The sequence below is a fragment of the Sceloporus undulatus genome, chromosome 5, assembly GCF_019175285.1.
Source record: "Sceloporus undulatus isolate JIND9_A2432 ecotype Alabama chromosome 5, SceUnd_v1.1, whole genome shotgun sequence".
Lineage (NCBI taxonomy): Eukaryota > Metazoa > Chordata > Lepidosauria > Squamata > Phrynosomatidae > Sceloporus > Sceloporus undulatus.
In genome coordinates, this window is record NC_056526.1 from 190,834,502 (window position 1) to 190,905,899 (window position 71,398).

At 43.8% G+C, this 71,398-nt stretch overlaps 3 protein-coding genes and 1 long non-coding RNA gene across 13 annotated transcripts in view; all 4 read right to left on the bottom strand.

The window, feature by feature from the left end:
- The window catches only part of LOC121931744 (rheacalcin-2-like), a 7,079-nt gene extending 2,845 nt beyond the window's left edge, over positions 1-4,234 (bottom strand). The window contains exons 1-2 of the mRNA XM_042469726.1: positions 3,992-4,234; positions 2,161-2,264 (exon numbers count right to left, since the gene is read on the bottom strand). Of these exons, the coding sequence (XP_042325660.1) occupies positions 2,161-2,264; positions 3,992-4,234 (347 nt within the window). The remainder of the gene's footprint in view (positions 1-2,160; positions 2,265-3,991) is intronic.
- A 24,055-nt stretch (positions 4,235-28,289) lies between these two features.
- On the bottom strand, positions 28,290-37,258 carry LOC121930452. The gene is made up of 4 exons (XR_006103948.1): positions 37,134-37,258; positions 33,531-33,638; positions 31,214-31,312; positions 28,290-28,371 (listed from the first exon to the last, which is right to left on the bottom strand). It is a non-coding gene; the product is annotated as an uncharacterized LOC121930452 (long non-coding RNA).
- A 4,759-nt stretch (positions 37,259-42,017) lies between these two features.
- LOC121931390 (CD209 antigen-like protein E) lies at positions 42,018-60,674 on the bottom strand. 4 transcript variants are annotated; one of them, XM_042469106.1, is made up of 9 exons: positions 60,608-60,674; positions 57,724-57,795; positions 55,838-55,882; positions 53,962-54,066; positions 51,919-52,017; positions 48,924-49,010; positions 46,805-46,953; positions 45,247-45,362; positions 42,018-43,296 (listed from the first exon to the last, which is right to left on the bottom strand). In XM_042469106.1, the coding sequence occupies exons 2-9, from the start codon at positions 57,740-57,742 to the stop codon at positions 43,137-43,139; spliced, it is 780 nt and encodes a 259-aa protein (XP_042325040.1). In that variant the 5' UTR covers positions 57,743-57,795; positions 60,608-60,674; the 3' UTR covers positions 42,018-43,136. The 4 variants fall into 4 exon arrangements, with proteins under 4 accessions (XP_042325040.1, XP_042325039.1, XP_042325041.1 ...); XM_042469105.1 differs by lacking the exon at positions 60,608-60,674 and adding an exon at positions 59,166-59,223; XM_042469107.1 differs by lacking the exon at positions 60,608-60,674 and adding an exon at positions 58,945-58,997.
- Positions 60,675-63,201: 2,527 nt separating this feature from the next.
- LOC121931389 (CD209 antigen-like protein C) overlaps positions 63,202-71,398 on the bottom strand; it is a 15,699-nt gene continuing 7,502 nt past the window's right edge. For 2 of the 7 annotated variants that reach the window (XM_042469096.1, XM_042469101.1), the window contains exons 2-6: positions 71,203-71,310; positions 70,620-70,706; positions 68,869-69,029; positions 66,644-66,747; positions 63,204-63,484 (exon numbers count right to left, since the gene is read on the bottom strand). In XM_042469096.1, coding sequence (XP_042325030.1) covers positions 63,286-63,484; positions 66,644-66,747; positions 68,869-69,029; positions 70,620-70,706; positions 71,203-71,310 — 659 coding nt within the window. In that variant the 3' untranslated portion in view covers positions 63,204-63,285. Of the gene's footprint in view, positions 63,485-66,629; positions 66,748-68,868; positions 69,030-70,619; positions 70,707-71,202; positions 71,311-71,398 lie in introns of all 7 variants that reach the window. The other 5 variants (XM_042469099.1, XM_042469098.1, XM_042469103.1 and 2 more) reach the window with 4 other exon arrangements.

Genomic DNA, 71,398 nt, shown 5'->3' on the forward strand with positions numbered 1-71,398 from the left:
GCAAAGCGTATTCAGAGAGTGCGGGTATGAATGAACGATGCGATATAATGTGAATACGCATCGATCAATGCGAACTGACCCTACTTCTGTGCTCAAAAAAATCCCTGTGTGGTAAGGTCCTATGACTGCCAAATAACAATTAGGACAATGGCATCTACACTGTAGAAATAATGCAGTCTGATGCCATTTTAACTGCCATGGCTCCATCTTACAAGAGTCCTGGAATATGTAGTTTGACAAGGCACCAGCATGCTTTGGCAGCGAAGGATACAGACCTTGCAAAACTACAAATCCATGGATCCCATAGGATGGCGCTACAGCACTTAAATAGTGTCGATCCTGGATCATTTCTACAGTGTAGATGCACTCTACGTTCATTTTAGGACATCCTGACTAACAGAATGCCAGTCACCTTGCTACCAACAGTTCAGATCAGACCTTAGACTGCTGCCACGCTGCTAAATTAATGCACTTTGACACCACTTTCACTGTCACGAATCCATCCTATTGAATCTTGGGATTTGTAATTTATTGTGGCACCAGAGTTCTCTGACAGAGACACTAAATTGCTCACAAAACTACAAAACCCAGAATTCTGTAACACTGAGCCATGGCATTAAAGTCATGTCAAACCAGGATATATCAATCAAGGTCGGAATCTGCATAATCCCTTCATTGATAAGAGTGATGGCGGTTGAGAGACCTTGTGTTTACATATGAACACAAGTCCAAGAGTACTTCCCTGCTGGAAGTGCACACTTTGGGCACTAGAAGCGATATTCCATTGTCTAGAGACTTTTGCACTGATTATCCAGCCATTCACAAGTTCCCTTATCATTCATTTTAATACTGAATTCTGCCCCAGGACAAATTTTGCCCTATAAATATGCCTGCTCAGGCTCCACCAGTTTGGTCTTGCTCTGTCCATATTTCACCTGATTCCTCAGCTTGCTGGGAGTCATTGGTCCCCAGGCAGCTTGCTGAGCCATTTCACCTCTCAGTGTCCCACCAAATGGAGCTCTCACCTCTGGAATTGTATAGTATTACTCTCTGCCCTCTCCCTCACACTCGCTATTTACTACCACTTTTCATTTTGTTAATTCTTGACTGTGTGCAAGCGCAAGTGTCTTTGTACAAAGGGTGATTCCCTGGATTCATCAATAAAGCTATATATTTGGAACTTGCACTCTGGAATTTGGTTTCTCAGAACTGGCATGCACAGGCTTGATCCCTGCTTTGAGTTACCCGAGCCCTCTTGGCTGCTTTCATTTGAGCTCCTTAAATTCCTCTATTTGAATATCAATTGTGGGTCCCCTTCCAGGACCCTTTCAATTTGGGTAACAAGGCACTACAACAAGTGACCTCCTGCGAGGACAACCTATGCTGCAAGAAGACCCTGTATCCCCAAGGAATCCCTATGGACAAGCAGTAGAGTCACTGAGGGGGTGCAGGGGAGTGTGGACCACACTGACATCCCAGAAGTGGGTGATATCCAGTTGTCCCCCCACAGGCACTCTTTGGGCCCACTCGGGCACTCCTTGAGCCACGCAGGCACTGCTCCAGCCTGCACAGGTGTTCTTTCAACCTGTGCAGGTCCTGTTTTGGCCACATGGGCCCTCATCTGACTCATGTGGGTGCTACTGTGTCACTATGGCCTGTGCGGGTGCCGCTCTGGCCCATGCAGATGCCATGGGTGCTGTTTTGGGCTGCACGAACACCCCCCACCCCAGAATCTGGCAGTCACAGCAACAGAAGTCCCATCCCCCAGAAGTCCCGCTCCCCATACTAGGTGTCACTCGGTGCAGGGACGCTACTGCTGACAAAGAGTCCTCCACTTGTAGCCAAGCACATTGCTTGGTGGCTCAGAGCCAGGGCTATGCTTTGCTTTGTTGTTTTTCTTAATGACTGGGACAGAATAAGGGGTGAAGTTGTTTCTAGAAGGGAAGACACCTTTCAATGTGGCTGGGGAGAGAAAATGTTGCTCTGTGAACATTCTGTCCAAATAAGCTCTGATGAACATCAAAGCAGTTTCAACGTCCCGCTGAAGGAAGGTTCTAATGGGGGGCAGAGGAAGGGTTGAATCCATGCCAGTAATGAAGGCATACAAAGGACCTCTGGGATACAATATACAGAGATTTTAAAAAGGCAGACTCAACTCACTTTATTTCATACTCACGGCTATCAGCCCATTTCCAGCCATTCCTCCAGTAGAGTCCTATCCAGAAGTCTTGTTTTGCAGCTTTGACTTCGCTTTCTAAGAATATCTGCGAAAACCACAGAAAGGCTTTTTTCTTGTGAAAGCTAAGTTCTCTTCTCAAAGCACTTTCAGACAATGCAAACCACCCAAGGATGAGGCAACACCTTCTAGATGCTCAAGAGCACTAAAAAGAAAATGGGCAGAAAACCCATTTCTACTGTGAGCCATTGCTCTCAATGCATATGCATTACCCTCAGTGTCAGAGATACCAGCTATTTCAGAGCACCAATGGAAGAGTACTACTCATGTCCCTAGGGCCTTGTTTGCATGGGCCAAAAGGCCTGTTTATGCCCTGTTTTAGCATCGTCCCATTCAGACGATGCATGTCCCAAACACTAATTCTGATGCAAGCAATCTAGACATCATCCAGCACGATCCATAGCAGAACCAGGGCAAAACTTTAAAACACATTTTAAAAAACTCACTTACTTGCTTCTCTAGATCATCCATTTCTGAAACATGGAGGCTGCTTGCATAGGTATCCCGCTGAGACGTCCAGCATGTCCACCATTATGGTTCACTCATCCGGAGGTCAAAAGTGAGTGACCCATGGTAACAGATGTGCCAGGCAACTCAGTGGGATGCCCATGTCGACAGCTGCTGTGGTGCGGGCATGGAAGGCCAGGGAATGGGGGCAGGTTGAGGCCAATGCAAGGCTAGGCTGCCTCCAGAGCATCCTGGCCAGTGCAGACAAGGCCTAGGTCACATTCAGGACCAGAGTATCAGTGGTTCATTTGGTGCAATTGCTCCAAGTCTCTCACTGACTAGAGACTTTTCATCAGTCCTGGAAAACCAAGAGTGGTGGTGGAGAGATGTCAGAAGAGACTGCTTTTCTGTTGTCTTTGACTTCGGTATTTTTATCCTTTTGGGTTGCAACTTCTATGATGCTAAAAACTGCAGAATGCTATTATCATGCAGTTTTTAAGGGCAGACATTACATAATGTATGGGACATACCATTCCACTGAATTCTTACAGCTTCGGAATGAGGTGTGAAGTTCTCCCCTATTTGGATATTAATTGTGTTAACTGTCTCGAGCACTATTTAAAAAGCCCACAACAGAATCACAGTTGGCTCAAAAAGCTGATAAATAAATGTCTACATCATTGAGAAGAGTCGTGCAGAATAAGACAAAAGGTCCATCTACTCCAGCATAGAGTTGGAAGAGACCCCAAGAGCCATCCAGTCCAACCCCATTCTGCCATGCAGGAACTCTCAGTCAAAGCATTCCCAACAGATGGCCATCCAGCCTCTGTTTAAAGACCTCCAAGGAAGGAAACTCCACCGTTCTCCCAAGGAGTATATTCCACTGTCAAACAGCCCTTACTGTCAGGAGGTTCCTCCTAATGTTGAGCTGGAATCTTTTTTCCTGGAGCTTGCATCCATTGCTCCATTGTGTCCTATTCTCTGGAGCATTAGAAAACAAACTTGTTCCTTCCTCAGTATGATATCCCTTCAAATACTGAAACAGGGCTATCATATCACCTCTTAACCTTCTCTTCTCCAGGCTAAATGTACCCAGCTTCCTAAGTCGTTCCTCATAGGGCTTCATGGTTTCCAGATCCTTCACCATTTGGGTCGGCCACCTCTGGACATGCTCCAGCTTCCCAACATCCTTTCTGAATTGTGGTGCCCAGAACTGGACACTGTATTACATGTGAGGCCTGACCAAAGCAGAACAGAGTGGCACTATTACTTCCTTCAGTCTAATGGGGATTCCCATATTCTGCTCACCTGTTCAGCTTCATTTTCAACAGAAGTTAATACGGATTGTAGATCCTCACAAAACTCTCTGGCCGCTGACCACCACAATTTCCGCTCATTGAATAAGTAGATGGCCTCATTGAAAAGCACCCAGCCTTGCTGAGTCCTTGTAGTAATGTCAGCTATGAGCCAGGCCAGGATCGTAAGAGAGAAAGAGAGAGAGAATAAGGGGCCAGTTTCAACAGAAGCCAAACTGAAGGACTGTGAAGCCATTAAAAAAAAAGGGGGGGGGATTAAAGTCGGTTATACTATATACTGCTATTTCACCTTGCACCACAATTTACTGGAAAACGGCTACATCTCTAAAATGTTTATCTGTTGTTGCTTTTGTTTTTGTTTTTATTGTTGTTGTTGTTAATTATCATAGAATCATAGAAGCATAGAGTCGTAGAGTGGGAAGAGACCACAAGGGCCATCCAGTCCATCCAGTCCATCCAGTAAGATTTAGGTGGAATCTCTTTTCCTGCAGCTTCCATCCATTGTTCCAGGTCCTAGTCTCTGGAGCAGCAGAAAACAAACTTGCTTCATCCTCAATATGACCTCCCTTCAAATATATAAACAGGGCTACCATGCTCCCTGTAGGGCTTAAGCACCCTAAAGGCACCAGAGTCCCTCTGGTCCTGGAAACTAAGCAGGATCAGTCCTGCTTAGTACTTGGATGGGAGATCACCAATGAATGACAGGTGCTGTAGGCTATGTATCAGAGGAAAAAACTGGCAAAGCCACCTCTGCATATTTCTTGCCTAAGAAAACCTTATGAAATTCATGGGGTCACATTAATTCAACAGGGGACCTGAAGGCACGTATGCACATACATCATGTCCCTCCTTAACCTTCTTTTCTCCGGGCTAAACATGCCCAGCTCCCTAAATCTCTCCTCAGAGGGCTTGGTGGCTTCCAGACCTTTCACCATTTTGGTTGCCCTCTTCTGGATATGCTCCAGCTTCTAACTATTTCAGGTGAGGCCTGGCCAAAACAGAATAGAGTGGCACTATGACTTCCCTGGGTGTGAACACTATAGTTCTATCAATGAAGTGTAGATTTGCATTGGCCTTTTTCGCTACCGCATCACACTGTTGCCTCATATTCAACTTGTGGTCTACTAGGACTCCTAGGTCCCTTTCACATGTCATTTTGTTAAGCCAGGTGTTCCCCATCCTATATCTATGCATTTCATTTTTCCCTTACATTTCTCCCTGTTTAAAATCATGTTGTTAGTGTTGCCCCAGCTTTCTAATCTATTAAGGTCATTTTGAATTCTGATCCTATATACATGGTTCCATTTCTCTCTACACAGATCAAGCCAGGCTTGTGGCTAATTGGGTCTATTAGGGATGCCCAAGGTCAGAGAATTTTCTTTAGTTTTAAAAGAAGACCTTTCAACCCATGTTTTAAAGCTACCTGAATCTCTTTCTGTGTATCTCTCTTGGCTCTTGGACTAGCTTTGAAGTGTAGAATTTTGCACTCTGTATATGGTTTTGTGTGGGGTTTTGGGGCTATGTGGCCATGTTCTAGAAGAGTTTCTTCCTGATATTTTGCCACCATCTGTGGCTGGAATCTTCAGAGAATGCTAACCTGGAAGAGAGTGGGTGCATGCATATATATATATATACACACACACACACACACACACACACACACACTGTGTGACTCTGGGTGAGGAGGAGTGATTCCCATATTAATCTGTGTGTTCTTCTGTTGTTGGTGGCCTCCTCAGGGTGGGAGGGTATGCAAAAGAGGATTAGTGTCTGCTAATTGGAGATCATTGTTTGCTGGGAAAGCCTCTGAGTGGTTTCTCATTTGCATTTGCTGAGTCCTGCTTTTGGTGTTCTTTAGGACTGGTTGCCAAACTTTATTTACTTTGAGGGTTTCTTCTTTCCTGTTGAAGTTGTCCAAGTGTTTGTGGATTTCAAGGGCTTCCTTGTGCATTCTGACCTGATAGTTGTTGGCATGACCCAGAATTTCAGTGTTTTCAAAGAGCATTTTGTGCCCAGGGTGGTTTATAATGTGTTCTGCTATGGCTGATTTTTCTGGCTGACCCAGTCTGCAGTGTCTCTCGTGTTCCTTGATTCGTGTTTGGACACTGCATTTGGTGGTCCCTATGGAGACTCTAGGGAAGACATTTCTACCATACATCAAAGGAGTCACAGACAGAATAGGCAAAGTGGTGAAGAAGCACAGCCTCCAAATGGTTTATAAACCAACCAAGAAAATCCAGCAAATGCTTCACTCAGCCAAGGACCAGAGAGACCCTCTCACAGCCACAGGAGGTTACTGCATACCATGCTTCTGCGGACAAGTCTACATAGGGACCACCAAACACAGAGTAGGACTGGATTCCCTGGTGGAAGTTCTCCCCTGTTTTGGAGGCATTTTGGACTCCAGCTAGACTTCTCACCAAGCCTGGGTGGAATCTGTGATCCCTAAGCCTAGAACCCCTCTTGTACACATGAAGAGCTTGGAAAGCCACGTTTAAAAATATTAATTACAGTAATACATCCAAGGCCCCCGACAGGGTTGTGTTTATTTGCTGTAGAGGCAGTTTTGACTGATAGCCACCCTATGAATGAGGGGCCTCCAAGAAATCATCAGAACTGCTCAGGCCTTGCAAACTCAGGCTTCCGTGGCTTCCTTTATTGAACCAATCCTTCTGCATTGTGTCTCCCTCTTTTCCTACTGCCTTCCACTTTATCAGGCTTTTCCAATGAGTCATGTTGTCACATCCCATTTTTCAAGTGTGATAACCTCAAAATGGTGTAGTCACTTTGGGTGCTGGGAAACCAAGGTTCAAATCCCCACTGGGCCTGGTCTCAGCCCCTTGAGCAAGTCACACACTCTCAGCCCCAGAAGAAGACAATGACAAACTCCTTCTGAACAAATCTTGCCAAGAAAACCCTGTGGAAGGCTTGCCTTAGGGTCAGCATAAATTCAAAATTACTTGAAGGCACAGAATGATAACAACAGCCTCAGTTTAATCATGAACTAAAAACTTAATAGCAAGGAAGAAATATATTTGTAGTTCATATTCATTTATTCACAAACAGTGAGTTTCAGCTGGATTCTTTTTTACATAGGAATGTGGACGTGAGGTTTATTTGGGGGGGGGGTCGCTAAATAAAGTCTCTTTTGCAGCCTCAAAGATGCATGGTTAATGTCCTCTTGAATCCTGATGTCAGAAAGTTGATCTCTCTCATGCTTCAGGTCCAATGCATGATTGGCTGACTGTGGCGTCAACATTAATGGTACTGTTGAGCTTTTATCTTTGCTTTTGTGTAAAGACCATGAAATTCAGCTTTATTTCATCTTCTCACTGAACCATTTTCTATTAGGCTTCATCTTACAAATGGCCCGTTTTTTTAAGTCGCAAGAAACATTGCGCCAACATAGTCTTGGCCCACAGTGTGTGAGTAATATGACACAATATTCAGGAGTTCCGCTGGGAACAATTGACCTCCAGTATCTGAAAAGGAAAGGCAGCAGCTGATCAATGAACACTAACATGCACCAGTGATGTATTCAGATCTTTTAATCCAAGTCTTGAGTTAAGTTTCGAGTCCTCGCAAGACACTTTCAAGTCTCAAGTCCAGGAGCCAACTTTAACAGAAAAAAAGAGAGTTGGGGTGCATTTCTCAGAGGCGAACATCAAATGTATTAAGCAATGGGTATGAAGTGGGGTTGATATCTGCTTGCCAGCCTGCCCCTACTGCACAACAGAGGAGGCTTCGGAAGGGTCTTTCTGTCTCAAGCCTGTTGCCTTCTGAGAAACACACCTCAAGCTCAGGACGCTGGTCTTGCCTGCTGCTTGAAATGGATGATGCCAGCAAGGTCGTTGCTAAAAAATACACAAGCCACAAGTCAAGTCACTGCATCATTTATTGCCAAGCCAAGTCCAAATCAAGCAATTCCAGTGAACTGAATTTGAGTTGATTTGACTCAAGTCTACCTCACTGCTGTACAGCCATGGATTCTGAACTAGCAATGGCTGACCATGAAAGAGATCTTAGGCCCATTAAGACCAGTGAAATACCCAATGAAACAGAGGAGCTTATCGCACGGGGCTGATTGAACAGTTCCTGAAAATTGGCCTCCCTGGCATGGATTTGGAACAGAATGGGGACTTTCAGTGGTGTCGGCGGTGTTCCAGCATGCAGTAAAATGTGTCCTTTCCCTGTCCTGTTCCAATCACACCCCCTTTCGTTCCGTGCTATTCCTGGAGCCTCATGCGATAAGCTCCTTAGTGTGTAGCTGTTGTCTGAAAGGCAATGTGCAGAAAAGAAATTATTAGGAAAGCAGCTGAAAAATAAAACCTTTGCAGAAATCTTTAGAGGAGATGGACAAAAGGAAGTGCTTCTTTGCACAGGGCATTGTTTACTCACTAGCTTGGACAGCTTTTGAAAGAATTACACAATGTCATGGAGGCCAGGTCTATCATTGACCACAGGCCATGATGACTGTGGATAATATGCTCCTGAATCCCAGTTGTTGGGTATGAAGAGCAAGGAAGGATTGATGTCCTCAAGTCCCACATGGCACACAATGGTGTCAGCCCCACCGGATTTTGGATGCTGCCATGTCCCTCTTGAGCAGGGGTAGGCAACCTTTTTGAGCTGGGGGCCAGGTTGCTGTCCTTCAGACAACTGGGGGGGCCGAAGCTGGGGGGTGGAGCTTCCATCCTCCAGGGGTGGAGCCACATGCCAGGGGTGGAGCTTCCACCCTCCAGGGGCCAGGCCTCCTCCTCTTTGCCGGCCCCTGACGGGGCCCCAGGCCCTGTCAAAGGCCGGGAAAGAGCTGGTGGGGGGCGCCAGTGCTGGAGGCCTCTCCCTCTTTGCTGGCCCCTTTGCCGTTGCTGGGGCCCCTCTTGGAGGGCCCCGGCCACCGCAATGGGCCTCCTAGAGGCCGCCGCCAATGGTGGTGAAGTCTCACGCGACCTTTCCTGTGGTCGCGCGAGACTTTGCCTCTAGGCCGCTGCCATTTTGTTTCGCAAAATGGCGGCGAAGTCTCGCGCGACCACGTGAAAGGTTGCGTGAGACTTCGCCGCCCTTTTGAGAAATAAAATGGCGGCACCCGGAGCGGCAAAATGCTGCAATTGGTGGCGGCGGCGGCAGCAGGAGTGAGCAGGGGCCGGCCGAAAGGCTTCCGCGGGCCGCATCCGGCCTGCGGGCCGGAGGTTGCCGACCCCTGCTCTTGAGAGTTTGGTTTCAGAAGATGAAACAGGCCTATCACAGCTTTCTCCTCATCCAGCTCAGTCTGACTGACATCTGAGTTCTTCAGAGAAAGAAGGTGTAAGAGAGAAAGCACCAAGTCCTTAGGAAAGGCAAAGGCTTTCAGCATTTAGGACAGACACAGACCATCCCCTGGAAGCAAAGTGAGAGGTTGCACACATGGAGTTGGGAAATGGCTTAAGTATGGTCTGCAAGTTAGGTAGGACTGAGTCAGCTGACTTTATAAGGGCCCTCCATTTTGGTTTGTTAGAAGCAAACTTGGTTTTTCCCTCTCTCTCATCCTACGTTTGCTGTGAGATACAATCCTGTGATTTATGACCCTGGACTGTTTGTTGACTTTGCTCTCTTGCTACTCCTACTTGCACTTAGCTTTGATTTACAGCTCCATACCCCAGACTGTTTGTTATCAGACACAATTTGTTCCTTCACCTACTGAACTTTTGGCACTCTGTATTCTGTTGCGGTGTGAGAGGGCAGCTACTGAAGAAGCCTTTGGTCTGATCCAGTATCAAGAGTCTTCTGACCATTTAAGAAGCCATTCCTAGGTTTACCACTTTGGAATGGACAATGTATGTGTGCCCTGATTTGTTTTCTTTCAGTAACGGCTTCCAGGGGGAGTGCAAGTGAGAGGCAACATTCAGAATATTCTTGCTGACCATAACAACACAAGTATTTATTTTATTGTTTGGCTTCGAAAGCACTATTTGCTGCTAAACCAAACACAGAAATAAGTACTTTGTGTATTGTGTGTCAGGAGCCAGTGTAGCATAGTGGTTTGAGTGTTGGACTGTGCTGGACTTTGGAGACTAGGGTTGTACAGTGGTACCCCGGGTTACGAAATTAATTCGTTCCGCGGTTAATTTCGTAACCCGAAATACCTTCGTAAGCCGAATTCCCATAGGCGCTAATGGAAAAATAGCTCTCTGCTGCCCTCCGGTGGCGGAAAATAGCGCCGCGGTTTTTTCGTAACCCGAAGAAACCTTCGTAAGCCGAAGCAATAAATCCCTATGGGATTTTTTCGTATCCCGAAAAATTCGTAACCCGGCGCATTCGTATCCCGGGGTACCACTGTATTCCCAGCCTGGCCATGAAACCCACTGGGTGGCCTTGGGCAAGTCACACTCTCTCAGCCTCAGGGGAAGGCAATGGACAGCCTCCTCTGAAAATCCTGCCAAGTAAACCTCTGATAGGGTCACTTTAGGGTCACCATAAGTCAGAAATGACTTGAAGGCACACAACAAACAAAACAATTATTGTGTGTCAGCTAGCCTGGGTCCCACACTGGAAGGAACGCAGCTTAGAAAAGCAATAAATAAATACATGCTTTTATTTATGGTAGTTTTACTTCTAGAATAGAATAAATGGCAATTTGTGGAAGGGGAGGCAAATAAGAAAACAGTCCCAGGAAAAGGGTGGCTGGCCTGCAAGACATGGCCCCTTCCCTTTTGCATTCTGCTTCCCTCCAGTGACTGCCATTTTCAAAAACAAGTCTAGGGTAGATAACACCTGGTTCTAGTGAACACTTTTTATTAGTTGTTCCTATCAAATGACAGTATTACAGTTGGATCAGGACTATTCCAGGCCCTGAAATGTCAAGACCAGGAGCAGAAGGCACTCAGTGATATCACAAGGAGAACTGGAAATGAAGATGTTATCAAGGGTCCAAAACACATTGAAGAAATAATCCAGTTTGACACCACTTTCATTGCCCTGGCTCAGTGTCCTGGGAATTGTAGTTTATTGTGGCACCAGAGCTCTCTAACAGAGAAGGGAAATGTGTCACAAAGCATTGAGCCAGGGCAGGTGAAGCAGTGTCAAACTGGGCTATTTCTACACTGTGTTTTGGACCAAGGATGGTGTCACCAGGGACAGTCCCTGTTGAAGCCATTAAGCACCAAACCATAACCAGCACCCACAAGGGCACACAGTACACCATCCACAAAAACACCAGATCTTAGGGTCTTGTGATGTCACAAGGGGAAGGCCCTGGTAAGTTTACAAGGAACGGTCCCTAGTGCTATCTTTAAATGTGGATAAGCACCAGTCACAATGGCAGAGCATGCCATTCATACCAAAACACTATACATTAAAGAGAGAGAGAGATGTACAAGAGACTTCCAAGATTTCTCTCACCCTCATTGCAGGCCAACTGGCCTTAATGAACCTGAACAACACAATATTGCTACCCTTTTACTTACTTCAGAGTTCAAAATGAATGTTACAACAGCATGTGAATCAAATATTGTGGTGATTCTGCACAACCTATGTAAGCTTGTGTTTAAAAAAAGGAGGTTCCATCAAAGGACAAGAATTAATTGGTTTCTACAATGCAAAACACAGACTGTTTGCTTCGCATACTCAACTCACATTTGAGGATATTTTCCTCCATCAATCCAGACCCAGGCCTTGGCATAATGGAGTCCAATCCAAGATTCCTGATGTGCAGCATAGGTTTGGTTTTCTAGGTAGTCCTGCAAAAAGCACAATCAGAAAGTCTTTTCTGGTAGTTAGGGGCTATGTTCTCTTCTCAAAGTACTTCCAGGCAATGAACTTCAGCCAGGAACATGGTCATGTCCAATGGCAGTAAGCATGCAAGGGTGCTAAAATACAAATGAGCATTGGGAGTCGCTATTCATAATGGCTGTAAGTCACCTCCAATTTCAGCAACAGTGGGTTATGGATCTCAGTTGCTGTGGAACAAGGGAGGGATTTGGCTCCTGGGCTCCTGTCCCCCTTGTAGGACTTGTAGGGCTCCTGGAAGCATCTGATGGACCAACATGGGGAAAGGTTTGCAGGACTTGGCAGGCCTTTAGCCAAACTTAGCAAAGTTTTTGTTCTAGATCACTGTGGCAGCTCTTATCGCAAACTATGTGTGTTCGTATAAATTTTTGAGACGTATGTACTTTTGTGAATGAATGAATGAATGAATGAATGAATACAAAAGAAGCAAGGCTTAATTTGCTTAGTTTGTTACTTGGAATGAATTCAGAATGGTACTCTTGGGTTCATTTCCATTGATATTCCCTTTACTTTTGTCATTGTTTGGCTGCATTTCTTCTAGCAGCAGCATCCAGTCCAACTTGACATTGCAGGGAGCTGATGGCAGAGATTGTGTAAAGGAAACTGAGGACTAAATGCAATTGTTTATGCCAACTAGAGAACACCGATTGAATCAATGGGATTCAAGTAAGTGTTTTACCAATTTCCTATTGATTCGGTGGTTCTACTCAGTTCTAGAGCAAGAACTGTCCTGATATTATAGACAGTCCAGTCAATCAACATAAATCACATTGTACAAAACGTCTGAATTTCAATGATATAGGAAAAGTAAGTGAATGTTTTCTCTGAAGATATGGCGGTTTATTTGAAGGGATGTCATACTGAGAAAAAGGGGCACGGTGGCTTAGCAGTTAAGATGCTGATTCTGATGAACGCAAGATCAACAGGTCAGCAGTTTGAGACCCAAGCATTGTGTGACGGAGTAATCTCCCATCACTTGTCCCAGCTTCTGCCAAGCTAGCAGTTTGAAAACACGTAAAAATACAAGTAGATAAATAGGTACCACTTCAGTGGAAAAGTAACAGTGTTCCGTGCGCTTTGGCGTTTAGTCATGCTGGCCACAAGACCATGCAGTCATCTCTGACGATGCTGGCTCCCTTGGCTTGGTAACGGAAATGATCACCGCCTCCCACAGTTGGACACGACTAGACAATCATGTCAAAGGGAAACCTTTACTTTTTTACATATTGAGGATGGAGCAAGCCTGTCTTATGCTGCTCCAGAGACTAGAATATGGAGATATGGATTCATCCTGCAGGAAAGCAGATCCCACCTAAACATTAGCAAGTGGTTCTTGACAGTAAGAGCTGTTTGACAGTGGAAGATGCTGCCTCAAAGGATGATGGAGTCTTCTTCTTCAGAAGTTTTTAAGCAGAGGCTGGATGGCCATCTCTCACAGGGAGTGCTTTGATTGTGTCTTCCTGCATGGTAGAATATGGTTGGACTGGATGGCTCTTGGAGTCTCCTTGAATTCTGTTATTCTATGATTATAGGAGATCACATCCGCTCTTTCTCATGCTCTTTCTGGAAGAGGAGGCTAGGTCCTCCTTTTTTGGTCTTAGTTTGCATGTGACCTGTGTTGGACACAAAAGATGACACAACCATGCTTGCTCAGTGACTACTAGGAAGCAACTGAGGTAGAGACCATTAGTATTACCTTGCCCTGCTCACATCCATACATAAACCAGGATGGTTTATAACATGATCTGCTTCTGCTGATTTTTCCATCTGACCCAGTCTGCAGTGTCTCACATTTTCTTTGATTCATGTTTGAACACTGCGTTTGGTGGTCTCTATGTAGACTTGTCCACAGCTGCACTGTATGTGGTAAACTCATGCGGCCAAAATTCTGAACTATGCCAACAGCTATCAGAATGCACAGGGAAGCCACTGAAATCCACAAACACCTGGACAACTTCAACAGGAAAGAAGAAAGCCTTAAAGTTAGCAAAGTTTGGCTACCAGTCCTGAAAAACACTAAAATTAAGAGCCAGAAAAATGAAAATGAAAAAACCACCCAGAATCGGGGGTTTTCCCTGCAGACAATGATCACTTATTTAACAGACTCTAATCCTCTTTGTATATCCTCCCACCCTGAGGCCTTGCCATCAACAACAGAACAACACACAGATTAACATGGAAATCACTCCTCCCAACCCAGGGTCACACAACACAACACACACACACATATACATACCCCACTCTCTTCCATGCCAGCATTCTCTGAAGATGCTGCCACAGCTGCTGGTGAAAAGTCAGGAATAAACACTTCTAGAACATGGCCACACAACTGAAAAACCCACAAAAATCTGTGGATGCCACCCATGAAAGCGTTCAACTTCACACTAGAAAGAACGAGTCAAAAGTTGCATGCTCTGCATATCTGAAAATGCTCATTGCTTCAGCATAGAAAGTTTGATGGTGGAATGCCAACTTCACTCCCAACAATGGTTGTAAAGAGTAGCTAAAAGGTCAAAAGGTGGAGCACAGGTTTTACACACAGGCCAACATGAGCAAACAAAGATATGGATACTGGAGCTACACAGTGGACATCTAGATGTCACACTGTAAACCCAATGACCACTACGTGTCTCCAGCTTCCACCCTAAACATACTGTCAAATGTGTAATTTATAGTCCAGCGCAGGGATTACAGTTGCATTGGCTCAGACCCACATCAGAGATATCAAACTCATGGAATTCCAACAAACATTTCACAAATAATGTAGGAGGAAAAAACCAACAAGGCAGGACCGTACCCAGAATCCTTAGAATCATAGAAGCACTAAGTTGGAAGGGCTATCCAGTCTGTCCCCATTCTGCCATGCAGGAAGACACAATCAAAGTACTCCCAAAAGATTGCCATCCAGTCTCTCCTTAATAACCTCCAAAGAAGGAAACTCCAAGGCAATGTATTCCACAACCCTCTCCTCCCTGAGTCCTGTTCCAATGTTGTTATTATTGTGTGCCTTCAAGTCATTTTCAATTTATGATACCCTAAGGTGAATATATTATTGGGGTTTGGGGGCTGACAGTGTGCGACTCACCCAAGATCACCCAATGGGTTTCCATGGCTGAGCAGGGAATCGAACCCTGGTCTCCATAGTCATAGTCCAGCACTCAAATCCCTACACCATGCTGGCTCTAATGGAGACCATTATGGCTTACACAAAAGGCCCATGAAAACGAAAGGTGTCTCCTGCCAATCACCAAAGCTCCATCTTGTTTCCCAGTCCTATATGCTGGACACAGTTCTTAAAAAGACCTTTCTCAATCATGATCCTCAATAATAGAGAGAGGTGTACTGCTTCTGAACATACTGCTGCTGTCTGCCTTCAAGTCATTTCCAGCTTATGGTGACCCTAAGGCAAATCTATCATAGGGTTCCTTTGGCAAGATTTATTCAGAAGAGGTTTGCCATGGCCTTCCCCTGAGGCTGAGAGAGCGGGACTTGGCCAAGATCAGCTAGTGGGTTCCATGGCCTAGCTAAGAACCAAACCCTGGTCTCCAGAGTCATAATCCAACACTCAAACCGCAACACCACATCGAGTCTCTGAATATATTGCCTGATTACATATGCTAGTCATAAGAAGAAGCCACTGATAAACGTCCCTTTCCTGCATTGGCTTTATCCCTTTAAAAGTAATCAAACTGGTTCTTATCACCACATCTTGGAGGGAATTCTTCACTTTTAGCACATGCTGTGTACAGAACCGCTTTTTCCCCTCTCTGTCCTCACTCCCCTTCAGTTTTATTGGTCAACCTATGGTTGCCGTTTTATGAAAACAGGAGATCTGTATCTCCCTATCCATTTTCTTGAATATTGTGGTCAAAATCCTACACTGAGGAGATGGAGCATAACTTCTCTCCCAGAGAGTTACCTGACAATTGTGCTTCTTCTTGTTTTCGTTAACGGCCCTCGAATTGACTTCAACTCATGGCAACCCTGTGGGTGAAATATCTCCAAGACCCCTTATCCTCGACTGCTGTGCTAAGGTCCTGCAAATTCATTCCCATGACCGGCCTGATTGAGTCTATCCATCTGGCATGGGGTCTTCCCCTCTTCCTACATCCCTCCACCTTTCCTAGCATCGTTGTATTGTCTAATGACTCATATCTTCTCATGAGGTGGCCAAAGTACAACAGCCTCAGTTTAGTCATCTTGACCTCTGAAGAACGTTTAGGCTTGATCGCTTCAAGGATTGTCTTCTTAGCCCTCCACAGTGTCTTTGGCACTCTTCTCCAGCTCCACATCTCAAATGAGTTGGTTTTCTATCAGCTTTCTTCACTGTCCAGTTCTCACATCCATACACAATGACAGGGAATACGATGGCTTGGATGATCCTCACTTTAGTGTTCAGAGTTACAGCTTTGCACTTTATGACCTTGTCCAGTTCCTTCATTGTGTTATACTCAAAAGTGAATGGCAATGCAGTGCACACAAATGTGGAACCAAATCCACATGCACATCCATGCACAAATGCAGAGCATAACTTTACACTCTCTGCAAGGCAGTGCTTTGCAAGGCAGTGCTTCCCTGCACAACCCCCTTTCCATCAGCCAGTAAACAGATACTGTATGTTGCGGTGATATGCAAGAGCTAAAATGTAGGTTTCAGCAAAGGAGAGGGGACAGGTATCATAGTTCTGGCGGAAGGAAATTTCTGGTGTGTTTTCATGATCCAGACTCTGTTGACATTTAAAGCCACATGAGCGCCATCCCACAGTCAACCTGGCATCACGGGTTTAAGATGGGAATTAGAGCTAAGATTTCTGCACCTCCAAATGAGACATTCCTTCAGTTCACAGTTTCTAGCACTGCAGAGAGTGAGACACTGACAATGATTCACACCTTGAACTCTTCGGTTTTCTTTCTTCAGATTCCCTTGGGCATTTTGCCTCTTCTTTGGGTGACTAAACTCTATTTCTAAGGGTTCAACTGAACTGTCAGGTTACAGTAATGCTAGAAATGTGAAGACGAAAAGGAATTTCATTTAGGGGGCATAATTCTTATTTGCCCTCATTTTGCCATCCCTCCATAGCTATCTCCTGCACTGCAGAAGGGTTGCAATTGCCATCATTTCCATTTCTTTTTTCCAGGATGCAAAGAAATGCTTCCTTCCTCCAAATCATGAAAAGAATATTGTAGGGATGGGAAAGGGAGCAGAAAAGGGTGCACTGAGCAAGGGGCATAAGCTAGATGATAAGGTTTATAGCAAAGTAGCTTTTTTTTAAAAAAGCAACAAAGACTGGGCATGATAAAAGTATATAAAATTATGGATGGTGTAGAAAAAGTAATAGCTGTGAAATTAGAATACTCCAATAAAGCAGGATGCAGAAAGGGTGGGCTAGAAAAATCTGACCTTATTTTTAAGGGCAGCAGTTCAGTTTTAATGGCTGCTCCATCCCCATAGCTTTGTAGGAGCTAGCTGCTAAGACTATGTTGGGAATTACACTCATCCCTCCATATTTGTGGCTGTGATATTTGTGGATTTGATTATGCACGGATTTGATTAAGATGTTCTCTCTAGGAATATCTAGGTCCTCCAGTGCAACTCTATAGTCAACGTTAACTAAAAGTTGCACTGAAAGACCTAAAGATTCCTAGAGAGAACACTCCACAAGGCCTTTGTAGCTCCTCCAGCGCAGTTCTATGTTCAGTGTCTGTCAGACGTTGACCACAGAGTTGCACTGGAGGACCTAGAGATTCCTAGAGAGGTGTCCTCTCAGTTAAAAGCATGGCATTTTTGTTATTTGCAGTTTCCCCATATTCACAGGGGTCTTGTGCCCCTAACCCTAGCAAATGTGGAGGGACAAGTGCAGTTAGTTTCAGCATCTGGATAGCTCCCATGCAATGCATTGCACATGTGGTGAAACTGCAGGTAAACCCAAGTGGATTTTCTACATCTTTTTATTCAGGTAGGCCTGTGAAATTTAAATGATGTGGGAGTAGTGTGTGTGTGTGGAGTGGCGTGCTGTACTTTTTGTGTTTTTAACTGTTTATAATCATTTTTCTTAGGGGGGAAAAATGGCAGGAATCCTCTATCAGGAGCTCTGGTGGCGCAGTGGTTAAATGCCTGTCCTGCAGTCACTCATTCACAAACCACAAGGTTGTGAGTTCACTTCCAGAGAAAGGGCTCAAGCTCGACTCAGGCTTGCATCCTTCCGTGGAAGTCGCTAAAATGAGTCCCCAGATTGTTGGGGGCAATTAGCTTACACTTTGTAAACCGCTTAAGGAGTGCTTAAATGCATTGGTAAGCAATATAGAAATGTACTTGCTATTGTTATCATGGCATACTTTACATGACTTGACATATAGTTATATATTAGAGATGCTAAGAAACCCTGAAGGTGAGCTGTGATGATGTGTAACAGGACTCCAGCAAGAGCACTGGGCTCTACCAGTGATTTGCCTTGATTCCCTTGGGAAAGGCAGAATATCATTATTATTATTATTATTATTATTATTATTATTATTATTACCAATACTCATTGGCACTCCCTAGCCCATCAGTCCCATTATGTATTGGTTGCATCAGTCACTTTGCTGGCTCTCCTACATAGTAACATAACATTACAGAACGGTCCAGTTTTAATTCCCGCAGACGTAACTCCATTTACATAGGCCTACATTGTGATTCAAGTATTTTAAAACTTACGTAAAATAAGTCATTGTTGGGTGGATTTTTTATGTTACTGTACTTACTTAGTTGAATTTTTATACAGTGGTACCCCGGGATACGAATGCGCCGCCTTACGAAATTTCCGGGTTACGAAAAAAATCCATTGAAAAAAACTGTTCCGGGTTACGAAGGTTATTTCGGGTTACGAAAAAATTTTTGGTGCTTTTCGGCGCTTTTTCGCACGAAATCGCAGCTTTCGCTATTAGTGCCTATGGCTTTTTCGGCTTACGAAGATTTTCGGGTTACGAACGCGGCGGCGGAACGAATTAAATTCGTAACCCGGGGTACCACTGTATTGGCCTTTCCCCCGCTCCAAGGTGGCCTACATAAATTTAACACAAGATTCACAAGGCTATGAATTCAACTGCAAAAATACAGTAACATGAAAAAATCTACCCAAAAGTGATCTCTTTCTTGGGCCAACCAAAATGCACAAAATCCATGCTGCAAGCTTTCAAAGCACCACCGGCTTCTTCATCAGGGAAGGTGTTAAAAAAACATACAGGAGAAAAAACTGAAGATGTTAGCCATAGGCCTCCAGTTTGCTGTTGATGTAAAATATAAATATTTTAATCATATTAAAATGAAAATGAAATAAAATCAGGGTAATATTCATCCCTCATGTACTTCTGTATTCTGCTCACCTCCTCTGCATCACTTTCAACAGTAACCAGCATGGACTGTTCGCTTTCGCAAAGGTTTTTCGCCGCTTCCCATGTATATGTGATTTCAGAAAAAAAATACAAGGTACTGTTATGTGGCACCCAATTTAGACGGATTTTTCTATCAATGTCATCTTTGGCCCAAGCCAGGATTGCGCAAGAAAGAGAAAAGAGAGAGAGAGAATAAAAGGGGGAATTTAGCAGAAGTCAGCTTGAAGGACTGTGTAGATATATATGTATGTAGCCAAAATCAAAATGGCATATTATATACCAGCAAAGGGAAAGGATGGCACCTGAATTTCAAATCTCTGCCTCAGCACTGATCTGGAGATCCACATAGCACTTGAACTCCCCCCCCCCATTTTAGTTTTGGGGTGATTTTCAATTAATTTTGCACCCCAAAATGAGACATAGAATCATATGGAACAAGGGCCATCCAGTCGAAACCCCTGCCATGTAGGAAGGCACAGCCAAAGCCCATCCGATCCCTGTTTGAATACCTCCAAAGGAGGAGACTCCACCACCCTCCAAGGCCATGCATTCCACTATCAAACCGTTTTTATAGTAAAAACAAGTTTTTCCTAATGTTGAGGTGGAATCTCTTTTCTTGACATTTGAATCCAAAGGTCAGGAAACCATCCTGCCCCATGAGGAGTGGCTTAGGGAGCTGGGTGTATTTGGCCTGGAGAAGAGAAGGCTAAGAGGTGATATGATAGCCCTGTTTAAGTATTTGAAAGGGTGTCACACTGAGGAGGGAGCAAGCTTGTTTTCTGCTGCTCCAGAGAATAGGACACAGAGCAATGGATGCAAGCTCTAGGAAAAGAGATTCCAGCTCAACATTAGGAAGAACTTCCTGATGGTATGAGCTATTCAACACTGCAAGACTCTGTCACAGAGAGTGGTAGGGTCTCCTTCTTTGGAGGTTTTTTTTAAACAGAGGCTGGATGGCCATCTGTCAGGAGTCCATGGCAGAATGGGTTTGGACGGCCCTTTTGGGGTCTCTTCCAACTGTGTGATTCTCTGGTTCATATTCTAGTTTCTGGAGCAGCAGAAAACAAGCTGGCTCTGCTTTCAAGATGACGTCCCTTCAGATGAACCACAGTCATGAGCGAATGTAGTTCTTAGGCAAGGAAATACCCAGACATGGTGGTGTCCATCCCTATTGTTTGGTACAAAACAAGGATTGTAGAATCATAGAGACCCCAAGGGCCATCCAGTCCAACCCCATTCTGCCATGCATGAACTCTCAGTCAAAGCATTTCCAACAGATGGCCATCCAGTCTCTGTTTAAAGACCTCCAAGGAAGGAAACTTCACCATTCTCCCAAGGAGTATATTACACTGTCAAACAGCCCTTACTGTCAGGACATTCCTCCTAATGTTGAGCTGGAACCTCTTTTCCTGCAGTTTGCATCCATTGCTCCGGTTCCTGTTCTCTGGAGCAATTTATAGCATTGGGTGACCTTGGGCAAGTCACATTCTCTCAATCTCAGAAGAAGGCAAGGGCAAACCTCCTCTGAGGAAAGCTTGCCAAGAAAACACCATGATAGGTCCGCCTTGTTGTGGTGGTGCTGAGCCTTCAAGTCATTCCCAACTTATGGAGACCCTACGGACAGCCTATCACGAGATTTTCTGGGGCTTAGAGTTGCCATAAATTGGAAATGGCTTCGAGGCACACCATCGTCACAACAAAGTAACTTAAAATTGAAGCTGGACATTTAGGAGTCACATTTAGGCATCCAAAGAAAAGGAGCAAAGTTACCTGGGGAGGAGAACAAAGCAAATAGAGGGGGGTCTGGGCATGATGATTTTCACTATCTCACTGTCCTAGATATTGGAAGTGTGGGAAAATTTCATTGGAGGGGTCAGAATTCTTCTTGGAGGACCATTGCCTCCCCCAACCCATATTTACAGCCCTTCATCCTCAGTTGGGAAGGGTCTGAGCCCACCACATGTAGAGATGAATCATTTCACAGCTGTGTATCCCAGACTCCCAAAATCCAACTTCTACGACCCTCATCCTCATCACGATTGCTATTATCACCAACATCAATAGTCTGTTTTGGGGGCAAAGCGTAAGAACATCTGATGACCCCCCCAGCTGCAGGTGCTCCTGGATAACTCAGATTGTCTTAATCCATTTCAGTCTTAGTTTTTTGTGGGTTTTCCAGGCTATGTGGCCTTGTTCTAGTATAATTTATTCCTGATGTTTCGCCTGCATCTGTGGCTGGCATCTTCAGAGAATTGAGGCAAGGAGATGTGTGGGGTACATATACTATGTAACCCTTGGTTGAAAGGAAGCGAATTACATGTTAATCTGTGTATTGTTCTGTTGTTGAATGGCAAGGCCTCAGGGTGTCTATTTAATCAATGATCCATTATCTGCTGGGAAACACCCTGCATTTGCCAAGTCTTCATTTTGGTGTTTTCAGGACTGGGAGCCAAACTTTGTTCACTTTCAGGGTTTCTTCTTTCCTGTTGAAGTTGTCCAAGTGTTTGTGGATTTCAGTGGCTTCCCTGTGCATTCTGACATGATAGCTGTTGGCATGACCCAGAATTTCAGTGTTTTCAAAGAGCATTTTGTGCCCAGGATGGTTTATAATTTGTTCTGCTATTGCTGGTTTTTCTGGCTGACTCAGTCTGCAGTATCTCTCGTGTTCCTTGATTCGTGTTTGGACGCTGCGTTTGATGGTCCCTATGCAGCCTTGTCCACAGCTGCATGGTGTGCAGTCAACTGCTGCGACTGTGAGAGGGTCCTTCCTGTCTGCTGAGCGCAGCATCTGCTGGATTTTCTTGGTCAGTTTGTAGATTGTTTGGAGGTTGTGTTTCCTCAACAATTTTCTTATTCAGTATGTGACTCCTTTGATGTATGGTGAAAATACCTTCCCTTTCGGTGGCTGCTTGTCTTCCTTCCTCTGGGCTTTTCTGGCAGCCCTTTTGATGTCTGAGCTGGAATAACCATTCGCCTTTAGAGCCCGGTCTAGGAGCTTCAATTCATCTTCCAAGAAGTGGGGTTCACAGATCCATTTTGCCCAGTATACCAATGTTTTGATTGTGCTTCTTTTTTTGTCCTGGGTGATGGTTGGAGTTCTTGTGTAGGTATCTGTCCATATGTGAAGGGTTTCTATATACAGTGTTTCCCAAACATTGGTTGGGTTTGCAGATTGCCAGGACATCCAAGAATGGCAATGTTCCTTTTCTTTCACCTCCTAAGTAGCTCCCCCTAAGTCCTCCCTTCAAGCAGCTGATCTAGGATTCCAGAAACCAATTGTTTTTATACCTCACTCCAAGATGAGGACTCCTGGCATCTTACAAATTCAAATGATGACAACATTGCTAAAGGCGTCCAAATCGATATTAAACATTAAAACAGAATTAAACTATAACTATTAAAACAATCTGAAACATGTTCTTAAGGAGGATAAAAATCACTTATAAAAGAACTCAAATGCATTAAATAAATACAAACTAAAACCAAAAAGAAATCTTCACAGATCCACTCAGATGTAAGACAGATCCAGTCCATCCCCATTCTGACATGCAGGAACTCACAATCAAAGCACCCCTGTGACAGATGGCCATCCAGCCTCTGGTTAAAGCCCTCCAAGGAAGGAAATTCCATCAAGCTCTCCAAGGGAGTGTCTTTCACCATCTTAACAGTTCTGCTAGGAAGTTCCTCCTAATGTTGAGGAGGAATCTCTTTTCCTGGAGCTTGCATCCATTGTTCCGGGTCCTGTTTTCTGGAGCAGCAGAAAACAAGCTTGCTCCCTCTTCAACATGACATCCTTTCAAATATTTAAACAGGGCGATCATATCACCTCTTAACCTTCTTTTCTCCAGGCTAAACATCCCCAGCTCCCTAAGTCGTTCCTCATAGGGCATGGTTTCCAGACCTTTCACCATTTTTGTCGCCCTCCTTTGGACACACTCCAGTTTCTCAATGTCCTTTCTGAATTGTGGCGCCCAGAAATGGACACAATATTCCAGGTGGGGCCTGACCAGAGCAGAATAGAGTGGAACTATTACTTCCCTGGATCTAGACACTATACTTCTATTGATGCAGCCTAAAATCACATTGGCCTTGTTAGCTGCCACATCACACTGTTGACTCATGTTCAATCTGTGGTCTACTTGGACTCCCAGATCCCTTTCACACGTACAAGTCTCTCATTCAGCCAGGTGTCACCCATCTTATATCTGTGCATTTTATTTTTTCCTCCCTAAGTGCAGTACCTTACATTTCTCCCTGTTGAATTTCATTTTGTTAGCTTTGGCCCAGCTTTCTAGTCTATTCAGGTTGTTTTGAATTTTGATCCTGTCCTCTGGAATATTAGCTACTCCTCCTAATTTGGTGTCATCTGCAAATTTGATAAGTATACCCCCAATTCTGTCATCCAGGTCATTGATAAAGATGTTGAATAGCCCTGGGCCCAGGACAGAGCCCTGTGGGACCCCACTGGTCACTTCTCTCCAGGATGAAAAGGTGCCATTGCTAAGCACCCTTTGGGTTCGGCCGGTCAACCAGTTACAAATCTATGTAGCAGCTGCATTGTCTAGCCTTTTCTGACAGACAGTTCTGACAGAATTGTCGCCTTACTGCTAGGATGCCACTAACACATCCTCATAGCTATCATGCATCAGATTTTTGCTTTCCTCAGCTTTGCCAGCATCAAAACCAGTAGCTTAGTACACTCAGCTGACACCCAGGTTTTCTATGTAGGCTTGTAAATTAAATGACGATTTATCATGAGTAAAGAAAGAAGTAAAGAAATGGGTACTACTTACCTCCTTCTTGAACTTGAGAAAGTTTCCATTCCTTTTACCCCATGCTTTGCCATTCTTTTGAGACTCTTAGTAATTGGGGCTGAGAAAGTGTGACACTGGCAGCTTTCAGTAAGCACAACAGTATTCATCCCATGCCTACAGGCAGCAAGTGCCCAGAGAGATAGGTTATCCTTCCAACCAGCAGCTTCAGGTGATTTCAACCAGTCGAGGTCATGCGCATACCATCCAGGAAGTTTGTGCAAAATGAAGGGAGATGCACATGCAAGGTCTCATCCAGTCCAGGATCCATTACGAGGAGCCAGTAGTCCAACTGAATAACTGAAGCCAAAAACGGTAAGATAAGGCGATGTCAACTGTAGCCCATCAGGAGAGCAAGAATCCCAAGAAATGCACAGGCAAGGAAAGCACTGAGGACACTGGAATGAGGACACTGGAAGATTTATAGGTGGCTGGCGCTTGGTTGCTCAGCATTTTCTATTTAAGAGTCATTGGTGCTATGATCAATGCTCCTTCTCTCTTTGCTGGACTTCAGAGGATGAGAGTATCTCTTCAGCATCCATCAAGTCCTGCTGCGGAGGAAGTTCGTCCGTTGCATTGACCACTAGGTTTCTGACTCAGGAAGGTAGCTGTCCTCCGGAATCAGAAGCTCCTCACAATCCAGCTCCTCCGCAGCAGATTCCAGGGGGAAGTTATGACAGTATCAGATGACCAGTGCTTATAAGCTTAGCCACCAGTATGGCTTGTATACTATGTCCCCTATGTTCTGGAGCATCCTCAAGCAAGATCCCACAAGAGTGAGGCAATGGGTAAAAAAAATCTCTCCAGGGGATTGCAATTCAAAATGTGGCTGTTATTACAAAAATAAGACTATTCGGATTTCTTCTTCACCTCTTGAGGTGGTTCTTGGGTTGTGCCCATGTAGATTAGGTCAAGGAACTAGAACTAGAAAATGTAGATTTTCATTATGTGTTTCCAGGAAACCTTCTGGATTTCCTTTCTTGTAGGAAAATGAATTTCTGTGGCAATGAACCTTTAGCCTAGTATGTTTGCAGTCTGACATTCTTAGCCACCAGCTGGATAAATTGTTCCGGTATAGCCTTTCTCAGTGGAGCAAATTGTTCTTCTCTATCTTCAGTAAGAACCACCAAGCAGCAGGCATCTCAACACTTCAGACAACTCAGATTATGGGACTGTTTAGCTTGGAGAAGATAGGATTAAGAGGCTATATGATAGCCATTTTTAAAGGTCTGAGGGGATGGGATGTGGAAGGCAGAGCAACATTATTTTCTTCTGCTCCAGAAATTAGGACTTGAACCAATGGATTCAGATTGCAAGAAAAGAGATTCCATCTAAGTATTTGGAAGACCTTCCTGATGGTAAAAGCTTTTTGTTGGCTTCAGAGGGTGATGGACTCTCCACCTTTGGAGGTCTTGAAACAGAAGTTGGATGGGCATCTTCCAGGAGTGCTTTGGCTTTGTATTCCAGAATGGTGGGGCATGGACTATGTGGCCCTTGTGATCTCTTCCAACTCTATGATTCTGTATGTTCCTCCTCCTCCTCCTCCTCCTCCTCCTCCTCCTCAGCTGCTGCTACTCATGGCCAGCATGATGAAACCATACACATTTCCATGGCACTGCCTGGGAGAAATCATCTAGAATATGCACACGATAACTAGCTCACATATCTTCTTGTTCAGTTCAAATCACTCCAGGGAAGCTCCTCCAAACTGGGTTTGGAGTCAGCCATCAGTCAGATGAGAATAAACAAATGCAAATCCAGTCAAGAGTAAAGCTGGATCAATCTGCCAAGCTTTCTTTCATTCAGTTTTTCATTTTCCAACTTTGAGTTTGTTTTGTATCATTTCCCCAAAGGCATCCCATTCCTCCACCCCCCCCCCCCCCCCCAAAAAAACCAATAAAATCTGCATGGAAATTCATAGGCATTTTCATTCTTGACCCTCCAATTATATACCTTTTGGCACACAGTTTATCTTAATATTCACATTCTGGCAAGCCATTTCCCCTCCCTCCTGCAATACCTTTTTGTACCTTATTTGCACTAATAAGCTCATTTTTGTGCACACTTCCACCTAACACAGTTAGTTGCTATATACTTTTTATCAATAAACTGCACTGCAGACACTGGAAAGGTGTGAATATAAAAACATAGCTGTGTTTTGGCCTGTGCATTTATTTGGAAAGCACAAAGTAGCTATGCTGGCATGCAGATGTGAACCTAAGGCATTTCCCTACCATTCTTATGCATGGATGCCATGACACTGATCCTGAGGCCTATGGGTTCAGAGATAGGAAAGGGGCCTATTTTCAGATGGGATGTAATTCCTCTTGAAGGATCAGGCTCTCAGTTTTAGGGTGCACCTGAATCTGGCAAATAATAATAATAATAATAATAATAATAATAATAATAATAATCTATACCGCCTCTGCAATAAGATGGAGGCAGCTAGGGTGCTATGGAGGCTGAATTGATGGCTGTGGTTTGGTGTGCTTTTGCTTCAACCTATGCACCAACTGTGTTTGTTCCTCACAAGGCTACAACTATGTGTCTATTGATTACATCATTATTTGTTTTGCCATCACCTAATTATTTATTTCCCACCTTTTCCTCCAAACTGGGACTCAAGGCAGCTTACACAAACTGAAACAAATACTGATAAATGCAAATAGAAAGGCATAACAAATGTAATCAAACTATCCAGAGATTTAAAAAAAAAACAACATGAAAAAGACTAAAAGATAAAGGCATTAAAACAGCATACTGTTAAAAGGCCTTGCAGACAATTCCTGAAAGCCTATCAGAATAGAAACAGTATTCACCCACCAAGGATCGGTGAAGGTGGTGAGACTGAGAGAAGGGTCTCTCTTAAATAGTGCAAGAAGTCTGAGCCAGCTCACAGAGGAAGATAACTTAGGCACTCTACCTGAAGCTGGCTTTAATGATGACCCAGAGATGCTGTCACCAAAATCTTGACTACGCCTAATGTTTAACGCTTCTCCTGCGTCCATTGCTTGGTTCCTGGTCCACTCAACTGCAACTTAGAGCCCTCCTTATTCCCTTTAAATCCTTCGCCTGACTACATCAACATTCCCTTTCAAACCTTTTCCCTGGTTTCTTCAAAGACGGCTTCCTCGATGTCAGTGGTTCCCAATCTTTGGTCCTCCAGATGATTTGGGCTTCAGCTCCCATAATTCCTGACTGCTGGCCAAGTCAGCTGGAGCTTCTGGGATCTGAAGTCCAAAGCAAATGGAGGATCAAAGGTTTTGCATTTCATCTCCCATATTTCCTAACTGACTTTTCTGCATCTGGTGGCAATGAGTGAGAGGGCCCTCTCTGTGGCATTTCTTTCCACGAGAGCCTAGACCTTTTCATTAGTATTCTGTGAGTGTTTGAAGATCTTCCTTTTCAGCTTGCCTTAATAATAATAATAATAATAATAATAATAATTACTATTTATAGCCCGCCTCTCCCCGGAGGATCAGGGTGGGTTACAATCAAAATAAAGGATAATAAAATAATAACACAATCCCTCCCCTTTGGCTTTTTTACTGTTAAGGTCTTTACTTTATTCAGCCAATGCCCTTCTTTGGAGTTTTTTTTTTAAGCATCCCAGTATTATTTTTAGGGTTTTGATTACTGTGGGGAAATGTTTTGGGTTGTATGTTCTGTTAGCCATTTTGAATATCTCTGCTGGAAAAGGAAAGCCGATTATAAACTGTCAAATAAATAAGTGCAAATATCTTTGATCATGCTTACACTTGCACATTGGAACCAGCTTAGGCTTCAGCTAGGACATTCTCCAATTAGTTTGAACCTGATCTCCAGAGTCATAGTCCAATACTCCCAACCACTAAACCACACTTGCTCACTTGACTCTACAATCCTATGAATAATAAAGCAGGAGTCCCTATTTCTATAACTGGTACATAAATTCACTTGATTGTTGTCACTGTTGTCATTGTCGTTGTTGTTGTTGTTGTTGTTGTGTGCCTTCCAGTAATTTCTGGCATGGTGACCCTAAAGCAACCCTGTCATGGGGCTTTCTTCACAATGTTTGTTCAGAAGAAGTTTGCCTTTGCCTTCCTTTGAGACCAAGAGTATGTGACTTGCCCAAGTTGTAAGTTGGTTATGTCATTGGATTTTTGTAAATGATTTGGTTTTGTCCAATCAGTAACCTTTGGCTAAGTAGTAAAGTGTGTGTAAGGGCCAGTTAGGATGGCTTATGCATAGGGCAATAGCACCCTCAAGACCTGTGCAGAGGAGGCACTCCCAGTGGGAAAAGTCTCAGGGTAAGTAGGGGACGTCTGGTTTTTGAGCAACACATGCTTTAAACTTACTGATAGCTTTTTCCAATTCCATGCTTTTGAACACCCACAACGCAAGTGTATTTGCTGACCTCTGCACGTTCTTCAGTATTTCAGAATCTAAAAGGTTTGCAACAGTCAAGTCAGTAGTATATCTCAAACTGCCCCAACTATCATCTGTCTGTCTGTCTGTCTGTCTGTCTGTCTGTCTGTCTATCTATCTATCTATGTTACAGCCTTCAAGTAATTTCCAACTTATGGCAACCACAAGGTTTTCTTGGCAAGTTTCTTCAGAGTATGTTTGCCATTGCCGTGCCCTGAAGCTGAGAGACTGTGACTTGTCCAAGATCAACCAGTGGGTTTTTAAAGCAAAAGCCTTTATTACAGTCAACAGACCATTAGGCAACACATTAAATATGTATTAAAACAATACAGTCATCCCTCCTTATACACAGATTCAAGCACCCACAGCTTGAAAATATTTTTTTCAAATATATCAGTTCCAAAAAGCAAACCTCAATTTTGCCATTTTATTTAAGGGATATCATTTTACTATCCATTGTATTTAATGGGACTTGACCATCCATGAATATTGGTATCCACAGGGGTTCCTCGAACCAAACCCCAGCAAATACCAAGGGTCCACTGTACAATAAAATACATTTATAGTTTAAATGCTATCAGTGTCCTTCTTTGGAGGTTTTTAAACAGAGGCTGAATGGCCAACTGTCGGGGATGCTTTGACTGTGAATTCCTGCATGGCAGAATGAGGTCGGATTGGATGGCCTTTGGGGTCTCTTCCAACTCTAGGATTCTATGATTCTATGATCATATAAGATAATATAAAATCCCATTCACTGAATAAGCTAGTTTGTATAGGGAACACAATGCTAAAAACAAGTTTAAATATCTAGTCGTCTATTTATGTCACTCAAGATATCTGATGGCTCTTTAAGGGAAGTTTGGAGGATAAGGCCAGGACATAATAACACATTCAAATCTTCAGTCGTGTGGGATCTCAGCTAATAATTCTTCCTCCTCCTCCTCCTCCTCCTCCTCCTCTCTTTATATCAAATTTCCCCCAAAATTTATAATAAATGTCGACTCAAGATCTTTTATAAGAAATGGAATCATGGAATTATTGAATCATAGAGTTGAAAGAGACCTCAAGGGCCAGAAACGTTTTGGGAGACTTAGGGCAAGCTAAACAGCAACATTTGCGCATACTTTTGATTCATCTGAAGCGATATCATGTCAAAAATTGATCCAACTTCTTTTCTGCTGCTCTGAAGACTAGAATGTGAACCATAGAATCACAGAGCCAGAGTTGGAAGAGACCCCAAAAGGGCCATCCAACCCAACACTGCCATGCAGGAACTCACAATAAAACCACTCCCAACAGATGGCCATCCAACCTCTGGTTAAAAACCTCCAAAGAAGGATATGCCACCATCCTCCAAAGGAGCATCTTCCACTGTCGGACAGCTCTTATTGTTAGGGAGTTTTTCCTAATGTTTAGGTGCAACCTCTTTTCCTGTAGGTTGAATCTGTTGCTCCTTGTTCAAGTCTCTGGAGCTTCAAAAAAGAAGCTTGGTCCATCTTCAACATGACATCCCTTCCAATATTTAAAGAGGGCTATCATATCACCTCTTAACCTTCTCATCTAACATACCCAGTGCCCTAAGTTGCTCCTAAAATGGCCAAATTAAACAGTCATCCCACCCTCATCCTCTCAGTGGTGACACCAGACCAGAATAGGACCAAACCTTGATTCTGGTGCAAACAAACTAGCCTGGCCCATTCAGCACCAGAACTGGGGAATACCCCTCTTTTAGCATAGCAAAATAACTCCCTGTTTAGTCCAGATCTTCCCAGAAGATTAGGAACCCTCCTTTCAGAAACCAGGCAGCTGTTTAAAATGCATCCCACTGTGCCACTCAGCACATCCACTGCTGCCACGCATCACTTGCTCTGAGGCAAGAACGAGGCGCCCAGCCATGTGGTTCTTGGTGGGCACCTTGTTATGACCTCAGAGCAGAGTAAACTGCTGCGGAGTTGGGCGCACCAGATGGCGAAATGGGATGCGTGTGCTGCTGCCACACTGCAGGATTCATGCAGTCTAACACCACTAACTGCCATGGCTCCATCCAATCAAATGCTGGGATTTGTAGTTCATTATGGTACCAGAGCTCTCTGACAGAGAAAGCTAAATATCTCACAAAACTACAGCTCCCAGAACTCCATAGCATTGAGCCATGGCAGTTAAAGCGGTGTCAAGCTTGTGTAAGTATTGTGTTATTTGGTTATTATAGCATTATATTCTTGAAATAATATAGGCGGTATATTTTAAAGCTGTATAACCTGTGTGAATTGTGGACATGGAGAATGATGGGAGGTGTAGTGTTGGAGAAAATCTTGCTGGTGGTCCAGCATGAGGATAATCGCTTGAGTCGGGAATGCACAGATGTGGGATGTGATGCTCTTTCTTATGGGGAAAAGATGTAGAGGGGAAACTGAAAGTGGTTGAGGGATTGGATGATTACACCAAGAAGGAAGGTACATGGATATGGACTGATTTATGGATGAATCATAGTAAAGTCTGGAAATTTCTAGGGTGGGTATTATGAACTTTGGGTTTGTGGTCTGCAGACGTCTTCTTGCTAACAGCTACAGTTACTGGGATAAAGTTCTTGCTGTTTGAAGCACAGAAGGCTGGTTCACTGAACTGTGGGGTTGAAAGGGCTGTTCTGGACAGACATGCCCTTTCCACTTTGTTCACATTTTTTTACTCTGCGTGTGTAGCACAATGTAAACTTGCAATGCGTACGTCACCAACAAGATTCTGGTCAATGTGACTTTGTGATCTGAAATTGCATGTCTCCTCCGCAGGAGTGAAGAATGAACAGAACTGGACCTTTAACTCTTACCAACTCAATGCTACTGACTATAACAGATTGCTTACCATTCTTTTCTTTGAGAGATGGGTCCTTTGAGATTGCATATTCTGTAATAGTCTTAACAGCTGTATTTAATCTGTTCAGTTTCTTTAATTTCTCTCTATCTAAAAAAAAAAGGCAAGAAGGAAAGAAATTCAGCATTCCAACACCTGGCAGTTTGGTCCTGTTGGTCAGTCCCATTTTTAGAAGAGATGCACAGAATCAGCAGTTGAGCGTTGCATCGACACATAGGTAAACCCAAGCAATTCAATCTCTCCATCCTTGTCAAGACTTCCAATAGAATTTAGGTCTATTTAAGTTTAGGTTGTACATAGTGCACAGTGCCATTGTTATAAAGGTTGGTGTGGTTCTTCCTCCACTGCCGTGCCCAACCTCCTGAGCTGGTAGGGCTGGTTTTTGAAACAAGTCTCCAGTTGTTATAGAAAGAGAGCCTGGTTTCAATATCATGATTCACCCTAAAATATGGGTCAAGAGAAATTTACTACCTGGTGGATCTACCTGGTGGAAGCCATGCACTGTGAGAAACGACTTAGGGAGCGGGGGATGTTTAGCCTAGAGAAGAGAAGGTTAAGAGTTGATATGAGAGCCCTGTTTAAATACTTGAAGGGATGTCATATTGAGGATGAAGCAAGCTTGTTTTCTGCTGCTCCAGAGACTAGGACCCAGAACAATGGATGCAAGCTACAGGAAAAATGATTCCACCTCATCATTAGGAGGAATGTTCAACAGTGGAAGACATTCTCTTGGAGAGTGGTGGAGTCTCCTTCCTTGGAGGTTTTTAAACAGAGGCTGGATGGCCATCTGTCAGGGATGCTTTGATTGAGAGTTCCTGCATCACAGAATGGGGTTGGACTGGATGGCCCTTGCGGTCTATTCCAACTCTGTGATTCTATGATTCCATGATCTTATTGAAACACAACTCTGTATCTCCAGACTATTGGACATGCTAACTTGGAGAGTGGAATGGAAAGTCCAATAACATCTGCAGATATGCAAGTTTTGAAGCCTGGGGATCAAAGATCGGCTGGCAAAAGCAGCTGACCATATTCTGTGAATCAGTTTGCATACATGGAACTGTCCCTCTCTCAAGCTCATGTACACTTGCCAGACTACTCCAGACTGACCCCAGAGTATTCTCATTCTGAAACCACCCCAAATTTGCCCCTTACCTCCTGGGTTTTCCCAAGAACAATGTGTGGCTGCCTTCCCATGCAATCTGCCTTAGTGCTGCTGAAGTCAGGTGCCCAGCCATGCTATCAATGCCAGATGCCTACTTCTGACTTCATAGTGCCTTATGCCACAGTAGTGTCACTGGACGACGAATGGGGGCCTCAAGTGAAAAGACAGCTTCCATCATCACTGAACCCCCCCCCCCAAAAAAAAAACAATCCCACAACAAAATGTGAATTATTTAAATGTGGATTATGGGGAAGAAGCCACGAAATGGGTGTCACCGTCATGGAACCAATTTGGGGGTTTAGACCTCATTGTATAAGCAGAACACAGTGAGGCCTGGATGAACTTGGGGTAAATCATCCATGTAGACAAGGTTTCTGACAGCTAACTAGTTGCAAATAGAGAACACACCAGAGCAAAGAGATGGAAGGTTAAAGAAGGCAGATGTAAAGGGGAACTCTGCTATACTCCCAGATTCCTGATGCCCCCATTTGCCCTCCTACATACTGGATTTACTCATGGATAAGTCTAGAAATTTTGGTCAAAAAATTGACCCCAAAACCCTGAGTCGACTTATCTATGGGTCAATATATGTACTATATATTAACTCTTATTTTAAAAGGAGTGATCCCCTGTTGAAAGTCAAGTGTGTAGTCTGTCCTGGAAGCACCAATCCATCTCTAATTGCTCATCTATCCAGCTTTTAGGTTGCGCACAAGTAGTTATACTTGCTGGGTTTTTGGAAGTTCTTTGGCATTGTTTACCCCTGCTCCATCCCTAAGATCCTTTGTCACATGCCCCTAAGTTTTACCCTCAAATTATCCACAGGCCATATTAAAATCCATAATTTTGGCCCCAAAACCTGCTATCAATTTATACATGAGGTCGACCTATAGTCAAGTATATACGGTACCCTCAGAGCTTTGCTCTGGTGCAGCAACGAACTACACTTCCCAGAATTCCATAGCATTGACCCATGGCAGTTCAAGTAGTGACAAACTGAATTATTTCTGCCGTGTGGATGCAGCCTAAGACAACAAACCCCACAGACAGACCTCTGTGTGTGTGTAAAGCTTTCTTTCCATTCAATTAAATACAGAGAGGATAATTCTAATAGCGATTATTTTGTAGAAGAGTTGAACTTACACATCTGAGTCATCACAATTGCAGACAAAACTAGGATGAAGCATGTCAGCATTGCAAGATATAAGAGAACATCCGGGGTAAAGCAATAGCAAATACTTGGCAGGATTCCTTGAAGGACAAGAGAAAGGGGAAATCTGCTTTAAATCTCAAGAACAAATAACCCATGAAAAAGCACAAAGGAACGCAGACAGCATCCACACTGCACAAATAATCCAGTTTGGCATCACCTGAACTGCCATAGCTCCGTGCTATGGAATCCTGGGAATTATAGTTTTTGTGGCACCAGTGCTCTCTGACAGATAAAGCAAAACTACAGATCCCAGAATTTCATAGCATGGAGCCATGGCGGTTAATGTGGTGTCAGACTGGATTATTTTCTGAGTGTGGATGCAGCCATATATATGCTTTTTGTTTCCTTCTTGCAATATTTTCTTGTTACACAAACCAGTACAGTATTTGCAAATGTTCAACTTAGTTTTTAAAAATCTTTAACTGTCAGATCTGTACAACATGAAAAATATAAATCAAATATAATCCAGTTATTTGCCTTAAATATTTATATGAAATTAACAATTAAGAAAACAATGCTATATATGTCTACTCATAGATATGCCACACTAAGGTCAGTGCTGTTTGCTCCCAGGTAAGAAAACACAGGCTCACAGTCTAAGATATTCAATGTATCAGAGAATACCTGCTACTTTTTCTTTTCAATTTTACCTGTATAAAATTGCAAGATCACTTTCCATTTATTTATTTATTAAATCAATTTATCTATTAAAAGTATTAGCTTGTTTTTTTAAAATTCTGAGACCTTTACAGAACTTCTTCATTATTCCATTGTAAAATGGCATCACCTCTTTGTGAGCCATTCCTTTAAAATCTGGTATTTTAAATGATTAATTTTAAATGTGGCTGCTTTTAGAATATGCATGTCTTATTTGTCCTTTTAAACTGTTGCATGTTTTAATTAATGTGTTTTAACTGATGTTGTGAATTGTTTCTTTGTTGTTGTCCCCAGCCTCAATCCATAGGGAGAGACAAGTCAGGTTGATTCTCCCTTACTTGGAATTTCAAAATCCAAAATGGTCTACATTGGGGGCTGAGATAATGATACCTTTGCTTTCTGATGGATCGGTGCACACAAAGTTACTTAAAATATGCCATCAATATGCAGATGACAGTCAGCTCTACTACTCCTTTCTACCTCAATCCGAGAAGGATGTCCTGGTCCTAAACCAGTGTCTGTCATCAGTAATGAAATGGATCAGGGCAAACAAGTTGAAACTTAATCCAGACAAGACAGAGGTGCTCCTGGTCAGTTGGAAGGCAGATCAGGGAATAAGGATCCAGCCTGTGTTAGATGGGGTTACACTTCCCTTGAAGACACAGGTTCATAGTTTGGGGGTGCTCCTGGACTCAGCTATGAACCTGGAGGCCCAGGTCTCTGCAGCGACCAGGAGTGCTTTCACACATTTAAAACTTGTGTGCCAACTGCACCCGTTCCTTGAGAAGCTGGATTTGGCCGCAGTGGTACATGCCTTGGTTGCATCCTGTTTGGACTACTGCAACATAATGGCATCACTAGGGGGTGCGGGGGGTGGGGACCACACTGGGTGACACCTCACAGGAAGGGGTGACACCCAGTTGGTCCCTCCTCCCCGGTTGGTCCTCCTTCCATTGCCGGGTGTGTGTGAGCCCCACCACATCTCTGAAGGGAACCAAAGCAGCAGAGAAAGAGGGAGAGGTGCACACCCTCTCTCCGTCCCCACTACCCAAAGACAGGGGAAGGAGGGCCAAGCGCATGTACACCTTTCTTGCCTACTCCTGGTGCTCTGTCTGGCTTGCCTCAGCCAGCCAAAGCACTGAGGAAAGAGGAGTGCACATACACATAAATTTGAGCCCTTTCCCCGATGTCTCACTTAATGCCAGGGTTAGCGGGGCAAGATACTCCAGGTTCCCATGGATGTGCCCATTCTCCTTCCAGTCACAGTGCCCATACCACCCAGTGCCTATCTGCCTGCCTGCTGGTCTGGTCCAGCCAAGGAGCAGTCTGTCTGGGCCCCTCTGTCAGCTGGCACTTTCCCTGGGGCAGGCAGCCCAAACGGGAAGCCTTGTTTGGGGGAGCGGCATTGAGGGATCACGCAGCATCAGGAGAAGGAATGCCATTACTCCTTCCCTGCCATCAGTCAGGACAGTCAAAATGATCTGAATAGAGTAGAATGCTGGGCCAAAGCTAACAAAATCAATTTCAGCACAGAGAAATGTAAGATACTGCACTTAAGGAGGAAAAATGAAATGCATAGATATAGGATGGGGGACACCCAGCTGAATGAAACTACGTGTGAAAGGGGTCTAGGAGTCCAAGTAGACCATAAGTTGAACATGAGTCAACAGCTAAAAAGGCCAATGTAATTTTGTGCTGCATCAATGGAAGTATGTCTAGATCAAGGGATGTAATAGTACCACTCTGTTCTGCTTTGATCAGGCCCCACCTGGAATCATGTGCCCAGTTCTGGGCACCACAGTTCAGAAAGGATGTTGAGAAACTGGAGCATGTCCAAAGAAGGGTGACTAAAATGGTGATGGGTCAGGAAATCATGCCCTATAAGGAACAGTTTAGGGACCTGGGGATGTTTAGCCTGGAGAAGAGAAGGTTAAGAGATGATATGACAGCCCTGTTTAAATATTTGAAGGGGTGTCATATTGAGGAGGGAACAAGCTTGTTTTCCGCTGCACTAGAGGCTAGAATATGGAACAAGGGATGCAACCTACAGGAAAAGTGAATCCAGCTCAACATTAGGAAGAACTTCCTGAGAGTAAGAGCTGTTTGACAGTGGAACACACTCCCTCAATGGAGAGCGGTGGAGTCTCCCTCCTTGGAAGTCTTTAAACAGAGGCGGGATGGAGATACTTTGATTGAGAGCTCCTGCATGGCAGAATGAGGTTGGACTGTATGTCCCTTGTAGTCTGTTCCAACTCTAGGATTCTATTCTTCTATGCCCTGAGGGTCCCTCCAGCCAATTTCCAGCCACACTTTCACAGTGGCTCCTTCCCTAACAGATGTAAAAAAGGGGAACTTTTGAGCCCCAAATAGCCCAGAGCCCCTGAAAAATGTAGCAAAAATTCTCCCAGGCCTTTTAGAAAGTGTCTGGGGGCAAAAATTGTGGGAGGGGTGAAGTGGGGGAATTAGGCCTGATCAGCTCTCCTCCAGGGGTAGATGTGACCCACCCATAGCCTCCAACAGTTAACCACTTCCGTTTTAAAAAGTATCACAAGTTTTACAATTCTCCCCACTATGACTGGTTTGAGGCCTTTCATGTTTTGTCACCAAGAACCTGTGCATTATCCCTTGCAGTATGCAGAGAGATCTTGCAGCACCTTTGAGACTAACTGAAAGAAAGAAGTTGGCAGCATGAGCTTTCCTAGACTTAAGTCTACTTCCCCAGATGCATCTGAGGGAGTCGACTGAAGTCTAGGAAGCTCATGCTACCAATTTCTTTCTTTCAGTCAGTCTCAAAGGTGCTGCAAGACCTCTCTGCTTACCAATTCCACAGACTAATGTGGCTATATCTTTTGAGTTATCCCTTGCAGTATACAGACCTTGCCTTTTGGGTGGTGGCCTTCTGGCTACTAATCTCGTCCTGGAGGCCACATTTGTTCTGGAGGCTCCAGCGGACCGATACAAATTAGCTTGGGAGGTAGCTTGGGATCTGGGGGCAAAGTCAGTTCTGAAGGACACTGTGGATTTGGAAGCCATCTTAGATGGGGATACGGTTCCTGTAAAACAACATTTACATACAATAAGCATTACAAACCAATATAGTTGATAATGATTCAATTAAGTTTTGTTGTTACTGTTGTTGTTAACTGCCTTTGAGTCAACCTTAACTCATGGAAGTCCTGTAACTGGGACATCTCCAAACTTCAACCAATCTGCTCAGTCTCTGCAGGCTCTGTGGCCTCCCTGATCAATTCTAAACATCTGGTTTGCCTCTCGTTTACTGATTTCCACTGTTCCTAGCATTCCTAGTTTTCTAATAGATCATTTTCTACACGCACATCAGTTCTCCCCTCAACCTGTCAGATTTTTTTGGAGTTGTAAAGTTCAAGAAGTAGTTCATTGCATGCATAACTTCATTCACTGAATACTAAAGTTTGGATCATTCGCTCCATTGTATTCTGCATCACCATGTACACATGTGAGAGCTGGCCAGTGAAGAAAGCAGATAGGAAGAAATTCAATGCATTGGAGATGTGGTGCTGGAGAAGAGTGCTGAGGATACCATACACGACCAAGGCCCCTGGGTAGATCCGATCTGGATTCGCTAAGCCATTACCGAATCTTCCCAGAAAGAAGTTTCCACTACCCTTTACCTTGATCGATGCAATTTGCCCCTCTGAAGTTCACATTTGCAGTACCGCTTTAAAATGGAGCCTCCTTTGTTGTCAATCAAATTCACTTCCGCTTTCGTCAAAGGTGACGTATCCTACAACCATTGGGCAACGGAATGGGTGCTTCCCCCCTCCTTTTTAAAAAAAACCTGGCGGCAACATTCACATATTCTGTCAACTTGTGTGTGTATGCGCATGTGTTGTGTGCCTTCAGGTCATTTTAGAATCCCTCCCCTTGGCATCCTCTGCTTTCCCTCCATTTCCCATCCCAGAATGCAATCTCTCCTCTCCTCCTTGGCATCCTTTTCCTTTCCCTCCATTTCCCATCCCAGAATGCAATCTCTTTTTCTCTCCTCCTTTGCATCCTCTTGCTTTCCCTGTTCAGAACAGTTCTCAAAAACCCCTTCCTCTGGGATGGACTGGGAATGCAAGGGAAGGGAACGAATGAGGGAGGGACTTCTGTGTGCAGTAAAATATGTCCCCCACTTGTTCCCGGCCCCTTCCATTCTGTTTCCATCCCATTCTGTGGAGCCCCTGTGCGGTAAGGTTTCAAGTCTCAAGTCAAATCTCAACTTTCTGTCTTCAAGTCTCAAGTCAAGTCTCAAGTCCTTGCAAGATAGTTTCAAGTGAAGTCTCAAGTTGAGTCTCAAGTCTGGGAGCCAATGTTTAACAGAGGAAAAAAGAGGCAGGGTGCATTTCTCAGAGGGAACTGCAAGTGTGTTAGGCAATGGACTTGGTTGAGTCCTGCTTGGCAGCCTGTCTGCATACTTCTCAAAAGCTTTAGATAGGATCCTTCCTCCTTAAGCCCATTGCCAAACACATTTGCTGTTCCTTTCCGAGAAACATGCCCCACACTTTGGGAGCAAATCTTGTCTGCTGCTTGAAGTGAATGGCAAGAGCAAGTCAGTCACTGAAATATCTAAGGACTTTATCGCACACTGTTTTTGTCCTAAGTCTCAAGTCAAGCCGATTCAGTGTGTCACTTTTGCCAAGACAAGTCCAAGTCAACTCAGTGAACTGACTTGAGTCTGAAGTAAGTCCAAGTCAATTGACTCAAGTCTACACCACTGTTGGCTCGGTATAAAACAAATTCATATGAATCATTCCCATTTCCCTCCCAGTACAGCCTGATCCCGAACCGTGGTGCGTCCGTGAATGTCTCTTAGATCAGCCTCTGCCTCTTCCTGATGTTGCTCTGCCCTTCAACAGTTCCAACCAACTTCCCCTCTGATGTAGAACATTCCAGAACTCCTCCATTGAGCTTCCACTGCTCCCAACTGGCTGCTGAGCATACAGTGGCAGCCAATGGCTTCTGTCTCAGCAAGGCAGTGAAGAATCCACTCCAGGTTTTGGTCCGAACCTCATAGGACCTATCTGAGGCAATGATCTCTATTCCCAAAATAAATTCCAAAGATCTGGACAAGCCATTTAAATAAAACCCAGAGTGGATGTACTGCCTGCTGTCAAAGCATACACTCCAAATGTTGATTGGCAGGGACAGTCCTGATGACCTCTCTGTCATCCCACTTTTCCAGCTGATAGAAAAATGTCGCAGTTCCTCTCTCCTCCTCCCTCTTTCCCCCTTTATCCTTACTTCAGTTGCTGCAGAATGAGCTCAAAGTTCAAAAGTAATTTGCATTCAAATACATCAGCAAGTGGAAGAGGAGCAAATGGGGTGAAATCTTGCCCTTCCTCATAGAATCAGCCAAAAGCAAATTGCTGCAGCTTCTCCTAGCTTGTCTGGTCTTCTTCATTAATAACTTCTGCCATCTTGACCACATTCTGATGCCTCTTGGCCTCACATCTTCCAGTTTTAATTTGTGAAATGTTGAAGAGTATGATATGAGATCCGCTGCTGCTGCTTTATCCAGACAACGTTCCCAGTTTACTTTTCACTCCTGGAAAATGTTAGATTTTTAAAGATCCCTTCTAAGGCTGAATCTACACAAGCCCCACTGCATAGTACCCCAGTTTGACCCGTTTACACACACCTATTTTAATCCAAACTGACATCAGTTCAGAAAGCTACTTGGGACCCCCATTCCATAGCCAAATCAGTCCCAAGAGGTATTTCAACTGTGTGCATATGTTTACCATATTGATTTATGTCTGGTCACAATTGGCACAACAGGAAAACAGAGGAAGGTTATTTGAGTAAGTGAATATACGAATATGCACATGTATCAGGGGAATCCCTCCCCAAAAGCACACAGCTGCAGGTTTTGGGGGAGGGATTCCCTCCATTCATGTGCATATTTGCATATTCATTTACTGAAATAGCCGTCTTTTGTTTTCCTGTTGTTCTGGTTGCCTATGTGTGCTTCTATAAAGTGAAACCATTAGTGCCAACCTATGGGTGTGTGCAATGCACAGAAATACCAAATTCATGTCCCAGTCTTGTTTTGCCTTCGGGAGACTAGCCAAACCCTCAGTCCGGAGTTACAGTGCTTCAAGCACTGAGAGAGAGGGAGGGAGCTTGTCTCACCAAGTCTTCAGTAGCCAAAGCACTGGGTGTATAATCCAGTCCAGGTTTGGCACAAGAGCACAGTCAATCCAATACAGCAGGTTCAAAGTGGAAATCCAAAAGAGTATTCCAGGTCCAAGCAGAGTTCCAGGCAATCAGTCAAGATACAAGGCAACAGTGTGGCTTTTTCCCAACAAAGAAGGATGGTTGTCAGCAATGCTCAACCAAGGGAGGCACTGGGATATTTATATTTATATTCTGACTCTGCCCTCAGTTGCAGGCTTACCTCTAGAGGCTGCTGGAGTGGCTGTAGGTCTGACATTTCCCCTGGGCTCTCTGGCTCTTTCTCAGACCCAGAGGATATGCCTGGCTCCTGGGGGAAGGGTATGACAGCCCCCACTGCCCAAAAAAAGACAACCCTACTTTTCTGAACATTGATACAAACAAAGCATTCCGACTCCTGCTCTCTGCTCCTATGGCAGGAATGATCAGGTGTAGAGGGTGATCACCCAACAGCTTGACCCCACCCTTCCCCACCTCTGTTTCCCCCAATCCAGGGTCAAACCACAACTTTCAAAAAATTGCTTCTTCCCCAAAACAGCAGAGCCAACTGTAGTTTGTTTGTTTTGTAATTGTCTTCATGCCCTCAGACATAGAAAAATGTGTTTTCCCATCAGAATGGGAGGAACGTTGTATTTTCCAACAGATAGGGGCATCATTAGGGGAGTGCGGAGATACAGACCACACCAGGTGACACCTGAGAAGAGTGTGCACATCCAGTGGGGGGGCGGTGGCTCCCATCCATCCCAAGACCACCCTGGCTACCTGGCCTCCACCAGCCAGGCATCTCTGCTGTCCAATGGCTGTAGCCGCTGAAGGAGGTGAGTGCTGCTGCCACCAAGAACTGCTCCCAGATCTGGCAAGGCTGCTGGACAAGTGGAGAAAAGACTACCAGGAGGCAGCATCTAAAACACAGTTTTCCAAACTTTGGCCCTCCAGATGTTTTGGACTTCAGCTCCCAGAATTCCTGATTGTTGTCCATGCTGGTTTCTGAGGGTAAGAGCTGTTCAACAGTGGAATGCACTCCCTTGGAGTCTCCTTCTTTGGAAGTCTTTAAACAGAGGCTGTATGGCCATCTGTCGGAGGTGTTTTGATTGAGAGTTCCTTCATGGCAGAATGGGGTTGGGCTGGGTGGCCCTTGGGGTCTCTTCCAACTCTATGTTTCTATGAAACATTCCCAATTAGGTAGAGGAGGAAACTGAAATACTGGGCAAACATGAAAGGATTTTGTTTTAAAGAAAACAAGGTTCTTTGATAGCAGCTTTGGTAACCGAGGCATGCCTTTACCTGCAATGAGGAAAAATTGCCCACAAACCAGGGCCTTTAAAAGTAACAACCGCCATTGTGGCAGCAACAATGTGGAACAATCTGGCATCAGTTGGGCTGCCAATATAAGTTGTCACTTCTGTTAGGAAGTATCAAATTAGGGGAATTTCTGAATTTAGCTCAAATTGCTGAGAGGGAGGGTCCTAACAACACCCTCGCGGGACCGTCTCCTGTGATGTCCACAAGAATCCCTTGAGAGACGACGCTGAGACGGACTGTTCCAATTAAGTCCAAATATTTATTAAAAGGGGGAAACAAAACACGCAGCAAAGGGGCATTCACACACACACGCAATTCTCAATGAAGTCAAGTAGGGAAATCAGGAGAGAGTTGAGAGAGGCAAATCTACGGGAGATACTTACTTCCGAAGGCTTCTCTGGGAAGCCAATGTAGATGTAGATGATGAAAGGACATGGCTGCCGAAACGTGGGAGTAAATGGCAGAGGGAGCTAAAATCAGAGTTCGGTCTGACGTGAAGCCAGGCTGTATTCTGAATATAGCACAGTGGTGTGTGTTTAGACTGAAGCTTATATAGACAGTTTCTAGCCTCTAGCAATGAACTTAATGGCTTAGCTGCAGTCAAGACAAAGGGTATAAAGCCCTGGGCTGTTGTTAAACCAAGGTGAAGAATAGACTGAGCCAATGCACTTGGATCTGGACACAATCAAGGAAGGCAAACAGATGAATAGCTGGCCGTTGACTTAATCACTGGGCCATCAGGTGTGAGGCTGAAAACCAAGAGCAAGCATTGTGTTGGTTTTTGGAGGCAATGGTTTTTCTTGTCTAGCAACTCCCAAACTTCCTGCGCAGATTTTCCAGTCTTATCTCTAGGGCTCCTAGCCACTTCTTTGCAAGCTGCCTCCGCTTTGGAGAAATGGCGGTGCCCCTAGGAGGTCAGCTTGGGCTCAAAGTGCATTCCACACACACACGCCAAAATGTAATATAAATTGATATGCTCTAATTCTTCCGCCAACTGAGGTCTTATTTCCATAACCCTGCCTTTTCTTTTAAAATCCTCAGTTTATGCCACTTATGAATGAATTTTAAGGAAATATTTTATTGTTTTAGTGCTTTAAGAATAATTTATCAGTTTTACAATTAGATTCTGGAAGTACCCAGGAGAAGACCCAGAGAGATCATACTTGAATTTGAGAAAACTTGATCTATAGCATCACAACAGTCCTTTTCATACCTGCCAACATATAGATTGTCAAGATCACAATGAGTAGGTAAAGTCACAAATCTGGGTACATGTACATAACCGACAAGTTTCAAAATGTTCCGTTTGTCCATGCTTCCCTCCAGGGGGGCTTTTCATCCAAGTTGTGTCTGAAGAGGTAGCAAACCCAGTACTGTGCATCTTACAAATTGAACCAATATGGGTCAGGCAACTTCTTGCAAATATACCTTTTTTTACTGTCACAGGGAGCGATACGCCAACAACTTTTAATTTTGCAAAGCGGTCCTATGTAAACGCAATCACCATCATTGGTGGGCTGGCCTTTCTCCACATCCCAGAACCTGAAAAATGAAAAGAGTGATGGGTGATGATGGTGAACTCTTTTTATACCCTGCATTTTTGTCACAATTGAATTTGGTGGCAGCTCACAAGTTAAATATCATAGAAAGAGCAGGTTTAGACATGGAAGAAGGAGAAGCAAAGATAGGAAGAATCCACAATCTATGCAGATGACACCATGCTACTAGTGGAAAACATCATAGACTTGAAACAATTACTAAGAAACATTAAAGAAGAAAGTGAAAAGGCAAGCTTACTGCTAAACATAAAGAAAACAAAAATGCAGTCAGCCCTCCATATCCATGGATTCTTTATCCATGGATTCAAGCATCCATGACTTGTAAATATTCAGTGTACAAATTCCAAAAAGAAAAGCTTAATTTTGCCATTTTATATAAGGGACACTGCTATTCTGCTATGATCAGGCCTCACCTGAAATAATCCTGTGTCCAGTTCTGGGCACCTTAATTCAAAAAGAATATTGAGAAACTGGAGCAATGTGTCCAAAGGAGGGTGACTAAAATGGTGACAGGCCTAGAAACCATGAAGCCCTATGAGGAAAGACTTAGGGAGCTGGGGATGTTTAGCCTGGAAAAGAGAAAGTTAAGAGGTGATATGATAGCCCTGTTTAAATACTTGAAGGGATGTCATATTGAGGAGGGAGCAAGCTTGTTTTCTGCTGCTCCAGAGAATAGGACCCGGAACAATGGATGCAAGCTCCAGGAAAAGAGATTCCTCCTCAACATTAGGAGGAACTTCCTGGCAGAACTGTTAAGATGGTGAAAGACACTCCCTTGGAGAGCTTGATGGAATTTCCTTCCTTGGAGGGCTTTAACCAGAGGCTGGATGGCCATCTGTCACAGGGGTGCTTTGATTGTGAGTTCCTGCATGTCAGAATGGGGATGGACTGGATGGCCCTTGGGGTCTCTTCCAACTCTATGATTCTATGACACCATTTTACTACATTGTCATATATAATGGAGCTTGAGCATCCACAGATTTTGGTATCCATGGGGGGTCCTGGATACAAACCTTAGCAGATACCAACGGCCCGCTATACTGACCATGGAAGATCTACATAAATTCAACATAGATAGTGGTAGAATCAAAATAGTTAAAGATTTCCTGTTCCTTGGATGAAACATTGGCTAGAACAGAGACTGAAGTCAAGAAATCTGAAGAAGGCTAGCACTGAGCCACATCATGAGAAGGCATGAATCATTATAAAAGACAATAATGCTAGGAAACGTAGAAGGTATTAGAAAGAGAGGTAGACTGCGTGCCAGGCAGATAAACTCAATCAGGGAGGTCAAATTTGCAAGACCTGAAAGGGGTCTTTTGTAGGTGTCTCATTCACATCATTCATTCATTCATTCAGAGCTTTTCTACCCCACTTTTCTAACAGAGAGATTAAAAATTGCTAATTAGACAGTTCCCTGCCATTAGGCTTACAACTTAAAAAAGACATGACAGAAAAGGAGAAGGGAAAGACAGTGGAGGAAGTAGTGGGGAAGTTAACTTGAAGGCAATTAACAACAACAACAACAACAACAAATACAAGTTAAATGATTACAATGTTTACGAGAATCCTGTACCAACACCCCCCCCCCAAAAAAGCCCCCAACCGAACCCTGAAAACCTGATGGAAACATCATTCCAGCATACATCATACAACCATTAATAGCTGTTACAGGGTTCTGGCCCTAAATTTTTATTTTAATAATAATAATAATAATAATAATAATAAATTCCACTTAATCTCAGGGAATCCAAGCATATTTTTTACTTTTTTGGGCAGACAAACCTTGTGCTAGATTTTAGATCAAGTTCATTCAAAGAACATGAAGAGCTCTCTGCTCTCTAGAAGGAAGGAAGGAAGGAAGGAAGGAAGGGAGTCTCCAAAGAAAGCTTTCTAGAACAGGGCAATATAGAAATTTTGTTCAGAAACTCACAAAGGCCCAACTCTTTGGCGATTAAACCACTGTAAGCCTTCCTTCGCCTCTGGGTTCTTACGGAGCCCAATCCAGAACCCACCATTGAGACGTGTGGCTTCTGTGTCTAAAAAGACCTGCAAAAGAACAATCAGAAAATCTTTATTAGGAATGGGAGTGAGGTATTAAGGCAATCACATGCCCTTTTCTTTCTGAGCAAATGAGAATTTCCTGTTCTATGCCATCAAAGGCTTTGGTGTGACCTACAAAGCACAGGTGAACTTTCTCTGAAGATGCCAGCCGCAGATGCTGGCGAAACGTCAGAAATAAACTCTTCGAGAACATGGCCACATAGTTGGATGCCTAGCCATTCCCTTGCACTATATCTCCAAACCATCACCGACTGTTGTTTCTCAGCTCTTCAGGAGTATACAAAGTAGTTAGTTACAATTATAAAAAGGTAAAAGGTAATGGTTTCCCCCTTTAACACGAATGTCCAGTCATGTCCAACTATAGGCGGGCGGTGCTCATCTCCATTACCAAGCTGAAGGAGCCATGGTTGTCAAAGATGAATCCATGGTCATGCGGCCAACATGACCTATCTCTTCCAACAGGCCTATCTAGGCAGTTTTTAATCATGAATTTTAAACATGAATTTAACTGTCATCCTTCGGCCTGTGAGGGAGAGAATAGGCTGGCCCAGCTCTATCAGGGCTAGGCTGAAGAAGAGCCCTCCCTCCGGTCCATCTGCCTTGGTCCAGGCCTCAGAGGGAGAGAAGAACTGCTGGACCTCATCCCCTTTCCCACCACCATTCCCTTCTCCTTTTGTGTCGTGTCTTTTTAGATTGTAAGCCTGAGGGCAGGGAGCCGTCTTATTAAAAATAATCATTGTAAGCCGTTCTGATAGCCATTAGGGCTGAAGGGCGGGGTATAAATACCATAATAAATAAATAAATAAATAAATGATTCACAGAACGTTTCTACCTACCCACCAAAATGGTACCTATTTATCTACTTGCATTTTTATGTGCTTTTGAACTGCTTGGTTGACAGAAGCTGAGATGGAGCTCACTCCATTACTCTGCACTTGGATCAAGAACTGCCAGCCTGTTGATCTTACGATTGTCAGAGTCAGCATCTTAACCACTGAGCCACCGCATCCCCAGTTACAATTATAACTTCTATTAAAAATAGCTATTTTTCATCTTTTATGGGACTGGATTGCCATATAAACTTTTTATATTGTGATGCTTTATCTGTATTTTATTGTTTATTGTCTTGTAAGCCGCCTTGATCATGCAATTGGAAAGGCAGGATATAAATAAAAATTATTATTATTATTATTATTATTATTTGGTATAAATAGTTTAAATAGTAGTATAAATATTGCTAATAATAATAACAACAATGTTTTTGTTGTTGTTCCAGTTCATAAAGCTTGGCAACGCAACTGGAATTATTTCTTCCAGCATGAAGCAATAATATGTCCAGTTGCATGTGATGCAGAATCTGTTAGGACATCTAAAAGCTGTAACAGCAATATCACAAGAAGGATTAATCACAATGTCCTGCTACTCACCTGTTCTTCAGGAAACCTCGCAGAAACCAAATAAGATTCTTTCCTTTTACATTGCCTTTTGGATTCCTCCCAAGTGAGTTCAACTTTGGAAAAGTAGTACAGGTGCCTGTTGTACCATGCCCACGTGCTAAGCATTGCAGTAACCTTATCTTGGAGCCAAATCAAGAATGCAGAAGGGAGGGGAAAAGAAAACAACAGTGAGTATAGTGGGCCCTCACTAGGTTAGGGGTGCAGGACCCCATGAAAGTGGGGAAACTATAAATAAAGGAATCACTATTTTTAACCTGAGAGGAACACCTCTCTAGGAATCTCTAGATTCCCCGGCACAACTCTGTGGTCAACATCTGCAGACAGATTGTAGAACCGCTCTGGAGGACGTACAAATGCCTAGATAACTGTTCTCTCTAGGAATCTCTAGGTCCTCCAGTGCAATTTCTGGTGGATGTTGACTCTAGTGTTGTAATGGAGGACTTCAAGATTCCTAGAGAGAACATGTTAATCAAATCCGTGAATAGTCAAAGCCACAAAAATCAAAGCCACAAATGTGGAGAGCCAACTGTGTTAACATAAATTATACATCTATGCATTTTCAAAACAAAAAAAACCCCTATCCAGTCAATATGAATAATATACAGAAAGGTCATTATGTTCCAGGATGAAATACTATACCCAATTATTTGGGCATGAGCCTTGTTGCCTTACTGTACTGAAATAATAATAATAATATCTTGTTTTTCCCCCTAGTCTAGGATTCAAGGTGGCTTAGACACCTTGAAATATATATTGCACAAAAGTTAATAATACATTTAGACTTCCAATAAAATTAACAGCCATTAAAGCTGGAGCATGTTCAGAGGAGGGGCAACCAAAATGGTGACAGGGCTGGAAACTGGAGACTTAGGGAACTGGGTAGGTTCAGCCTGGAGAAGAGGATGTTAAGCCAAGTGTAAATATGTGAAAGGATGTCATATTTAAGATAAAACAAGTTTGCTTTATGCTGCTCCAGAGACTAGGGCATGGAGCAATGGATACAAACTACAGGAAAAGAGATTCCATCTAAACATTAGGAAGAACTTCAAACAGTAAGTCCCTCTAGGAAGGGATAAGATCTTAAAGTGTAAAGATATACAACTGAGCACTAAAGTTAGACTCATCCAAGCCATAGTATTCCCTGTCACCATGGATGGATGTGAGAGCTGGATGGTGAAGAAAGCAGATCGGATGAAAATCAGCTCATTTGAGATGTGGTGCTTGAGAAGAGTGCTGAGGATACAATGGATGGCCACAAAGATCCATCAGACAAGTGGTCTTCCTCTCTTTCTACTACCTTCTACGTTTCCTAGCATTATTGTCTTTTCCAATGACTCATGCCTTCTCATGATGTGGCCAAAGTACAATAGCTTAGTCATGTTGGCTTCCAACTGAGATATGATGCTGGAGAAGAGAGCTGAGGATGCCCTGGATGGCCAAAAAGACAAACAAATGGGTCCAGGAACAGATCAAGCCAGAACTCTCCCTGGAAACCACGCTGACTAAATTGGGACTGCCACACTTTGGCCACATTATGAGAAGGCATGGATCATTAGAAAAGTCAATAATGCTAGGAAAGCTGAAGAGGAAAACTGCATGCCAAATGGATAGACTCAGCCAGGGAGGTTGCAGGTCTGAATCTGAAGGACTGAAGCAGAGCAGTGAAGGACAGGGGGACTTGGAAATGTTTCATCCACAGGGTCACAATGAGTTGACCTCAAGGACAGTTAACAACAACATAGCTCTGTTGTGGACGGTTGCCTCCTTCCTTGTAGTGTAATTGTTCCAGTTTGTGCCATTGGTGGGACAATTCTAGACACCAAGGTTTGAATTCCCACTCAAACATGGCAACCCATTTGGTGGCCTTGGAAAAGTCACTATAACTCAGCCTCAGAGGCAACCAGCAGCAAAACCTCCCCAAAGATAACTTGCCAAGAAAACCTTGTGCAGGGGGCACCATAAGTCAGAAATGACGTGAAGTCACACAACAGCAGCAATAAATGACTGGGAGGGGATGCTGGGTACCACCAGAGAGGATATTCTTCTTCCCCCCTCATTGTTTTAGTATCACAGTCTCTAAAGAACTTACCAATTTCACCCTGGAGTTCCTCATTTTCATTGGTTACTTCAATCAATTGGTTGGATAGGTTTTGAGCTAGCTCAATCACTTCAAGATCTACAAAGTTGACAACATTACAGATGAGTGGGATCATAAAAGATCAAGCCACTGAAAATAAGAAATCATTTCTTTAGCATTCATTCACATTGTGGCATTGAAGAGGAAATGAAATCCAGAATAGGACTCATGTAGACAAGGCTCCCATCTGCATCGTTTAAGACATCCCATAGTATGCCAAAGTGGCAGCACCCTAAACTGGGTTAGTATTCTACCGATTAGCAATTTCTATACAGGGATCACCATTTTTGGCACTGAAAATTATTTCTGCCCAGAAATATCCACCAAAATCTTCTGTCCTGGTCTATCTCATTTAACTTTCCATATACTTAGGAGTTGTTCAGACAACCCTGAAGAAGCAGTATGGATTCCCAGTGACTGGGCGGCATATAAATAAATCATATTATTATTATTATTATTATTATTATTATTATTATTATTATTGATCCGCTACTGTTTCAGCCAGATTGAGCAACCACACGCCGCGGCCCCGATCTGGCCTTTTTTGTGCCCTGGAAAAGGTGCCATAGCTGCATCGCTGCAGCTTGGTGGCACTCTTTTAATAATAATATAATTTATTTATATTTTTCTGCCTTTCCCAGATGAATCGAGGCGGGATTACAGTTCGCTAAAATACATACATCAATACTTAAAATACATATAAAAGCACATCAATAAAATGAAGAACAATTAATCTTAAAAACTAACTCTTTAGATAGTGGCAATGCAATAAGGTTATACAATAGTCAGCGGGTGTTTCTTACATAAGGCCAGGTGGGTAAGCTCGCCGGATGAGATCCGTCTTAAGTGACTTCTTAAACGTCTCCAAGGAAGTAATGAGACAGATCTCTTCCGGAAGACCATTCCATAATTTCGGAGCGGCTGCTGTAAAGGCTTTTGGTGCTGCGTCATTTGGATGTAGCACCGGAGGAGCGCCATGATGCGGCGCACCGTGTGGAGCAGCACGCAGCATCATGGCGCCCTGGGGGAGGAGTTGGGGTGTGTTTCATGTGGACAAGATGCCCCGACTCCACCCCTAAGCCAGGCTTAATGGCCGATCTGAACAGGGCCTTAGGTATGTAGCAGAGGCACTAAGAAAAACAGTCAGTGAATTGTGAAGATTGTGTAACAGGATACTGCAAGAGTGTCGCAATGTGTGTTGGGCTCTACTGATGCACACTGGCACTACCTAGCTGGTGTTCCAAGGCACACTGGTCACTTTGCCAGTTCCTCTGCCTAGGAACATAACAGGAGCTCCTTATTGGATATAGGCATTATGGAAATGCCCAATGTTAATTCCCACAGAGGTCAGTCCACTTATGAAGATGTAAGACATAACAGTATTCCAGGGTTCAGTATTATTTTCTATGCAGAAAATGATGTAAACGTGGACTTGTTCTTCACTGTGTAATTTTAGTCAAAAAATTGACCCAAAAAGTCTGAGTCCACAAGTCCTGTGTTTTAAAAAAGGAACCACCCCCTGCTGAAAAGCAAGAGGGTAATTCCTTGTAGCAGCAGATCTAGAAATAGCTAGTTGTTGGAAATCAGGTGATCTAACAATAGACAATTGGTGGGAAACAGTGTGGGACTCTTGGCTAATGGAGAAACTCTCCTATACAATAACAGACACAAGAGAAAAGCCACATTCTGTTATGACTAGTCAACAATGATTGACTATATTAACAATCATTTGCTGTGACTGCAACCTCCAGCTGCTCAAGTGGACCTATGGAAAGATGCATTGTGTCTTGACTCCCCTTCCAAGGATGACACTTCAGCATTTACTTAGACTATTCCCTAGGACTCAGTTGGCAGAACTGTCTCATACCATGGTTAATCGTTCTTTGTTGAAGTTTCTTCTGTGTGTGATTGATGTCCTGCTAATCTACTACATTGTCTATTTTTCCCCTCATAACAAAAATTGAATAAAATATATATGTTTTAAAAAGGCAAGAGGGTAATCTGTCTTGAAAGCAGTGACCACCCTCAACACTATCATCCATCCTCCTTACAGTGTGCACAAACAGTGTGTGCTGGAATTTAATAAGTTCTTTGGCATTGTTTTCCTTTGCTTCATCTTTTAGATCCTTTGTCACACACTCCAAGGTTTTACTCTTGACGTAGCCACAATCACATCAAAATACATCACTTTGGCCCCTAAACCTGCCCTCGATTTATACACAAGGTTGACTTATAGTTGAGTATATACGGTAAGCCTTTTTGTGCAAAAAAACAGCATGTCCTGGACAGAAATTAATTTCTGCCCAGAATTTTGTGTCTGTATGTACAAAATTTTGCTTCCTGTGCAAAAATAAATGCTATAAATTATATTCTGCACAAACTTCAGACATGGGGGGTGGGGGATTTGAACAAAAAACACCAGCCAGAGTGTTGTTGGGGCATTGCATATGTGTAAGTGGACTTACGCCTATGTGCATTGGAATGGAATAGTTGCATAGCATCCATATCCAGTAAGAAACTGGAGCATGTCCAAAGGAGGGCAACTAAAATGGTGAAGGGGCTGGAAACCACGACTTATGAGGAAGGACTTAGGGAGCTGGGGATGTTTAGCCTGGAGAAGAGAAGTTAAGAGGTGATATGATAGCCCTCTTTAAATACTTAAAGGAATGTCATATTGAGGAAGGAGCAAGCTTGTTTTCTGCTGCTCTAGAGAATAGGACACAGCACAATGTGTTATAGATTATTGATTATAGATTATTTTAAAACTAGAATTTTAACCAGAAATCTGTAGGGAGACCAGGAGCTCAATAGGAAAAGAAACATTTTTTACACTCCAGAAACCCATTTGTTTTAATATTGTCCAGCCCACCTTCCTTCCTTCGGAGTGTACATTCAAAATAAACACACAAAATAAACAAATACATTTGAATTGAATCTCATGGCTTACCACTTTTCCTTTCAAATTTTGGGTCCTGTTCAATGGCAAATTGCCGCAGCATGGCCACTGCATCGTGAATGTCTTGGTATTTATTGTATGCTACGTGATCTACAACCGAGAAAAGAAAAAGAACCTTTTTTCCAAAAATAGTTGCTTGATGCTGGATGCAAACGCAGGGAGCTAGCATGGCTCTGTTCTCATGCTAGAATTGCCAGAGCTGGTTTTGATCCTGGGCTCTTCAGACCTTAGCTTCAGACCGTCTTTCATTGCCATGGCCAGTCAGTGCCTTATATTTGTTTACATGGGGATCTTTAGTATGGCATTTGGGACTAACCACAGATCGGGTTGTTGCAGGGCCACAACTCTCCAGATTGCTGTGGAGTATCCTGGCCAATGCAGACAATCCCTGTGTTTGATAATTTTAGCATTAGCTTGGCATTGTGAAGCTGGGAAAAGGTATGAAGGCTGAGATATGTTCAGCCTAGAGAAGTGATGGTTAAGAGGCGATATTATAGCCCTGTATAAGAATTTGAAGGGGTGTCACATTGAGGATGGAGCAAGCTTGTTTTCTGATGCTCCAAAGACTAGAACATGGAACAATGGATGCAAGCTCCAGGAAAAGAGATTCCACCTCAACATTAGGAAAAACTTCTTCACAATAAGAGCTGTTTGAAAGTGCAGGACACTGCCTCGGAGTCTGATAGACAGCCTCAACAGTCCGGCAAAATATGCCGATATGAGGGCAGAGTGGGGGGGATGGCAACCACACGCCACACACCACCAAGCCGGTGTCATGCCAGCATCACATTGCCCGACCAACTGCACATTAAGTGGTGTCACGCCGTGTCTTTGGCACAGCATGTAGACATAAAAGCTGCAGTGGCAGCTAGTGCACCCTTTCTGCAGCACAAAAAAGGTGTCACTTTTTGTGGCTTCTTTTTGCGCTGCAGAACTGCCGGGTGGGAGTGTGACATGCAGTTGCCACATACTCAACCCAGGACCTCCAGGGGCAGCTTGGAGCTGCCTCTTAGTGGAGGTCTGCTGAGCCGCAGAGTCTCCTTCTTTGGAGGTTTTTAAATAGAGGCTTGATGGCCATCTGTTGGGGATGCTTTGATGGAGAGTTCCTGCATGGCAGAATGAACTGGATGGCCCTTGGGGTCTCTTCAACCTCTATCATTCTATGATTCTATGAGAATAGGTATGAAGGTATGAGGATGAGACAATGAAGGGGTGAATTTTCCTCTGTTACTTGCCTGCTTGCTTACACTGTTCTCACCGTTATGGGAGGATGAGATGTGTCACACTTGTGCATTTTGATCTTTCTTTGCTTCTACACTGTATAACCCTTGGGACTTTCAGCAGCCTCCCCTGGAGGAATATACCACAACCCTGACCCCCTCGCCCCAGCCAACCATGGGGATGGGGATTACCTACCATATACACTTGACTATAAGTCAACCTCATGTATAAATTGAGGGCAGGCTTTGGGGCCAAAATTATGGATTTTGATATGACCCACGGATCAGACAAAGGTAAAACCTGGGGACTTGTGGCAAACGATGTAAAGGATGAAGCAAAGGAAAATAATGCCAAATTACAAAATTTCAGCAGGCATTACTTTGTGCTCACACTAAAGTCTGGGTGAACCAGTGTCAGGGGGATCAGTGCTTCCAGCACAGATTGTATTCTTGCTTTTTGCCATTATCCTTTAAAATAAGAATTAAAGAACATTACTTGCACTGACCCATGGATAAGTCGACTCAGGTTTTTGTGTGTCAATTTTATTGACTAAAACTTCTAGACTTATACATGAGCATATGCATTAATGCTTATTTTAAATATGCTAACGTAAAATATCCAACTCTCTGAAACCTGGGGACATTAAAAGAATTTATCCAAGGCACAGTTGTGCACTCAGTTTTGGGGACCATGTTTGACCGTGTTTGTCAGTTTTCATACAGAAGCAAAGCCAGCCCAAATACTTCTGAAGATGCTTTCTCTCCCCCACCAACACCACCTTGCACACACACAAAATAAACCCCTTTAACTTACATATAGTATACATCACAGCAGCAAGGATAAATGAAGTCGCAGCCAGGCCATAGAGACAATATTCATCTCCCAGTGTTTTGAAGAATAGTTTCTTTGCTTCGTTCACTGAACAAGAAGAAGAAGCAAAATCGGGTGTCAGCAACTGCCAACATTCCACAGTCATCTCTATAAAGAAAGTTTTCTTGCACAAAAATTCCAATTCTTGAAGTCACATAACAACAAAAACAGTGTCAAATTATGCCTGTGTGTCTCTGTATGTTACTGCACAATATGACATATAATTTCTCAGATAGTTTCCTCGAAAGGCACAAATGAGTAATTTTAGCAACTTCTTACTGTGAGAAAATGTCCAAAGACCATTTTCTGAGGCCTATTCTTAATTCAGGTGGAAAGTGGCCAAACGACATCCACATCTGCATGTGCCAAGACTAAGACTGCTGCCACACTGCTTTAACTGCCGTGGCTTAATCCTATGAAATCCTGGGATTTGTAGTTTGTTGCGGCACCAGAATTCTCTCACAAAGACAGCTAAAGATCTCCAAAATTACAAATCCCAGAGTTCCATAGCTTTGAGCCATGGCAGTTAAAGCTGTGTCAAACTGCATTAATACTGCAGTGCAGAGACAGCCTATATCGTCCTCCAAGGCATCCAGAGGAGATCCAGGTGCAATGATTTTGTGCTGCTCTATCAATGCAGCCTAAAATCAAAGTGAGTTTAAACTGCATTAATGGAAATATAGTGTCTAGATCAAGGGAAGTAATAGTGCCACTCTGTTCTGCTTTGGTCAGGCCTATCCAAAGGGATAGCCTGCACCTGCCCCTTTTGCGCTGGATTGGGGCCAGGGCAACCTCACTGGCAACCCTGCTGCCCCAATCTGGTGTTTTCCGGGCCACAAAGAAGCAGGCTTTATGCCCCCTGACACCCCAGCCCTACAGAGGAGAAAGGGGTGGCCCCTTTCTCCTCTGGATTGTTGGTGGAGCCGTATAGTTGCAGCCCTTATGACGGCTCTTCTTGTTGCGGACATGCAGACGCTGTGCATCGCGCACATCATCATGGTAGCCCCTATGTGGACGGGAGGCTGCCATGATGACAGTGTCCACACGTTCTAGGTTTCCAGACCGTGCAGTTGCTACACAGTCCAGAACCCTAGAATTGGGTTTCATTATGTCCACATACAATGGATCTGAATACGTGAGGTTTCTCAATCTTGCTTCATTTGGCAATGGCCTCCCACCTCCATGCTGCACACCATGGTAGAGGAAGAAGAAGAAGGCCCAGTGCATCCCACCCCCCTGTGTGGTGTGGCTTTACTTATGAGTAGACCCATGCCAAGGAGGGTGAAAGATGTTGTGCCCTTTTGGCCCCAACCCGCAAAGCCCCACTCCTTGCACCGGGTGACACTCCAGGCTGGGATGCCAATGGCTTTGTGTGTTCTTCCTCAATAATTGTTGCCTCTTCTTGCCCAGTCATGCCCTGTTGACCACACTCTGACGTGGTTCAGCCATGTGTGTCTTGGTTTTCATCTGTGCAATGTTGGAAGGCATGTCCCTGCTTGTCCCTGCCTGAAAACCTTCCTGTTCCAACAGGCATTCCCCGAATAAAATCCTGTGGGCCTCCCTCCTCTTCCGTGGCCAAGAGGTTGGGCTATGGGGCTTTTTTGCCTGTTATTTTTATTGTTTGTATGGAGGGCTGATGTATTTGTATTTTAATGTATTTCTTGTATTTTAATGTTTTATGTATTAATGTTTTTAACTTTGTTGTAAGCCGCCCTGATCAGAGGAAGGAGCGGGATATAAATAAAAACTTTATTTATTATTTATTATTGTTTCTCCTATGTCCAATAAACCCCTTGTAAATGTGCTGCAGCATACATACGTGTAACTTCTCCTGTTGTGTTCGTTTTGCTTTCTGTTGGGAACGCTGTAAAAATGACAACAGATGCTTATACTCTAGAAGTAAACCAGCCACCCTCAGGGTCATAACTTTTCTCAGACCCCCCTTCTCTTTTTGCAAACTCCCCGTTTCACCTCATTCCACCTGTGCACAAAGCCCCCTTATCAGTATGCAGCATACGTGCGTCGGACTCCTGTTCCAGTCCTCAGATTGCTTGCTGTAGGGGTGGCTCTGAAAATTTCATTTTTCATTGTTCATTTTCTAGAACCTTAATGTAAGCGATAAACTGGAACAGAATCAACCCTATGAAAATTTAAAGGGGCACTGAGAGGATTAAAAAAAATAAAACAAACTACATTTTATAGGGGAGACCTTCTCTCAACCCCACTACCTTCCATAATATTTGGTGGGATTAAACAACAGGCCTTCTTGGTACTTGCTCCCAGATGATGGAGCTCTCTCCATAGGGAGACTAGGAGGACTAGACTAGTGACTATTTGGTTGGCTGGTTAATTGTTTGGTCATTTTATTTATATCCCATCTTTCTCCCAGGGCAGGTCTGCAATAGACTTTTGCATCTTCCCATCCTAATATCTGATATTAATATCTAATATCCTCTGGCACAGAGACTGGCCTGTTAGCAGTTTTTTTATTTGTGTGGCATGCCATGTGCAACTGGGATCAATGCTTAACATAGGATGCTCAATAACATCACTGGGGCTGCCCCATGTAACAACACCAGGGCCCTCCGACTGTGATATCACAAAGGTCTCAGCTTTTTGTGCTGAAATCTCATGACCTGGGATAGTCCTGACCTTACCTTAGGCCTTTCCGGATCTGGAAAATTTTGCATTACTTGAAGCCAGCCATTCCAGATGTAGTCTTACCATTTATTTTGGATGGAATTGCATTCCCCATGTAGGATCAAGTTGGGGAAGGGATTGGTGTGGAATGGGTATTTTCTGCAGAAATGGCCACTGCAGCATAGTCAATTTTAGGTGTTTGGTTTAGTGCGCCAGCTGTGAACTTGTCTAGAGAATCTGATGGCTGAACAAGATTCAACAGAACAAGTGGCAGAGTGTAAACTGCTGCCTGTGTGCTTCCACTGCTAGTGGAAAGGCAATTTATTTCACCCAAGATGCAAAACAACAGCAACGGGCTCCTGAGTACAGTTTAATTCATATCTGTTGACTGAGGCTGAGGCACAGAAGTGTCCTGCTCTCAATCTGCAACAGACCACAGAGTGGCAAAAGCAGGGATACAACCGGGATGTATTTGGGTGGCAAATTTGGTGGCAAAAACCTTCTGCTAACATTGGGATGCCACCCGAATTAAGCTTTAAGCTGGATAGAGGTAAATCGATTTTGTACGGCATGAGATGAGCTCCATCGATAGTTACTGTGGAGTAACTATCCACCTCTTTAAATGATATGGAAGAGAAATATAACTTAATTTACAAATTGGTTCATTCTGTGCCCCCAATGCTATTTAATGAAAAATATTAACATTTTTCAAAGTAGCCAAATAAAATGATTTTAGTTATGTAAAAGAATATGCATTGTTAGTGGGAGGATTGCTTTAATGGGCAAGTAGTTCTGGCACTGGAGAGTACATGACATTAAATCATCCTACTCTGGCTTTACTAGTCCTCTTTTGCTAAGTCCTAGACCACCCACCACCTGACTGTTTCCTTCTTGTCACCTAAGAAAAATGGTCTTATTAGAAATGGGTGCATTAATCCTATGCCCGCTTTCTAGGAGCAGATCTCATAGTATGCCCAGAGGAACAGAAGGTAGCTAAGGGATAGAAAGGGACCCTGTGAATGCCTTGTTTCCTGTAAGGAGACAATTATAGAAGAAGATACTTACTACTTGTTTCTTCTGCCATTGGGATGCGATTTTATCTTATGACACTGAGTGGTGTGTCATCCTGTACTGAATCTGTGGGATCATATCATGCAGTACATTGTTAAAATAATATCTTAAGAGAAAATAAAGGTCTTAGTAGACCACAAGCTAAAGATCAGTCCACCATGGGATGCAGCAGCCAAAAAAGCAGTTCTAGGCTATATCCACAGGCTTATAGTATCCAGGCTGAGGGAAGTCATAGACTCACCCTATTCTTTTGCCACATGGAATACTGTGTTCTCCAGTTCTGGATACCACAATTCAAGAAGGACATTGGAAAGCTAGAATTTGACCAGAGGTGACCGAGATGGTAAAAGATTTGGAACACAAAGCCTTTGAGGAACACATTAAGTAGCAGGCTGTGTTTAGCTTGGAGAAAATAAGACTGAGAGGTGATATGATAGCCATCATAGACACTGGGGATGGTGTCTCTCCTCTCGTGGCGTGCCTGGAGTCAGTAATGGGCTGGATGAGGGAAAACCGACTCAAGCTGAATCCAGAGAAAACGGAGGTACTTGTGATAGGTTCCCCTGGTCCAGGAATGGCGGTGGTTCCACCTGTCCTGAACGGGGTCACGCTCCCTGTGAAGGACTCTGTGCGCAGTCTGGGGGTGCTTCTTGACTTGTCGCTTCACCTGACTGCTCAGGTAAATGTCACGGTCAAGAACACCTGTTATCAGCTTCGGCTCATTCGCCAGCTGAGCCCATACCTGGCCCAGAGGGACCTTGAAACGGTAGTACACGCTCTGGTAACCTCGAGATTGGATTTCTGCAACGCACTCTACATGGGGCAACCCTTATACCAAACCCGGAAGCTACAAATGGTACAGAATATGGCAGCCAGGCTGGTCACTGGAACTTCCAGGGCCAGCCATATTACACCGGTGCTTAAAGATCTGCATTGGCTGCCTATTCGCTTCCGGGCACAATATAAGGTGTTGGTGATGACCTATAAAGCCCTAAATGGCTTGGGCCCAGGATACCTGAAGGACCACCTCTCCCCGTACATTCCGTCCCGCACCCTCAGAACATCTGGGCAGCAAATACTTAAGGTGCCAGGGGCTAGGTTGACCTCCACCGCGAGGAAGACATTTTCCATCGCCGCCCCGGCCCTTTGGAACACGCTGCCCACAGAGCTCCGCTCGGCCACCTCCCTGGCCCAATTTAGAAAGGACCTAAAAACCTTTCTATTTCAGCTTGCATTCCCCGATTAAAGTCCAGTGGGCCTCCCTTCCTCTTCTGTGGCAAAGAGGACTGGCTAACGGGGGTTTTATTCTGTTTGTGTGTAATTGTTTTTAACCCTGATGTATATGTTGTTTGATATTTGCTGTCAACCGCCCTGATCTATGGAAGGGCGGTATAAAAATAAAATTTTTATTATTATTATTTATTATCTTTAAATACCTGAAGGGATGCTATGCAAAAAATGGAGTGTGCTTGTTTACTGCTGCTTCTGAGACATATCAGACGAGCTCTTAAAGAGCTACTATTCCAGTGTGACTCCTCTAGCAGACTCCTGTTGCATGCTGGGATTGGCAGTTTTAAGGAGGGGTATTTAGAATTCTCAGGCAGAGAAGTTCAGCTCCTTAAAACTGCCAATCCCAGCATGCAACAGGAGGCTGCTAGAGGAGTCACACTGGAATAGTAGCTCTTTAAGAGCATAGTGTGATAAACATCTCAGACACAAACCAATGGGTTCAAATTGGAAAGAAAAGAGATTCCACCTATACATTAGGAAGAACGTGTGGTGGAGTCTCCTGTTTTGGTAGTCTTTAAAAGGTGACTGGGTAGCCATTTTAGGGGAGTCCTTTAGTCATGTATTCTTTCATGTCCAGAGGTTAGATTTGATGGCCCTTGTCATTCCTTCCAACACTGTGGTTGTGTGATTTTCAAAAAGATGTAAACCAGCAGTCATAGTGAGTTCCTCATACACCCATGTTGGTTTCTTAAGACTCTGCTCCCAACTCATTTTTATCTGTGACATGATTGGGTCAGGCTCAGATATTAGTCCCACCATATCCCCCCCCTCTCCCAGTGATACACAGAACTGGATTTGGGCCCTGAATTTGGATAAGATGGAAGACACACAGGTTCATTGGTCAAGGGTTCCAAGTGTCAGCCCCTACCTCCAGACTTGCTGAGAGACAGGAGTTGGACAAAGGGACATACTTTATTTGGAAGTATCAGCAGTTGATAGACCTCTCGGGGTTACATTAACAGAGAAGTGTTCGTGGGCAAAAGGTTGTTTTGCATAGGTTGCAAGGCCTTCTAGAAAAACAAAATCTAACCATTCTGGCATAAACATCATCACTTTTGTTAGATAAACTGATGTTCTTGGGGTAGGACAGTCAGTTTCAAAATTGTTCTTGTCCTCTTACCTATGACATTGAACCTGAGAGCTTTTCTTGCAGTTAGAGCCTTTGGAGGAAGCCAGTGAGACCGACTCCAAAATAGATTTAAAGATTTTAACCCACAGAATGACTTTGTTTTGAGTAGCTTAGGTACTCAGAAATAAAAAGTTAAATGCTTGAAATACCTTGGCTATCATATCACCTCTCAGTCTTATTTTTTGCATCCAACAGCACCATTTATCCTCTGAGGACCCAGAGATGCTGCTGCTCTTTCAGATCGATCGACTACCTGGGGCCTTGCCAACCATAGCTCAGTGACAGAATACCTACTTTCTATGCACAAGGTCCAAGCTTCAGACCCTTGTACTTTCCATTAAAAGCTGGTAGGTTTAGGAAAGTCATTTTCTGGCTAAGACTTTATCCACCTGTTGCCAGACCTAGATTACCTATGATCTGATAGTATAAAGCAGTTTCATTTGAACAATGTTGCCCTACCTAGGGCTGCCTTGTGTTGATGCCATGGCACCTCACTTGATTTATCTCCTCCTTTCCTCACCTTCTTCCTCTCTCTTCAACTCTTCCCTTCAACAGTTGCCTCTGCCTTTTTCCTGTGATGTAAACCATTCCAGAATCCATTCCATGATGTTTCTGCTGTTCCCTGATTGGATGTTTGCTCTGCCAAATCAGTATTGAGAATGGGAGCCATGCTGCTTGGATTCTCTTGTCATAAGAAGAAATGGAATATGGGAATAAGGGTGAAGCCTGACAGTAACTGAAGGGGTATCATAGAATCACAGAGTTGGAAGAGACCCCAAGGGCCATCCCGTCCAACCTCCTTCTGCAATGCAGGGAGACACCATCAAAGCCCTCCCTGTGACAGATGACCATCCAGCCTCTACTCCAGGAGAAAACTCAGGGAGCATACTGTACATATCTGAGATATCCTGGAATAAGGTTGGTTGACTGGCCAAATCCAAAGGGTACTCAGCCATGGCTCCTCTTCATCTTGGAAAGATGTGGCCAGTGGGGTGCCACAGAGTTCAGTGCTATTCAACATCTTTATCAATGACTTGGACAAAAGAATAGAGAGCATACTTATCAAATTTGCAGATGACACCAAATCAGAAGGAGTAGGATCAAAGGACAGGGTCAAAATTCAAAATGACTTGAAAGCTGGGCCAAAACTAACAAGATGAATGTTAACAGGGAGAAATGTAGGATATACATTTGGACAGTAAAAATGAAATGCACAGGTATAGGATGGGAGACATCTGGCTTGACAGCAGTACATGCAAAGAGATCTAGGCTTACCATCCTTAAAACGTGGCTATATCAACCCTAAAGTGTGAGGGTGTGATCGCCAGTCTCCTTTGATGAAATCATCATGGAGGTGTCCTGTCATTAGAGCGTTCATGGATCCGGCATTTCTCTGCACAACAGAAGTTCCCATTATGCAGAGAAATGGTGACTCCACAAATGCTTTAATGACAGGACGCCTGCATGATGATTTCATCACGGGAGACAAGCCTGACCGGCGATCACACCCTCACACTTTAGGGGTGATCTAGCCACGTTTTAAGGACAGTAAGCCTCCATGTGATAATCTCCTTAGTGAACGAGAGGCTGAACAAGAGTCAGAAATGTGATGTGGCAGCTAAGAAAGCCAATGGAATTCTAGGCTACATCAGTCAGAGTATAATGTCTCGGGAAATAATAGTACCACTCTATTCTGCTCTGGTCAGATCTCACCTGGAATACTGTGTCCAGTTCTGAGCACTATAGTTCAAGAAGAATATTTACAAGTGGGAGCATGCCCAGAGGAGGGTGACCAAATTGGTGAAAGGTCTGGAAACCACCAAGCCCTATGAGGAGCGGCTGAGGATGCTGGGTATGCTTAGCCTAAAGAAGAGAAGGTTAACATGAGAGCCATGTTTAAATATTTGAAAGGATGTCATATTGAGGTAATGGAGCAAGCTTGTTGTTTCCAGCTCCAGAGAATAGGACATGGATGCAAGCTACAGGAAAAGAGATTCCATCTAAACATTAGGAAGAATTTCTTGAGGGTAAGAGCTGTTCAACAGTGGAAGATGTTGCCTCGAAGAGTGGTGGAGTCTCCCTCTTTGGAGGTTTTTAAAAGGATGGCCATCTGTCCCAGGGAGTGCTTTGAGTGTGTCCTCCTGCATGGCAGAATAAGGTTGGACTGGATGACCCTTGAGGTCTCTTCTAACTTTATGATTCCATGATTCTGCGTATAAGAAGAAATGGAATATGGGCGTAAAACATTATCTGAACTTTGAGTGAAGTCTGACCAAAAGTGAAAAGGTACCCCAGGAGAAAAGTCAGGGAAAGCCATGTCTGAGCTGTCCTTAAATAAGGGCTCCTGCCACACTGCAGAATTAATGCAGTTTGAAACAGCTTTTACGGCTCCATCCTATGGAATCATGGGATCTGTAGTTTGTTGTGGCACCAGAGCTCTTTGACAGAGAAGGCTAGATCACTCACCAAACTACAACTCCCATGTTTCCATCGCAATAATCAAGGTGTATACCCAAGCTGTGAACCCATATCTTCAGGGACCATGTAAATCAGTCCAACACAGAATGAATCCCTATTCCCTGGTCTGCCTTTTTTGCTGACCAGGAGCACCTCTAGCTTGTCTGGATTGAGTTTCAATTTGTTTGTCTTAAGATAGTCCATTACTCATAACAGACACCAGTTTATAACTGAGACCACTTCCTTGGATTGAGGCAGGCAGGGAGAATGTAGTATCTCTAATCTACTGATGACCCTAGATCCCAAAACTCTGGATGACCTCTCCCAGAAGATTCGTGTGGAGGTGTCTAGGGGACAAAGCCCTCTTCCTTTCACAGCTGAACCAGGCAGAAGCTTCTCCCATCACTGCAGGGCAACTGGGGAGAAAGCAAGGATGGAAACAGTGGGCATTTCATGAAATGGCTTAACAGCCAAAGGCTTCCTTCCATAGGGACTGTCTGACTGACTTTTGCAACACTCTGTCAGGGCAGGAGTACAGCCAGCCCTCCCTGGAGAGAACATGGCAACCCATCACCCAGGATGCAGATGGCTACAACACATACAATGTTTCATCTCTGTTGCTTGCATAGACTAGGTTTATTTGATGACTTGAAATGAGCATTCTGCCTTGGTTCCTAGCATCACTTCATAAAGTAGATTTGTTCGAATTTATGGTTGTCCATTGTTATGGTCTCCTTGCAAGCCCATCTTTTCAGTTCATGGCAGTCAGCATCTTTCCAGGAATACTCGAGTTGACCAAATGAAGTCTCTATGAAAACACAGTCTTTCTCCATTGAGTCATCACCCTTTGAGAAGTTCTGCTTGCTAACAGACCAGTCCCTACAAAAGAGTGTCATTATAGCAAGTGAAGAAATACATGTCAATACTTGTACTGAAACCTATGTAATTGAAGTGGGCAATAATGGTAGAGATGGATAAACAGGGTGTCATGCCCTGCCTCCAAGATCTTGGCATGTCCTCTGAGTCTGAAGGCTCTGATGGAGAGTCTGAGAGCCCAGGGGACATGCCAGGGCTTAGCTACAAATCCAGCAGTCCCACAATGAGAGCCTACAGCAGAAATCCCAGCAGCCACAACCCTCATATGAAGAGACCGCTACTTACCAATACTCACCCCTGCAGAAAAGAGAAAGAAGCTGGCACTCTCGGTATTTAAATACAAAGCACACTGCAAATAGGGAGCTCGCTCTTGCAAGACCCGGATGGACTATAAATAAAACCCAGCACCTCCCTCACTCCAGTATGGCTGACAACCATCCTTTTCCTTGGGAGAAAACCATACTGGAGCCTTGTTCTTTGATTGCCTGTTGCCTTGAATTCTGTCGGGGATGCTTTGACTGAGAGTTCCTGCATGGCAGGGGTTGGACTGGATGGCCCTTGAGGGTCTCTTCCAACTCTATGATTCTATGAACTCTGCCTGAATTCTGTGTTGTTGTTGTTTTGGGGGGGAGGGGGGATGGGTTGGATTATCCTTTGAACTGCTTTCCTGAACTGGATACTATCTTATACATGACCGAATTGGACTTGACTGCCTCTGCTTTTCTGTTGATACCTTGGTGAGCATGGATTCTCTCTCCCATCTCTCCTTAAAACCTTCCCTAGATGCTAAGGCTTCCTGCTGGGAATCTGGCTAGCTCCCCAAGGACAAAACAAGACACAGGGCTAACTGGCTATTTCCCTCTTGTCGTATCTGACCCTAGACGGACATTCTCTGGTACAACTTCACTTCCTTCTTCGTCACTCTTACCTCCTCTCTAGATAGTTTTTCTGTCTCTAGATGAAGTTGGTAGAATAAAATTTCCTGTTACTCTGTGGATTTGCCACAAACCCAAGATGCCAACTCTGCCCACACATTTATCCAGGAAATGTCATCACAAGACCTGATGGCATCACCTACAATATTAGGGGGACCTTCACACGCTCATCCTCCAATGTGATTTATGCCATACTATGTCATCGACACCCATCAGCACTCTACATAGGGCAAACAGGCCATTCCCTGTGCCAAATGGGCATAAATCAGACATTAGGAATGGGAATACACAAAAACAGGTGGCAGAACATTTCAGTCTCCCTGGGCATTCCATCTCAGACTTCAGAACAGTGGTCCTTGAACAAAAGAAATACAAAGATAGATTGGAAAGAGAAACAGTAGAATTGGAGTTCATCCACAAACTACAGTCCCTCATTAATGGACTGAACAAAGATAATGGCTTCCTGGCACGCTACACGCATTTCAACACTACCTGACTCCATCCTCATAGGGGCATTTTTCACTCATCCATTCTCTTCATCACAGGCTACTTCCATTGCCAAACTGGATTTGCCACTTCATTTCCATGCACAAAGGCTAGTTCACAATGCCTTTGTTCACAAATGACCATCGCTGAAACAGAGCTTGCCACTTCATTTCCATACACAAAGCATTTTGAATTCAAATTTGTATATTCTCACACACCTAGGGCATGTACAAGTTTGTCCCTGGCTTACCACTCCACCAAATGCATCTGAGGAAGTAGACTTAAGTCTATGAAAGCTCATGCCACCAACTTCTTTCTTTGGTTAGTCTCAAAGGTGTTTCAAGATCTCTCTACCTTCTAGGGACTTCGTTACATCAAACTGCTGTCCCATCACAAAGATTTAAGAACTGAATCATACCAGTTTGGCATCATTTCTTATCACACTTTTCCCCATGATAGTGCTTGGTTGCGTGATCTGTTAGCCACACTGCCAAATGTGTTTTGGCAGCCGTGACCCTTCCTAAAGCACAGAGCTGTTGAATGCAGCAGCTCTGGAGGAAAGGGAGGACAAGTCAGCATGGTTGCCAACTGCTTCCTGAAGCTGGCTGCTGTGTGAATTTGCACACAACAGCTGGCTTCAGGAAGATGTTGGCCACCACAAGGGGAGGAAGGAGGAACAGAATCACAGCCTCTCACACCATGTGCCTGCCTAAAAAGCAGAACTACATTGGAAGGGATCTGTTGCATGAAGGCAGTAATGGAATAGCAATGAAACTGAAGCCTATTGATGGGTTTTGCCTGTCAATGAAAAGGTGCACTAATGTCACAGACAGAAGGCAAGGCGGCAGCAGGACAAACATGACCTTGTGTGATAAGTACCAGCCAAAGATGCTTTTGTCCTGTTAAAATTCTGCTTTTTAGCCTTGCGTGATAAAGTCCATAACTGCCCTTTACTTAAATTTTATAAGACAGAAAGGGAAAAATGAACCCCTGTTCAATTCAATAGAGTAAACAAAGGAGAACTTCCCAGTACAGTTGGCCCTCTGTAGCCATGGATTCTTTATCCACAGATTTGAGCATCCATACCATGAAAAAGTTTTTTAAAATACACTAATTCCAAAAAATCAAACTTTGATGTTGTCATTTTATATAAGCAAAAACCATGTTACTACACCACTCTGTATAGTCACCCCTCCTTTTTCGCGGGGGTCCGTTCTGGACCCCCTCACAAAAATGGAGTTTCTCATATATTCAAGGTTTTAATATAGGCGCATGGCCATGGGAGCCCACAGCTACACACCTTGGGCACGTGTCCCATTATTTCTACCTCCATTCATCTTTCGCTTGTGAGCGAGGGACACGAGTTTAAAAACCATGAGAACTGAGAGAGGACTGTATATATGTATACAATGGGACATAAGCAACCATGGATTTCAGTATCTACAGGGGGTCCTGGAACCAAATCTCAGTGGATACCAAGGGCCCACTGTACTTTTGTGTCCTGTGGCTCAGATGCCTCTTTTTGTCTCTCTTTCACTGGTTTTTAATGATACTCTAAATGTTCCTTCACAGAAGCTCTCATTCTTATTCGCAAAGAAAGAGAAGATACTTCAGTGAGACGGATTGGGCCCCACATTTCCTAACAGCTGGAAAACTGTGGAAACGGGCCTTTTGGTCCATGCAGACAAGGCCATAGCCATCCAGAAGCATCAGCATCTAGAGCACACCTCTTGACACTCACTCCATTATCACTCTGGAGCCATCTGACCATTCCCACTCGCCTTCGATGTTTTCATCTGTGAGGCCAATCCAGAAAGGTTCACTGAACTGAGAGACAATGTAGTTCTGGAAAAGAGAGGGGAGATCAAATTCAGCTACTTAAGCCTGAAAGGGGCCACAGGAAAGAGATAGCAGCATGTCTGGGCTTGTGTATCCTCTCTCCATCAAACCCATTTGCTTTGTTTGGCAAAGATAGGCCCGACTGTGGCATTAAAGAGCAGAAGGAATTTCCAAATCCTACTCTTCAGTATGACAACCCTTCAATACTTAAACTGGGCTATCATATCACCTCTTAATCTTCTCTTCTCCAGGCTAAACATATCCACCTCCCTAACAGTGCCATTGCTTAGTCTTTACATAGTTACTTGTAGGTTGCACTACACCACCCTTTTGCTGAATACTGACTTTGGACACCTCTCAGAAGTTGTCCTCCTCAAAACCAGTGGCTAGAGGCAGCCACCTGCTTTTGATTTTCCCCTCCTCTCTTTCCTGCACTGTAGAAACTGTATATAGTAGAATAAAGTAGATCTTTTATTTAAGACTACTGAGTTGTCTGGTGTCTTGGGTGAAGCTACAAGAACCAGCTGGATCCTGAAGAAGGGTGAAGACTTCTGTGGAAGCAAGAGTGAGAAGGCTTGGAGAGTTTGTCGGGGTCTTCAGCCTATTCTCTGTAACTCTGCTAAGCTATAACAGAAACAATGCAATTTGGCTCCATTTTAACTGCCATGATTCCATTCTACAGAATCCTGGCATTGGCAAAGAAGGCTAAAGGCCTTGTAAATCTACAGATCCCAGGGTTCCATAGGATGGGGCTACAAAATGGTGTCAAACTGCCTTATTTCAGTGTAGATGCACCGCAAATCTCCCTTTCTTTAAAATGCAAGGAACAATAACATCTCATGTGACAAGTAACAGAATTAACTGGGCTTCCCCACAAGTTTGTGGATGGTAATAAAAGAATTTGGGGGTTCACTAACAATGAAGAATACTGAATAATTTGGGGGGGGGACCTTTTTGTTTTAAACTAGCATTGAGAAGACTCTAGTGAGCTTTCCCAGGATCCCAGAGTAAACACAAGGGAAACCCTTCTCAATCTACGAGAGTCTTGCACTGCAGCTTGACTGCAGAAATAATGCAGTTTGACACCACTTTAACTGCCTTGGCTCAGTGCTATGGAATTTGTTGTATGGTGAGATATTTAGCCTTCTCTGTGAGAGAGCTCTAGTGCCACAACAAACTACAAATCCCAGGATTCCATACCATGGAACCCTGGCAGTTAAAGCAGTGTAGCTGAAGCCTTGATTGTCCTCCTTCCTACTCTTTTTCCACCAGCAAGCAGAGATCTTTATGTTTAGGGAGGCATTGGTTTTTAATACGTTGCAGCAGGTGGATCTCTTCAAGGGGTGTGTGGTGCTGTGTTTCCATTTTATTATGTTGTAAACATGTTTTTAACTTTTCTTTTAACTCATTTTTTTAAGTAGAAGTCTGTCTTAATTGTGTTTTAACTTTTGTATTAATGGTTTTCTTTTTGTTTTAAGCTGTACTGTGAGGCTATACAGACCTACACTTTGTGCCAAGCCTGTGGGCAGAGTTGGGGCGCAGCGTCCGCATGCTCAATGCAATAACCCCACACCCCATGGCACCATTTTGGCACACGCAGGTCTACACAGCGCACGCCATCATGACACACCTCCAGTGCTGCGTCCAAACGGCACAATGCCAAAGGGGCGTCATAAAGCTGCGCCGCTGTGGCTATGGCGCCCCTAGGAAGGCGCAAGAGGGAGCTGCTTTTTTGCGGCTCCTTTTCCTGCCCTCCAAGAGGCCAGATCGGGGCCATGCATGAGGTTGCCGTGGCCCCAATCTGACCAGTAAAGAGGCAGCTGCCGACCATCCGTCTGTATAGCCCCTGCGAATTGCTTTTTTAAAATGTTTGTAATCACATCCTGGGGCAAAGGTGGAATACAAATTAAACAAACAGTTGGCAAATCATTGCATTAAGACTGTTTGAAATGTACCTTTTCAGAAGCAGCAGCAGCAGTTTTTGTAAGAGATCGCCAGATATTTGTATGAGAGGGTTGGGAAAAAAAACAGAGGCGGACAAGTACACACAAGTACAGGAAAGGATGGAGCAGTTTGCTGAGAAGCCCCAAATATCAGGAAGGAAATGGATGAGGAAAATAAAAGAACCTGCTCATCGCTGGTCAGGATGGAGGCCAAGTGGGAATCTCTGGACAGGCAGAAGTTCTCGGCGTCATACCAGGACTTTTGGTCTTTGGAAATATAGTAGAGATTGCTCTCATGAACATCCCAGCCATCGATAGACCTTGCATTTTTCTTGTAGTAGGCTTCTGAGAAGGAAAGGGTGCAAAAAAGGAATGTAGACGATACTACAGGTGGGTCAACAGGCTGCTCCCAGCGTATTCTGGCCCTGGAACTGCCCCAAATTCCCCATTACTTGGGTAGTTCAGAGTGATACTGGGCAGTGGCGTCACTAAGGCCAGCGTCACCTGGTGCGGTCACTCATGGTGTCACCCCCCCCCCCCCATTGACCTCCTCCTCCCATTTCACACCATACAGGCTCCTTAGTAATGCTTTTTTGCACTAATGTTACTCATACATCGTAATACCCAGTTGTGACATAAACAACTATCAAAATTAAAATTATACCTTCAAATTACATATACATAATGAAGATTTGGTTAAAATACAATGTTTTTAAAGCAAATTTTAAAAGAATAAAAAAGTTTAAAATTGATTTTTTTTCTAAAAAAAATATAAAATTTTGAAATTTTAATTTAAAAAAAAAAAGTCTAGGTCCTCTCCTTTCTTTCCCAATGAGCTTCATCCCACTTCCACCATCCCTTAAAGCATTTTAAAGGGAAGTAGATAAATGCCACAGCTCATTTCTGCCACAAGGTAGGTATTTGAGTAAGGGTGTCACCTTGCGCACTCCTAGTGATGCCACTGGTGCTGGGCACCTATCTACATACACATCTTGCGTTGCCACTAGTGGTACTGCCACTGACACAAGTCACTCCCTTTGTAGAATCATAGAATCATAACATTGGATGAGACCACAAGGGCCATCCAGTCCAACCCATTTATTCTGCCGTATAGGAACTCATAATCAAAGCATCCCCATTGACAGATGGCCATCCAGCCTCTGTTTAAAGACCTCCAAAGAAGGAGACTCCACCACAATCTCCAAAGCAACATCTTCCACTGTCAAACAGTTCTTACAGTCAAGAAATTCCTTCTAATGTTGAGCTGGAATCTCTTTCCCTATAGCTTGAATCCTTTACTCCATATCCATCCTTGCTCCATCCTCAACATGACACCCCTTCAAATCTTAAAACAGGGCTATCATGTCACCACTTGACCTTCTCTTCAATTTTTTAAAAATATATATTTTATTATTAAAATGCTTGTAAACATACATTAACTAACATACATTAACTAACATTAATTCATCAGTATACAAATACATTCAAGCCTAGACAAAAGGTACACATCCATTCCCATATATACTTCCCCGATTCATTTGACTTCATAAAACACTTATTTAGCTCATTATCCTTCTGCTCCACAAACATTTCCCCATTCTCAAAGGCTAAGGTTATAGCCTTTTTTCCCTCGTGTAATTTTCAGTTATCTTTTTTGGAGAGAACAAAAGGGTACATTCTTTGTCATGGGGTTTCTATAGTGTATTTGCCTGCATTTTTTGTTACTTATTAAGGCTGCATCCAAATGTTGCAGAAATACTGAGCTGCAGAGGCAGAAGCATCCTACACTCAGGTTCTCATAGGCAATGTTCCAATTATAGTTGGTCTCATAAAACCCAGAAAGTGGTTCATTGGTATTTGGATTCCAGATGTTTACACAGCTATTCCTTCTCAAACCATGAGGAGGGAACCTAATTTAGAAATACAGATACTTACGATATTTTTTTTTCATATCCTCGTAATCCTTTTCAGAGGTTTTTACGTAATCTGGGATGTCCTTCACTTGTGCTGCCACTTTGTCATCTGAAAACATTTCCAAAGTTAGAGTGAGTTTCTTCAGTCCTCCACGCTGCATCTCCTCCCCATCCCCTTATTTACGTATCAAAAAACTAAAGCAGAAGTGGGCAAAGTTTGGCCCATGGGCTGCACTGAAATTCCCCCAAATGCCTTCTGGAAGTGTGGAGGGCCTTTACCCCATGTTTGGGGGTCTCCTGAGGCACACGCACACAGAGGCAAAAGACCCAAACATATTTCTCCCATATACCCACCTATCCTTCCTTTATACCAAATTGTTTCTCCAAAAGAAACTTGTAATCTTTCCACATCTGACATCTGCAACCCTCAAATAGGGGTCATCCATCATAATGAGGGACACCTGCCAGTCCTATAAGGGGCAAGCTTTCTGACCCTCAAATAAGGGACATCCCTTCAAATAAGGGACACCTGACAAACCAACTAGGGTTGCTGGTTTCTTTTTCTAAACTAATCTGAAATACATAATTGTGGGCCGTCCACTTACAGTGATCATAGGCGACATTGGGATTTCGAAAACCGACTGCCATCGTACGCCTCAACATTTTGAACGGCTCTTCAATGGGGAGCTTGCCCATTCCCTTTATGGTATAATCTAAACTTGACGAAAGAAAATGAACACTAAATGAGGAGATTATTATTATTATTATTATTATTATTATTATTATTATTATTATTATTAT

Excerpts from the sequence above, each read along its gene's own strand:
- LOC121931390 (XM_042469106.1), bottom strand. Across the intron at positions 45,363-46,804 it reads CGAGGTTTCCTGAAGAACAG|GTCTTTTTAGACACAGAAGC; the intron begins GTGAGTAGCAGG and ends GTTCTTTTGCAG. Across the intron at positions 43,297-45,246 it reads CGCCAAAGAGTTGGGCCTTT|GTTCTGGGATGTGGAGAAAG; the intron begins GTGAGTTTCTGA and ends TTCATTTTTCAG.